Source organism: Nansenia antarctica (genome assembly GCF_963989245.1).
Source record: "Nansenia antarctica genome assembly, chromosome: 13".
Taxonomy (NCBI): domain Eukaryota; kingdom Metazoa; phylum Chordata; class Actinopteri; order Argentiniformes; family Microstomatidae; genus Nansenia; species Nansenia antarctica.
Window position 1 is genome coordinate 9,883,448 of NC_137683.1, and position 72,089 is coordinate 9,955,536.

Below are 72,089 nucleotides of genomic sequence, written 5' to 3' on the forward strand. Positions count from 1 at the left end.
ATCAAATAGTGCATGTGATGAGTTGGAGGAGCTAGCCTAAAAGATTCATGCAGACAGTCCTGATAAAAAAAAAAACCCATTCCTTTGTTAAATGGTGCTATTAGGCATTATACCAATGTTTAATATCTAGCATATACGTATTATATGATACGTGTTATGAAAGTGCAGATTGTAAGCTTTCAAATGATGTGTCATACATTGAAATCGAAAAAAAATAGTTGAAGAAGATTTATTTATAGAAGCTTATTTGAATGTTGGTACACCTCAAACTAAATACCAGAGAAAATCGCTTTGAATCAACACACAAACAGCTGCTAGTAACTAAAAATGAACATGGCTATGAACATCTAACTGCATGTTTAGCACATCACAACATGCTGATAGAATATCAACAAGCTAAAACACATATCTACACATCATTAGATGATCACACAGTCCTTGCTTTTTAATGTTTTTGTTTACAAGCCATTTATCATTTACCCAGTAGCCTACGGCAGACGATACAGTGAATCCAATTCACATATGAGAGGTATTTAGGGTCGTAAAACTGTGGGCACTTCAACACTTACACTTTCGTAATATGCCCAAAAAATGGAAAACACAATAAATACGCTTTTTGGTCATTCGCGAGACTTGAGAATTGCTGACATGTGGACCATTTCACCAGACCGTGTCACATGTTCTCACTTCCAAAGAGTGGGGCATCCATTGAACCCATAGCCTCAGTTGGATGTAAAAGTACGGGTCCTACACAATGGAAAAACATTAAAAGAGGTATCCACCATAATTGCAGGGGAAACAATTATTCACATTTTATTATGTATCATTGGGAGCTTACATGTAGGGGCATTTTGACAACATTGCCATTTACCATTTACTTCTAACATAGAGACGTTAAAAACAAAACAAACCAAAAAACATCTGAACTTCTCCTTTAAGAGGCGAATGGCATTTCCACCTATCCATGATTCATCCTACCATGAGCTTGTAGCCTTCAGAGGAGCTGACCTCTCACCTTAGCTCTTTGACTCGGCAATATTGAAACAGTGGACAGCAAACAGACAAAGAGGCCTATGTGAAACCCCCCCCCCCCCCAGCAAATTATGACCAAAACGTTGTCTATGCTCAGAACGAAGGAGTACAGTATGAAGAAAATATAAATAATATAAGTGATATACAAGTGATCTTAGAATTATAAGGTTCTATCTCCGTTTAGGGTAGTTCAGAGATATTGAGCGTCAACGTTTTTACATTCCATTATGTTTTGTGAGATGGAACCTTTGTATTTTATTAATTACTAACTAGAAAATGTCAACATTTAAAAAAATAACACCACTCACGCATTAATAAACACCTAATGGATCAGATTATGTAAACAACTACATTTTGACAAAAATTGAGATAGAACCTTATAATACTAACTATTGTTTGTGTGTTTACTATTGCAACACTGGATGGGTGTGTGTGGTGTGTGAGATGAGGTATTCTCAGATGGGGCTGCCAAAACCCTCCCCTCCCGTCCTCCATTATAATGCACAGTGTGTTCTACTCATTCCCATTCAAGACAGCCCCAATGTTATGAAGTGTAAGTTAATGGGTGAACTAATTGCAATAAACAGGAGTGGTGTTTAAATGTGAGCGGGGTCCTCTAATAGGGGAAAACAGCCCTAATTAGCAAGTGTACGCGGTAATGTGACAGTGGGTGCTGGAAAAGGAGAGAGGGGGGAGGGTGGGAGGGTGGGGGGGGGGTCATGAAAGCTTTCTGATCTTGGCTCAATGGCGAACCAAGGAGGAGCATCTCTCAAAGAGCTCTACCTTTGCGCTGTTCCATTGATCCACCAAGACGCTGGCGGGTGGACAAGACAGATGTTATGTGGCGTCGCTGTCATAAAAGTACACTGACCTCTTTGTCACCCTTCCACACACACATAAACACCTAGAATACACTCTCTCTCTTTCACACAGACACACACATACGGTATACACGTACACACAAACACAGACAGAGACACACAGACAGAGACACACAGACGGAGACACACGCACACACACACACACAGTAATGATGTCGAATCCACTCTCATTGCCTTTTGATTCCAAAAGATAGCTGCTGTGATATTGGTCTCACTATGCTGGCCCGTATTTGCATTAAGAGCAACCAGGTCTCCTCGGTAATGGCTTTGTGAATAGAACGTGGCGGTCACAGAAGTCTTTGATGTCAGACAGTCAATGGGCCTCTTCAGAACATCATGTTTTTGCAGACAAGGCTTCTTAGGCAAGACCATGAAACGCACATAAAAGTGGATTTGGGGAAAGGACACAGCCTGGCTAGGAGATTTTCCTCTCTCCGTGGTCGACTTTGATATATTTCCTGTTTCTCGTTAAAATCATAGTGTTGTTGTACTTTTAGAAGATACGAATAATGCTTGTTTTTAGAGCGGGATTACAACTCTGAGTAAACGGCCAAGAAAATCTAAAACATACATTTCAATCAAGCTCATTTCAGCCTCTAGGCTCTAGAGTCTCCTGACAAGCAAATGTCAACTCTTCTCTTTTGCGGGAGGTCGGTCCCCGTCCATTGTGGCTAAAAGGCCCAATTTGGAGAAAAGTGCTGGTGAAGTTTGATATTGGATGTGACTGGGGCGATAATTTGAAGAATGGGAGGTGATGGTTAGTCATTATCCTCGTCAATGAGAGGCAGTAAATGTCCTGTGGCAGCGCCGGCCTCCTCCCAGAGACAGCCTGTCACCATTCACACACCAAAGGGTACGCTGATTAACCACTAGAGACCGGTTCACTATGTGTTCTTATTCAACCTACAATACAACACAATAACCCCCCCACACACTCAGATACACACACACACACACACACACACACACACACACACACACCTTGTATCTTCTCAAAGTGCCACTAGAGACCTGTTCACTATGTTGTCTTATTCAACCTACAATACCACACAAAAACAAAACCCCCGCCACACACTCAGATAAATACACACACACACACACACACACACACACCTTGTATCTCCTCCGCCACAGTGTTTTGACTTTGTGGTTGGTTTAGTGCGAACCCAAAGTGACTCTAGCTTGGCATGCAGGTAGCATCTTAAGCCAAAACCAGAGCTAAGAAGAGGCCCCCGTGGACGTGTTGGGGTCAGAGCACGGGGGCCATATTAACATAACTGAGATGGCCAGCCAACGCTGGGGCTGTTCCTAGGCCCGCTAATTACAGATCCAGAGTTTAAATCAATACCTTGGAGGGGGACGCCAAATTACACTGGATTTTTTTTCTTCTTTTTTCCTTCCTCTTCCAAAGGCCTCATTAGGGAGAGAGGCAGCGTTATTATTGTGCTGCTGGTGCCTCTACACACTGTGTCTAATGCCACCCAATTCGCTGTGTTTACTGAAAAAAGGCTCCCCCCTTTCTAATGCGCTGCTTTAAATTTTAATGCTGGGAGTTCACACTAGAGGGTTGCACGGGGTTCCATCAAGGCACACGGCACAAGCCAGATGCCCATCCTGCCCCCAGAAGGATGTGGAAGTATTACATTAGACGGTAAATCAACACCGGCCTTGTTAATTATTTAGGAAAACAAAGTGCTGCAGTCATAGACACTCCGCTGGGCGGCTAGCGATGTTTAATCTACATAATGTATCTGGAGGCTAACGCCAGGAGGGAAGGAGGGAGAGAGAGAGGTGGCAGCTAGCGTCCATTAGACATTAGAAAGAGGGAAGTGGGAGAGAGGGGTGAATGAGAGGTTGGCAGGAGAAGAGGGGGAAATAGAGAGAGGGGGAAAGGGGGTGGGGAAAAAGGAGGAAAGAAATTAGAGAAAATTAAACAGGGAAGATAGAGAAGATAAGGAGGCATAGAGAAGTCAAACTAGTGATGGAGGAGGTAAAAGAGAAGGGAAAGAGAGATTAGAAGACAAGGGGAAAGAGTAAGGGTGATGGCCGTGAAGTGGGGTGGATGGGTAGCAGGGACGTGTGGTCAGAGGAGGCAAAGCGTCACCTGTCATACTCCAATGAAAATAGCTGTTATGAAAAATATTTTTTAAATATTATACTAATATTAGTTTAGTTTAGTTTAAAAACGTTTTTTTTTCATATTAAAAATGTTCCACTTATCTGTGTTATAAATGTCATTTCTGTATGATTCCAATAATTTGTTATAGTAAAAATTGCCAAATTTGTGGAGCTTCACTGCAAATACAGGGAGAGACAAGAGGTGAGGCAGCGACAACCTCAGCCTCACCTCTGATTACGCAACCCTTCAGAAACTGGTTGGAGCGCGGGCAATACGTGCATGCCTGTTACAAACATAAATGATATTTAACCTGAAAAATGGACTTGATTCAAAACAGGGAGTGATAAAAAAAAATGGAAGACCAATGCCTGAGCTTGAGGACCTTTTCTGAAGGGACAGAAAATAAGACTTGTTTCAAATGGAGCGGTACTGCAACTCATCCTGGCTGTCAACACATAGCTAGCCATAGCACTGTAGCGGGAAGATATATATGGTTTTTAGGATGTTTACTTCATTTACAAGTAAAGTTAAGACCATGCAATATACTCTATATTTTGATTTGTGTTGAATGAATATGAATAGTGGAACTACATTTGCCTATAAAACGCGAATCGAATGCATAAGTTAACTGTATGCGTGTGTTACTCGTAGGCATGAACAAAGAATGTTGATAATATGAAATATGTGACAGGGTCTGGTTAAAAAGTCCTCAAGTAAGTATGGTCATTTTTATTTAAAGTTGTTCTCCAGATTATGAAAGTGCACATTGAAATAAAACAAATAATAAATAGCTGAAGAAGATATAAGCTTATTTGAATGTTGGTCCACCTCAAACCAAATAGCAGAGAAATACCCTCTGAATAAAAACACAGGCAACACAGCTGCTAATACTGTAGCTAGAGCTAAGAAGGAACATCACTACGAACATCTAACTGCATGTTTATCACATCACAACATGCTGATAGAAAATCAACATGCTAAAAACACATAACTACACTTAATTACATAACCACACAGTCCTAAAACATATGTTTGTTTACAAGCATGAATCACTGCCTACGGCAGACGAGACAGTGAATCCAATTCACAAGTTATGAGTATTAGTGATCCTAAAACTGTTGTTTGATATATTGAGTGGGCTCTTCAACAGTTCAACTTTCGTAATATACAAACACACACACAGGAAAATGCCACATGTTGTGCAACCTGCCAATTGAATGGTGAATTTAAGATACCTCTATCGGGTTCATATGTGTGTAAATCTGGCTCTGATACTAGCCAGTGTCTCCCCAACCATTGACCTCACCACACATCACTGATGGATAGGGAGGAACGGGTTGGCTAGAGGTGCACATTAAGCCACATGCGCTAGATACTGTCTACCATGGAGCACTGAGGTTTATTACACATTTTAAAGCCCTTACTCACCATTGCTCTTCGTATGCTTGGGTAGGATGACCTGCCTTGTCCACACGTAGACTTAACCACCACACGTTGACTTGTAAACCAACCTTATTTATAAGGCTATTCTTGGTCTTCTTCCATCTTACCTATACGGATCTTCGTCGTTCAGAAAAGTATGGGAATTGTCTTCGCTCCCAGCTGACTGATTCATATTGTGCCCATTTGATCCCTGATATTGATGACTTGTGACAAATATTGATGAATATTTTGATGTGTTATGATTATTCTCATTTTCATTCTTCATTTTATGTCTGCAAACCTGTTGTGCTGCTGCCTGCCTTGGCTAGGACGTTCTTGTAAAATAAATGTTTAATCTCAATGACACTTTTCCTGGTTAAATAAAGGTTAATATAATAATTAATAACAATAATAATAATTTAAAAAAAACATTAACGCATAATTGTGAGTTGCACAAGTTTCAATCTATACAGAGAGAAGGTGTAATAGAACTTCAACAAAAGAGAGGAGAAAAGTCAAGTATTGTATGAGAAGTAAACAGGCAGCCAACATGCACAAAACACACAAGCCTTTAGTTTCCTTAATCTACCATTGTGTTGAAAAGCCCTCTATGTTACGCCTCAATGAACAGAGGCACATGATTGACAACATCTTGAACTGTAACTTTAATAACGACACAAAACTAAGGTAATTTTACATTTAAGCACATCACTTTTACCACTTCCAGTAGTTACTGTATACTCATTATGCATTCAACCAAATTGGATCAAGTTATCAGGACAGTTACTTTATGGATTTGATCTTTTTAAATCAGTTCTGAAAAGCCTAACCTCAACAATAATGTTGTATGATATCCTACATAGAGTAATGTCCCACAAACCGTAAACATGATTAGATACGGGCAGTGAGTTCTTTGTACAGATTAATGCCTTACCCTATAACGACAACGTTAATCCTAACCACTCAAAGTTAATGCCTAACCCTAAGCCTTGAAAGGTAATGTCAGATACTGGCTTAACGCTACTGTAAGTGGTTGCTAACGCATACTGGAAACTTGAAGACTTTACACAGAGGTCCTACACAAACATCTTTACGAGGAGGTCACATACACATCTTAACATTTTCTGCGTACATTATTTATATGATACACATACACATGATTGATGAGATTGTGTTCTCTATGTGGCTCTGTAGTGTGATTCATATTGAATATGTGATAAGACCACTCACCTCCACATTGAGGGAAGTATATTTTGCAGTGAAAAAAGATATACTTAAGTAGTAGGCTATATTTCTAGTATACTGTACGTGAGTTTAAATATACTTATGCACTAAAATTACCCATCTTTAAGAAAAAGGTTATTATGTAGATTATGTAGGTTTTTTAACATATTAAGTGTACATGAAATCAACCTGCTCACCCTGAGATAGGGACACATGTTAGGATTGTTCATCCCATAGAAAATGACCAATCGTGAGCTTAGAATTATAAGGTTCTATCTTATTAGATAGATATTGAGCGTCAAAGTTTTTACATTCCATTATGTTTTGTGAGATGGAACCTTTGTATTTTTTAAATTACTAACTAAAAAATGTCTACATTTTTAAAAATGACACCACACAGGCATTAATAAACACCTAATGGATCAGATTATGTAAAACACTCAATTTGGACAAAAATGGAGATAGAACCTTATCATTCTAACGTCACACAATGCTTTACGTACGCCTCCATCGGCCGAATGAGGGAGCTGCCGACGCAAGACAGGAGGGGAGGAAGTACATTGAAAACAATATTATTAAAATTAAATATTAAAATCAAAAATGAATGTGTACTTAATGAAGTATATTAATGTTTTTCTACTGAAAGTATACTTAATTTGTACTGAGGTTGATCTTCCATATATTTACAAAGAATCTACTTGAATATTATTTAGTTGTATTTTAGGCATACTTCCGACAAGTACACTTGAGATTAACATGCTATTAATTGTAATCAAATATGCTTATAGAAAGTGTACATGGGACTTTTCTACTTCGTATTTAAGTGTACTGACACAAAGTATACTCGAGATATGTCTTATTAGTTGTAATCAAATATACCTTTTGAAAGACTACTTGAATTTAATTTCCAGTCATTTGTATTTCAGTACATTTCCAAAAAGTACATATGAATTGAATATGTTATTTTCAATCCAATATACCTCTGCCTATAAAATATTTTTTTATTTAACTAATTTTATTTAAGTTTACCTGGCCAGTGTATACTTTCTCACTTGGGTACTGCATACTGCTTCAGTTGGACACCACATGGAGTACTGAATCAAGTACTTCAACTGCAGTTCTGTGTGTGTTTCAAAAACAGATATTTGTATTCATCGATAGATAAGTGGAAGGATCATTTGCCTCAGGTCCTGTGAAATAAAAAGTATGTAGCAGCCATTAGCCTTTTTAACATAATCCCCCGCCCCTCTCTCTCTCTCTCTCTCTCTCTCTCTCCCCCACCCCATCTCTCTCTCTCTTTCTCCCCCTCTTCCTTACCCTGGGAGAGTTGTGTGTGTCTAGTTACATTTAGCACTCTTCCCCTTCTGTCGCCTGCGTTTCCTAAACTCACTGTGAACCCGTCCGTCTGTCAGCCTTTAAAAACTGCCACTGGGTACAAATTTTTTTTAGGAAATAATACAACTCCTTAGGGAAAATTGGTCTGTGGGGATAATAATTGTACATGTTGCAGATATCTATTCTATTGTGTCAGGCAATGTTTTGTCATGAATTCATTTTGTCTGGATTCAATATTGGTTTTGTTGGAATGTCAATTGGTATAAGGAGCAATGTCAGTAGTGGTTCATGAGTGTTTTTTTCACCAAGGCATGCTGGGCGCTTTGAAACCTGAAGAATTAATTCTATTACCAATTCAACCATACCTGATGCAATCCATGTGTACTATAATTTGGAATTCCACAGAGTGCACTCTAGTGCATGTTCTGTCTTCTGTTATCTCTCCAGTTCAGCCCTCAATCATTGACTTTCTATTTTAATTTATCTTATTTCTGGCTGATTGATTAGTAATGCTTTTTTTGTTTGTTTCTTGAGGAGACTTAATTAGATTTCCCAGGTTAGAGGTCTATGTACTGAGAGTTCAAGATAATTATTTCTCTTTTAATTGGGGGGCTGCGTCAAATAAGTTTTTGGGAGGTTATTTATATTATTTCATTTTCAAAACTGAACCACACAGTGGTTTGGGTCCCTGGTATCAGTGTCTCAGGGGGAAGCTGAGATGCAGCACCTTCTCCAGTCCAGAGAAGTTTGTGTGTGTGTGTGTGTGTGTGTGTGTGTGTGTGTGTGTGTGTGTATGTGTATGTGTCATTCATGTCATTGCGTTTTTTTCTGTGGTTGTTGGTCCTATACTGAATGCTTTGTCACTTACATTATGCAAATTAGATTAAATTAAATACTCCCCTAAACCCTTTGTGCATTTGTATACATATTTAAAATCACATGTTCATGAAACATGCATAATCTATATGTAGACGAAGAAAACAATTGTTGAAAAGGAAAAACCAAGGAGAGCTAAAAAAGCTGAACTATGCCCCTGCCTCTAACCATCTGTCTATCCAGCTCACAAACCCACGCTGCTTGCAAAGGAAGTCTGAAAGTTTCAGTACCGTTGTTTCAGTAAGACATTTACTGAAGACACAGCAAAACAGGATGTTTATTTGCTACCTATTGTTGAAATGCTGATATCTTGTTGTGTGCAATGCACTCAAACTGACTTTTGAGAATGTTTTCAGTTTTACAAGTAGCTGTTCCTTGTTAACATTAAAATGTGGTAAATAAAGGATTAATGTCATGCAACCACACTTCACTGAGAAGACAGGCGAAAGCCATATGGCTATTCACCTGTCACTTTCCACAAGGGAAAAAGAAAACAGAAAAGGAGGCTTATCAAGACTATTGGAACACAACCGCAGTCTCCGAATCATGATGGGAGTGGAATGAGAGCACTGTGCTGTGACTGATCATTTATATGACGCATGTATGTTCATAATGGCACAGATAATCATGCCACACTTATTGGATTGGACACCTGGCAGGAATTTAGATGTCTTTCGCATTTAAAATGCATTTACAGGCCTCAATTATGTATAATGGCTCTCATCTGAATTCTGAATTTGTACTCCATGTCATAATGTGACCAAAAAGAAAAAGAGAGAAAAATGTGATAATTAGAATAAACACAAACAAAGATATGAAACAATGTGCGATACAACACTGTGTCCCGAATTGCAGGGCCCAACTGGCTTTCATGCAGCTTTAATTAGAACGCAAAGGTTTTTTTTGTCTGTGTGTTTTTTTTTTTTTTACAGTAAATTGATTTTTAATTGTTCACTTCCCGCATTCGTCCAGGTGGCCAAGTCTTCCCCATTTGGTCTCTGCCCCCCCCCCCCCGCCACCACCACCTTTCATTCAACATGCTTGGAGCTGCCATGCATTTAGCAGCAATTTCCCCAAAGCAGAGACATTCAGCATTGGGAGGGGGAAAAAAAAGAAATAAGAAAGCAGGATAAGAGTTTGGCCCATAATTGTCTGTAATGCTTTTTGCGTTATCCCTTTTAGGAAGAAGCAGGGAGAAACAGCAGCAATAAGGGTTTTTTCTAAAGTCACTTTGGTTGCCCACACTAATGGGTCTGACAGGGCGTAAATGCAATTTGAAAGAGCTGATCTTTGTAAGCCATTGTTGAGGGGGGGGTTGGTGGGGTGGAGAGTGGAGGGTAATGCTGATCTAATTATTAACTGCTACTGATGGAGCTGCTGTTTGGCCCTGAAGAGCAATGGCTACGTTCTGGGCTAGGGCCATTGGAGGGCAGTGAGTGGTGAATGCCAGGATGAGTGCCAGGATTAATCTATTTGATCATTCCATTCTGTATAGTGCCATGGACATGTGCCACACTACCTCTGCTGACATCTGTAACATCCCCCTCCTTTAATACAACGAGTGTAGAACGATGCACTACATGGCAGGCAAACTAATACAAATAATACAAATAATCAACACTTTCCCTTTCATCAAGAATCTTCCCTGAAGCCCTGAAAACAGCAGTTATTAAGCCTTTACTAAAAAAAGAACGGCCTAGACCCATTTGCACTAAACAACTACAGACCCATATCCTGTAGGCCTAGAGGAAAAATAATTGAAATGGTTGCCCACGAACAACTTAGCAATTATCTTACCCTTAATGATCTCATCGATGACTTTCAATCAGGCATTTGCCCCCTATATAGCACTGAAACGGCCTAATTATTAAGGTCCTTAATGACATTCGTGTAAACACAGACTCCGGAAAAATCTCAGTTTTGGTACTACTCGATCTTAGCGCTGCCTTTGACATTGTAGACCACGACATTCTAATAGATAGACTAAAAACCTGGGTAGGACTTTCGGGCACTGCCCTAAACTGGTTTAGATCCTACCTACAGGACAGAAGCTACTATGTCTCCATTGGCAACTTTGTATCTGACCAAAGTAAAATGACGTGGGGTTCCCCAAGGGTCAATCATTGGTCCCCTTCTATTCAATCTTCTATAAAAAAAGAACAGAATTGCCTACCACAACTATGCGGATGACATTCAAATCTACATAGCCTTCTCACCAAAAGACTATAGTCCCATTGACAATCTCTGGAATTGCATTGAGCAAATAAACACCTGGAGGGTAGTGGTGGCGCTACCTAGAGCACGTTAGTCTGGTTCATTAGAACGTGCACATCCAATCATATCGCCAAGTGCTTTAGTGGTGTCCAATCATGTCGCCCGCATTTTAGTGGTTCCTTTAGTGCAGCCAATCAATGCTTTAGAATGCTTTAGTGGTGGTGGCCAATCATATCTTTAGAATGCTTTTAGTGGTGGTGGCCAATCATGTTGCCCAAATGCTTTATTGGTGGTGCACGTCATATGCAAACAACTCATGACATTTCGAACTGTCAGTCCATCGGTTTTGTCACCTTCAGCTTCACTGCATCCGTTTATGGTAAGTCCAGATACTGAGCTTGGCTTTATAAATTGTTTTTATCAACGGAATTGTTAATATAAATTAATACGGTGTTGTCAGTTCATAGCAACACTTTGCACCTCTCGTTTTTGACGAGAGACAGACGCGGTGATGCCCGCCGATAGATAGCTAGTTCTACGTTTGTTGAAAACAGGGCATAAAGACAACGATAATGAGTTATTAAATCAGAGCTATCTTGTATTAGTTGAATGACTAATATCTCATGATGAAATATGTGGTTGTCACTGGTTTGCTGGCGAAATATTCATAACTTGGCTGTCATTGAGCTCAGCTGCGCGAGCCTTCATGTATTTATGTGCTGACGAGATCGGATATTAGAGATGTGATTGTATTAACAGTGCATTATAATGTGGAAAGATTTTGAACTGGCACATTTGTTGTGTGTGCCTGATGTGTAGTGGGTTATTGTCTATAAATAGTCTGTAAGTGTTACATTACGCATACTGTACTATGTCATACTGTATGTTGTGTGTAGAGCCTCTAACTTTGAGTCGTTTTGGTATTTGATTGATGACTTATTATTAATTATTATTATTATATTATTATTATTAATATTTTCCTACTCATCCAAACTTTATTATTTGCTCTTTAAAGCTCAGGCATAGAGGCATAGGTATAGATCAGTCCCAGTGTATAGCCTTCACGGTACTGTGTATTGTATATGGTTATAGTCAGGGGACGGGAAGGGATAGATATTAGATTAGATTAGATTAGATTCAACATTATTGTCATTGCAGAGTACAAGTACCAGACAATCAAATGCAGTTCAGCATCTAACCAGTAGTGCTGTAACAATTCTGGAGTATTGTATTTTGACTGTACATATCTGTGCTTGTGTGTATGTTTATACTAACAAGATTATTGCTTTCGTCAAAAAGGAGAGATGATTGGTGTGGACTACCTGTACAGGCAGACAGGGAGAACCCTGCAGGACATGGACCCTGAGGCAGAGGATATTGACCAGCTGCTGGAGGACCTGGCCACGAAGGAGGAACTAGAGGATGAGGACTTCCAAGACGACACCATTGACCCCACTTTCATTTTTTACTTTGCGTCCCACCACCAACCCCCCCCCCCCCCCCCCCTACCGCCCTTGTCTTTGCTGTCCCTCCTGTCGTTTTCTCAACCCTGTTTGCTCCACCTGCCCCTCATCTGGCTGTCCCAAAGGTCCACCTGCCCCTCATCTGGCATTGTCCCTCGTTTAGTCTCTGACTAAGGAGCACTAGTTGGATAAGATGAGGAAGTAGGAAGGCAAACGTCTGTCTCCTCCAAACCAACCCCACTGCATTAATAATATGTATTATAACTAACTACATACTGCCTGATTACTTGAACACTACTTCTACTGAAACATATGTACTGCTCCTTATCTGTACCATATTGCACAAGTTCAAGTAGTAGTCAGGTGGTGCATAACATGCTGTGCAGGTAGCAGTGAGACATAGACGGTGTGTATGACAGTGTATTACATCAGGTAGCAGTGAGACATAGACGGTGTGTATGACAGTGTATTACATCTCACTGCTACCTGCACAGCATTTTATGCACCACCTGACTACTACTTGAACTTGTACTGTATCATATCTGAACTATATTATTGCATACTGTATGATATTACATCCCATGTCATTGGAATCTGCACAGCTGTTTACACCACTGTTCTACAGCAGCATGACTGGTGCAGCTGTAGTACTGCTGTAGTCTCTTATCACCCTACTCATTTACTTTTATTGTTGATTTGCATTCTGCTGCTATTGATGCTACTGATACTATTGCTGCTATTATTGATTGTTTATTTTGTTGTTCTCATATCCTGCTTATTGATTGTTGATTTTGTTGTTTTTATATCATACTTTATTTTATTACTGATCTTGTATTCTGCTGCAATGCCAATGTTGAATGAACCTGAACCCAAGAATTTTACTCTGTGTACCTGTACATTGGTGCAATAAAAGCAATTCTGATTCTGATTCTGAGTAACTCTCTCTTCTTCTCTTTGTAAAAAAGTTATTCATTCAACCTCAGGGCTTTTAAGAGGCTAACTTGTTTATTTGTACTATTATTATAATATATAATATTATACTATTATTCTTTTTATTGGTGTTTAAACATCAATAAAACAACAGCTAGTGTCTATAAACTTCTGTTATGTCACAAAAAGCAACTTTTGGCTCAAGTGATTTTGAATTTACACAAAACAACACTTTTGGAGACATTTTTAATTGTTCTTGTTTATGGTGGGATTTGAACCGGTGACCTTCTGAACCATTCTCCCCCCCCATACAAAAATGGCAATGGCGACATTTTTTATTGTGCATTAATTGTTTAGAATACATTGAGACTATTAAACATGTAGATAATGGAAAAGAAGCCTCAATTTCTCTCTCTTCCTTTTCTTTTCCCTCTTTTTCTCCCCTTTTCCTCTCTTTTTCCTCACTTTTCTTCTTCCCCCTTCTTCCCCCTCTTTCACTTTCTTCCCCACCCTTAACAGACTATCGTTCCCCTCGCCTGGTCTAGTGGATAGTGAGTTGGACTTGTGATCGGAAGGTTGTGAGTTCAAATCCCGCCTGAACAGGGGTGCACATAACTTTTTGGGGCCAGTGCTCAGAGGAGCACCTAGGGATGCTGCTTGGTGCTCCCCGAGCTCACGAGTCACGACCCGTCCCACAGGATGGATAAAAAAGGGATACATGGATAACTTATATTAGCAAAACGACATTTATTCAAAAATAAGATGAACGAACAAATGATTGTGTGCAAAACAAAAGAAACAAATGAAAAATCAAATGACTGCTCTTTAAGCATGAAAGTCTGTCAGACTCCTTTAAACACAATGAAATCAACTGACATCTCTTTAAGCACTAACTGAATGTCTGTTCTTTAAATACAATGAAATCAACTGATATCTCTTTAAGCACTGCTCTGTTCTGTAAACACTGAAATCAACTTTCAACAAAAAGTTACAGCCTAAGCATTTACTTATGCTACAAGCTTAATCCTCATCATCACTGCTCTCTTGACTGTTGTTAATACTGTCCTCAATTTCAACCATGGTAGAGGATGTTGTAGGCTATCACTTTAAATAGCTCATTATTTTGATTGTGCAACAAAGTCTTTTTTTTTTTCTTCTAATATAATTCCCAACCATATTCCCTGGGTCAGGGGTCGAGGTGCGATAATGAAGCTGTAAAACAAACGTCTGAACGTTTGAAAGCTTCAGAGAAAAGAAACGTGAAGTGCCTTGGTGTTGTTTTTCCTTTTAGCGACGAGTCGTTCGGGACTGAATTTTCACGTGTCGGCGTGATAACCATGCGATGCGCGATACGCGGAATGAAAGTACAAGTTACGATACTTTCCGAATGTTTTCGTGAGGGGAGTCGCCGTGGTCGTCGTCGGTGGGTACATTGTGGTCATGAAAGGATATGGTATTGGTATTAACGGGCAGTCAGCAGTTAGCAGTAGGAGTTTTGAGGAAGTCAATTCCTCTCCCAGCGCTTCCAGCTGTTGGTGCGCAAGAGCGCGTTCATGCCGCTGATCCTCCGCGCAACATGCATTTTGGCGACGCATGCGCACTGGCGCACCAGTTATGTGCACCCCTGCGCCTGAAGCCACACCACTAGTGTGCCCTTGGGTAAGGCACTTAGCCCTCAGTTACTCCAGGGGGAATGTCCCTGTAATTCGTAATTGTAAGTCGCTTTGGATAAAAGCGTCTGCTAAAAAATGGCAAAAAAAATAAAATAAAAGGATGACACAAAACTTCCTCCAACTAAACAAGGACAAAACAGAGATAATTGTATTCGGTGCACTTGCAAAAGATCGAAAGTGAGTGCAAAACTTGATTCTCTCTCTCTTCAATCTAAAAAACACATCAGAAATCTTGCTGTAATTCTAGACTCTGATCAAAACTTCAACAGCCACATGAACTCGATAACTAAATCAGCCTACTATCACCTGAAAAACATAACACGAATGAGAGGCTTCATGTCCAAGCAACACTTAAAAACTCATCCATGCATTTGTTTCAAGTAGACTTGATTATTGTAATGGTCTACTAACTATCTAAAGGAGCTGTTTGTAAATTGCAGCTCATCTAAAATGCCACTGCTAGGGTCCTAACAAAAACAAAAAAGTTTGACATTACACCAATCCTGAGTTCTCTACACTGGCTACCAGTCTCTCAGAGAATTGCATTCAAAATCCTCCTAATTATATACAAATCACAAAATGGTCTTGGACCAAAATACATATCAGATCTCCTCCCATCCTATTCCAGCAAGGTCCCTAAGGTCAGCTGAGACTAATCAGCTAATAATTCCAAGAGTAAAAACAAAACATGGTAAGGCAGCATTCAGTCACTCTGCTGCATGCTCCTGGAACAAACTCCCTGAAGAAATCAAACAGGCCCAAACCCGACAAATATGTAAAACTAAGCTAAACAACCTTTATGTTCTGCAGCAGTTATGGTTAAACACTAACACTGCTATCCATTAACTATTATCTTTATTTATTATTTTTAAAGTATATTGTTTTATTTTTTTACTTCTTATACCTGCAGCAGTTATGAGTTTTATGATTGTTTATGGCTGTTAGAGTGTCTGTCAGAGCGTCTGTCAGAGCGTCTGTCAGAACGTCTGTTAGAGTACCTGCAATCTCACACGCCATATTGGGAAGAGCAATGCTTGAATACAGTTGCAGTAACTACACATTTATCTATATCTTTTTATTCATTGTCAAATGTTTATCTATTTATTTTCTATATGTATCTATTCTTGCCATTAAAAATATATAAATATATATATATATATATATATATATATATATATATATATATTACTATCCTTCTTTTTCTGTATTACTTATGTAAAGCACTTTTAATTGCCCCTGTTGTATGACATGTGCTATACAAATAAACTTGCCTTGCCACGAACTAACATGTCACTTGCTTTTCTGTATTGTACCCAAGCAGCCATTCTCAATTCCAACATTGCAAGTGGTAGTGAACTGTCTTAAGCTGACATCCTGGAATCCTGTTTGATCCCATGTACAGTAGAAGTAGAACCCTTTCCAAACAGAGGGTTCTAAATGGAACCAAAAAGCGTTCTTCAATGGGTTTTCCCTCAGGGTCAGAGAAAGAACCCTTTTTGGTTATACAGTGGGTAGAACCTTTTTTTGTACAAAGATAGATAGATAGATAGATAGATAGATAGATAGATAGATAGATAGATAGATAGATAGATAGATAGACAGATAGATAGATAGATAGATAGATAAATAGATTGATAGATAGATTGATAAATAGGTACTTTATTGATCCCCTTCTGGGAAATTAAGGCATTACAGCAGGTCACATCACAAACAACAACCACAAAATAAAATGACAATAGAACAAAATAAAATACATCTGAACATTATGGAACATGACATACAGTAAGAATAGTCCAGTATGATGTAACATCCCTCATCCTGACTCTGACCACCCGACCAACCCAGCCGGAGGAGGAGTTGTACAGTCTTATTGCGGCAGGCAGAGAAGATCTCCTATAGCGCTCCTTAGTGCAGCGTGATAATAGTCTGTTGCTAAAGGAGCTTCTCTGCTCTGCCACAGTGACATGTAGGGGATGGGAGGGATTTTTGCAATGATGGCCAGGAGTTTGGTTCTCATCCTGGTGTTGGCCACCTCCTCCACAGTGTGCAGGGTGACACCAGGGACATAACTAGTAGAAAAGAGTGTAATACAGACAACATTCTTTGTCATGAAAAAAGAGCACATTCTTAACATCAGCTTTAAATCAATCAAACAGACAAATGATAGAAAATGGCAGGGAGATAATATGATTGCGGTGGCTGTGACCTTTCTGTGTATCCTGCGCTCTACCCGTCTAGATTCCACACGGTAAAACCGTGACCTTTGTAGAATTATTGCAATACCTTCTAATCTAAATCGCAGCTAAAGAATAGGGCCCTTCCAGGTTTATGGAAAGGCTATGATAATGGCAGTGTTTCAATGACTTCCAGCATGTGGGAATTGGTCCAGCAGGAACCGATTCAATATTTGAGCGTCATAGTTATGTGCATTTAAAAAATATTTGGATAAAAGAAAGCATTTAAATAGGCCTTTTTTCTGGTCTGTGTGATGGTGACTTTATGTCTCTTAGGAAACAAGGAATAAGTCACAAAGTGTTGTTACCTGTTCTATTCTTGCATTACCTTGAATACATTGAAATGCACCTTTTTTGAATATCAAGGCTCAGACATTGCTTATCATGTGTGCATCAGGAATGATCAGTGACAAACTCACAATCAAAAAATTCAGTATATAGGCCTAACATTCAAGCTTTCTAGTGGTTTTATAATAACTATGTTTATTTGGTACTGATCAGGGAATGAAATTGTGTCATTTACAAACACTTTTATGGTCCAGAAAAAGTGCTTTCTAAAATGGAGTGACATACCTGACACTCGTTTTGCATATAAACATGCTGTTACTGCCAAGGGTGTTCTATGGGAGTGACTCATCATCTTTCTGTCTCTGGTGGCTGCCTCTTTGAATAATGCACGCATGCAGAAACACAGCAGCTAATGTCCAACACTGCAAGTCCATTTCGGGAAGGCGGGGGTTATACTGTACTATTATTAGGGAGAATTTTGTTGTTTGGAAATGCAAACTGAATTTCGCTGTGGTGGCTGATTTCCAACAAACTTAGGCCCTTGCTCCTTTAATTTTTTTCATTTTTTCATTCAATTTGAGAGACAATATTACGTTTGCGTCATTCGATTGGACAATTGCATAATTGATTTCAGAAACATTTCTTTTTGACCTGCAGTCTACCCCAATAATAACATTTGATGATCCACATGCTATCAACAATGAATGAATAATAGGGGGTCTAGATTCTCTATAAACCAATTAGATATTCTTGATCTGTTGTATCTGTATCTGTTATAATACCATCATTGTGATGTGTTCTCAAGAAACATGTAATGAATGTTGGGCATGTTAACCCCCTAGAGTACAGTACGTTATTCCTCTGCATTCTAAACATAGTGCTACGTGGCCTTTGAATGGAAAGAGATTACCATCCTTTGTGCAACAGTGACATCTTTTGGATACAAATATATATACCGTCTTTGGTAGGTCTATCAATCCAGCTGATGAGAAAATACATTTAAATAATACATGCAAGTATTTTTTTTTCTCAAATATGTTTTATTGTTTTCCTTGAGATTAGGACAATACAACATGCAACAACAAAGACAGACACACATTAATACCCACATCACAATCTGGGAAAAACAAAACAAAACAAACAAAAAAACACTGAAAAACCAAATAAAACAAAAACAGCAACAACAAAACAAAACAACAACAAACAAAAAAACACAGAAAAAAACTAATAAAACAAACAAAAATACATGCAAGTAATCAAGAATCATCTTCAAAATACTTTTTGGGATCTCTATTATGCTACATAACATCAGAAGTGACAAAAGATCCCCGAACCCCACAATGTCATGTTCCATAAGTCAGTTATTGATACCCCACAATTGTATATTGACGTTGTACAACATATTTGAATTCATATAGGTCATTATTGGCCATTGTGATTTACAATTGTGGTTCATAACCGAAGCAACCTACATGCCTTCCCTGGCTCTTCGCGTCTTTGCCACCCTTATAATGGACAGGAAAGGCTACAGTTGCTTAGTGATGATTTAAAGTATTTTCACACTTGGTCCCTTTAAGACATTTTTTTGTGAACTCAGAGCACCTGAGCACCAATCACCAAAATGTTCAGGGTATTTTCAGTATTTTCATTTTACTCTTTAAGTGAACCAAGAGGTGAAAATATGTTTATTTTTGTATTCACACTGCCCTGTTTGAACGAGGACACACACTCACACTTGGTACAGTTGTATTGCCATCATACTCAGACCAGCTGCTATCACTGATGAAACGGACCAGCAAAAACATAAATGTCCACATTCAAACAGAAGTGCAGTGTGAATAATAATAATAATAACTGACTCTTTTGACTTTTTTCTTCTTTTTTCTTTCTTTTTAAGGAGGACTATGTGAAAATGCCCTGAAAACCGCTCTTCTATGTTGAACCATATCTCTAACCAATGTTTACAATACCATACATTTGCCAGTCTGCAGAAATACAGAGTCCTACAGTAGGTCCACACAATAGAACAGAGTAAACCAATGCACCATCTCAAACACAATAAATAGCATTGTTAATTATCATAAATCATGTACACCTTATTAGATGTAGCCTGCAAAGTGGTTAATTGGTGACTGGAACTCACAATATTTGTCCCTTACAAGGTTTAAGGAATAACCTCAGAACCCAGAATCTAGTGAGATTAGTAAAAGTCTCATAACTGACGTGCTTTCCTGAATAGTGGCTTTAGGCCATAATACAGGCATAGTAAACTAGGCAGTTTGTAGTCTATAATGGAGGACAGCAATTTAGGATTAAGGATTTCGGCTACAGCTTCAGTTTGGTCATTATACTTTTATTTGACATGTTGTCAAACAGACGATCGTGCATTCATTTCACTGTGGCCACCACAGAGACTATGGAAGCATATAGTAGACTAAATTCAAATGCTAATGCAATATGAGATTGCAATTGCATGTTCCACTTTTGCATGCATTCTTTCAGACAATATTCAAATGCAATTCTAATGATTTTCATTTTCATGTACCTGATGTGCACATTCACTGTCAATATTCAAATTATAATGCAAAGCCATTTGACATTTAATTTTCAAAGTCATGTGCTGCTTTGTAGCTGACAAAATTCAAAAGTTCATTCTAATGTGCAAATGACTATCACACTAGTACATCAGGTACATGAAAATGAAAATGCAAATCATTAGAATTGCATTTGGATTTGAATATTGTCTGAAAGAATGCATGCAAAAGTGGAACATGCAATTGCAATCTCATATTGCATTAGCATTTGAATTCTGCCTACTATATGCTTCCATAAGAGACCAACCCACTCTCCTCTTTCCTGCCTGCTGATATTTCCGTTTCTGCGCAGTCAGGGAAGTTCTAAAGTTCCCAAGTTGTTTCATAGTTGCAGATGATCTGATCGTTGGTTTGGACTTCAAGTCTGGAGAACTATGAGTGGAGCTATGGGCGAAGTCTCCCACACCCTGACCACACCAGCCGAGATCTCGGGCCAGATGTTAGACCTAGATGAAGACGACGATTTAGAAGTGTTCAGCAAGGTAAAAAACAATCTGTGGAAATGACTAAAAGTTGACACTTGACTTGACAGCCCGTTTGTGTGCTGTGAGTTGTGTTGAACGCGATCAGCGATACTTTGCTACGTGGATCATGCATTGGACACATTCCATCGCTTTGTAAAGTAAGAGAAGAGAGGGTCGCTGAGTTGGCAAATCCATTGAAAGTTTTACATTTGAATGTTTTGTTTGTTTGTTCGGGGCATGCACGATCGTCTTGGTTTGTTTGTGTTAAATCCCTTGTTATTCAACAGGGAAAATGTTTCAAAACAATGCACCTTGAGTTGAAAATCACTAGAGCAAATAGTAGCTCTACTATTCAATGCTTTGGAATACCAAGTTCTCCTCATCAGTCAGTAATCCCTGCCGATGTCTGTTTCAAAGGTCACACAATCAGGTGCTGTCATGCAAATGCCCTTATGACTAGGTTATATTATCCTCCAGCCAGGATTGTTTTATATGGGCGAGATTCTCATTGCAACGTTTGTGAAATGAATGTTTGGGTTGATGGAAAAGAAAAGGTAAGCAGTAAGCACACTGCTTTACCAGCAATGCGAAGTTCATTATTTTAAACGTTGTTTTGGTTGGAGCACGTCGCAATACATCAGTTTTTCTCTCTGCCTCAAGTCCTAAAGTGTGAGAGTCAGTGAGCATCTCCATGGGATTCATAGGAAGTCATTTTTTGAGAAGACTCTTATCCAAGTCCTCCTCTCATGCATGTTTTGCAACATCATAAAGCTGGTTGAAATAGTGACATTATTGTTGTTACAGGTTGAGCTGTGTCCATTGTTTGACGCTTGGGGAGTTGTGCTGCATTCTGCTGACTGGCCTGTGTGTGTTATGACAGGAAGCCATGGTCACGAAAGGACGTTGATAGAAGCGTGACCTACTGAACAAGGGTGCGCCAGTTCAAGTTGGCTCGTTTGCATATGTGCATGGGCTGTTCATGGTTTTAATATCATGGCAACTTGAATTGAGGTTCAACCAAATGTTTAAAATACCATACATTTGCCAGTCTGCAGAAATACAGAGTCCTAGCTACAGTAGGTCCACACAATAGAACAGAGTAAACCAATGCACCATCTCAAATACAATAAATAGCATTGTTAATTGTCTTAAATCATGTACACCTTATTAGATGTAGCCTGCAAAGTGGTTAATTGGTGACAGGATAGCGTCCTCCTCCTCTATGCAGTTCTATGGACAAATAGTCGGACACTTTGCCGTGTATTGGAATAAAAATGAATAGAACAATGGAGAGAGTTGAACTATTGGAGTGGAGAGGTTCATTTGTGACTAGACATACAAAGGTAAAAAGTAAGTCTAGCTCAGGCACCTACATTGTATTTTATTTAGAATACACTCTGTTGCCCCGCGGTGGTGTAGCGGTCTAAGCACTAGCCACTAGTGCAAGCTGCCCACCGGGGACTGGGATCGAATCCCAGCTCGCCAGACCCGGATTTGGCCGGGGCACACAGGGAGCGGCATATTGAGCGGCCACTCCCGAGGGCGGTATAGGAGTATTTCCAGACAAGGATCCGTCGCGCAACACTGCCCCCTGGGTGCCGGAATAACGATGCTGGGCTCGAGGAGCCAGTCAGCTAGTCTGCCTGGCGGCCTCCTCTGGGGCTGCCGGCCACGGGGTCGTGCGGCGGATCCTACGCAATAGGCAGGGGATAATTGGATGCTAGGTTGGGTTCAATTGGCTACCAAATTGGGTGAAAAAGGGATAAAATCTGGAAAAAATAAATAAATAAATAATACACTCTGTTAGTTGAATAGGGCTAACAGGGTGGACACTAACAGGGTGGACACTAACAGGGTGGACATTTTGAGTTAAAGTTAGCCTTTAGCCAGCCTGTGTTAGCATAATGAATGAATGAATGAATGAATGAATGAATGAATGGTCTTTATTGTCATTGATATAGTACAGGTACCAAACAACGAAATTTGGGAGGGGTGGCTCCCCTGGTGCTAGGAAAAAAAAACTAAAAACAAGAAGGGAAAAGAGCTGGTTTACATAAATAAAGGCTATGTACACTATCCACTATACTATACTATACAAATAAAACACTGTGCTGTACTCTATGCTATGCTATACCTATTCTAACATTTCCTATCTCTGAACCTTATGTACCCGAGGGTTGTCATATTGCACATAGTGTTATTGCACATTCATTTAAAGTGTCGCAGTTTGCAGGTTTGAAATGTTCACAGTTGTGTTTCAGTATTGCACTTGATTTCAATCTAGTAGCTGCCATCAAATTGTCTAGATTGTCCAGGGCCTAGAACCTAGGTCTTTGCTGTGTTCAGGGCCTGAATGGCCCTGGGGTAGAAGCTGAGCTTCAGTCTGTTTGTCCTTGCGAACATGGTCCTGAACCGCCTGTCCGAGGGCAGCCGAGCAAAGTGTTCGTTCCCAGGGTGGGATGGGTCTCTGGAGATCTTGGAGGCCTTCCTGAGGCAGCGTGTGTTGTACAGCTCTTCCAGAGAGGGGAGGGGGGCGCCGGTGATCTTCTGGGCCGATCTCACGACTCTCTGTAGCGCATTCCTCTCTGCGGCTGTGCAGCTGGAGAACCACACGCAATGTCTAATAGAGCTGTCCCAAACGACTATTTTTCTAACGATTAATCTAGCGGTTATATTATCGATTATTCGATTAGTCTAACGACTAATTTATCGATAAGTCTAACGATAATTTTTGTACTGTAAAAAAAAAAAAAAAAAAAAAAACGTATTTGTCTCCACCTCACTGCTATGTTTAGCCAACTTGAATGACAACATGGCCATTTAGAAGTCTGTCCATCACCACAACACATAGCTAGCTAACGTTACTCTCGCTGCTATGTTATGATTAGCTAAATTGATGCTAACGTAGCATGCGAGCTACGAGCTAGATAACGTACAGTAGGTGCTCGCACCACAATGACAATAGGCTACCGTAGCTAGCCAGCTACATAGCTAACGTTACTAACACCAGAAGACAAGACATACGAACTGTGGTGAGCTACATTGCTTGTGTAACATTAGCTAGTAGCTATCAATTTTTCACTCATACACTTAATTGTCTCGCCTGGTAAAATAAAGGTAAAAAAAAAAAAAAAAAAAAAAAAAATCGCCATTTTGTTTATTTACGACTAACCGACGCATATTACGCTAACCGACGTATTGACGTAGTCGATGACGTCGACGACGTCGAATAATCGTAACAGCCCTAATGTCTAACACGCAATGTCTAGCATGACCATGAATACTTGATGAGGAATCAAATTTGCACTAAACACTTTTTTGAAATTATTACATTTGATTGATCTCCTCAATACTTAGGCCTAACAGAGTGGACACGTTATGGCCAACCACATTAAACTCACTTGATAAAAACATCAACATCAGATGGTAAAAGAGGTAGAAAATCACACAGCTTACCACATTTGAATTTCCCTCCACTGATGTGATGCCACCTCATGAGAGTGATGTGATTGAGAAATATGTTTTGTTTTTTTAAAGGGACATTAACACAGCTCAACAGGGTGGACAGTGATCGCAGGGACAAACCTACCACCTTAATTCTTTGTACAAAATGTATATTATTTTTGATAAAAACGATATTTGATTCAACAGATATTGCTCAGGAAAATTAAATAATAACAACATATTTGGAAATCATTTAATGTATATGTTTTTATTAGTTATTTTTTAGATTGAAGTTGAATGAACAACACTGGGGACATGGCAAAATCCCATTTATATCTTTAAGCTTTTAAAATGTAAAAAACAACAACTTAGAAGCCCATATCATTGTATTCATAATAAATAACAATTGACTATACATGACAAATCTAATGGAATTAGTATTTGTCCAAATTTAGACAAAATACAACATGATTTGTACTGGGGAAAGAAAAGGCACCCTATAAGAAAAACGACCCAGCTCCAAATCCTTTACTTGCTATTAATTTAGGCTACATTGTTAAATAAATTTGGCAAGCTTGATGCCTGTCAAAGGGGATCCAACGAATCATCAGTCAGTGGAAGAAGGATTTTAATACAAAGTCTTGGCAGGGTCATATTTATGTTCATACTTGGCAAAGTCTCAGACTATCTGTCCATAGAGGAGGATGCTATCGGGCTAAATAAATGGGATTTAAAAATGTCTTGACCAGCAGTATGAAACATGGGCAATTTCACAGTAACAGAATGACCCTGGGAGTCGATTTTTCACTTTCAAATGTATGCCAAACAAAAATGGAACTAGGCCTATACAACTCTATACACAATGACTACTAACAATTCCAACAGAAAATAAAACCACATTCATTTAAAAAAAACTGTGCAGCGTCAAAGTTTGGTAACGGAATGACCCTAAAACCTCCCAACTGTTCTTATTTTTATGTAACCGAAAACATGTTAAATATCTTCTCCAAATTACGATACAAATATGTCTGCAGAAAGAGTGGGGTGTTAGCTATTAAACGTTGTTTTGGTGGAACACGTTGCAATACAGAGAGAGAGAGACAGTTTGAAAATCTCTCTTTTGGTTGTTGGCTCTTTTGGTTGTTGAGCTACAGTAATTGAAGTGAATTTACATCCGGTAACAGAGTGACTAAATGGGTCTCCCACAGAAATGTGTGATTCATGGATTAGAATGTAATTCTGTAGGCTACATGATGATAAAACTAATAGGGAAACAAGGATATACATACATATTCAATAGACACTCTAATTACGGTTTCTTTGATGTGTTTCCATTTTTGACCAGAAGTCAAATCCTATTCTTATGATGGAAGATGGTTTAGAAATGTATTTCACACTTCATTTCCCCAAAATATAGCATAGGATCTTACTGTAGCTTTCATTTGACACTCAATTTGATATGCTCTGATGAATTTCACATTTTACATTTTTCACAGGTACTTTTCCACAGAACTGCCCACAAGTTACTGACTAGTAATACAACATCTATAATGTCTGAATAATAAAACCTTGAATAAAGAATATTAAAGTGGTGCTGAAGTTTCTTAATCAGACAACACAAAAACAACCTCTGTATATAGGCTACACAGTGGGGTGCATAAATGTGGGCACCCGTAGTCAAAATGATTTTTACAATTAATATCTAAGTGTAATATCTACTGTAAGCTAGCTTGCAGGCTTTGGCCGAGAGCTGCGGTGTCCATAGCAACGCAGCAGTCGACGCGCACACGTCATGTGGAGGTGGGCGTGGTTTCGTCTAAACTCTGTTGCGATTCAGGTAGTCGCGTCCCGGACAAGCCTTAATGTCGAGCCCTGAATTGTAACAGATATTTAAACCAGGGGTGCCCACATTTTTGCACCCCACTGTACCTGAATTGATTCTCTATATCCAACACCTTTTTCAACTGAAAGATGTAGCCCCTTTTTTTACATGAGTAAAGGTGTGTGTGTCTCAAATGTGTTACCAGTTACCAGTTACCAGTTCAGTTACCATGAGAAAAGATGGTGCTGTGCAAAAAGCTCATGCTTACATACTTGTTTTCTTTTAGGGTGCTTCTCTTCCAGAAGGGAGCCCCTTGATTGCCACCATACAGAGTTCGCCGGGTTCCATGAGCAACCAATATAAGTTTGATGAGGAAGAGGAGACAGATTCCAAAGACATCTTCATCACCGTAGACAACCCAGAGAGCCATGTCACTGCCATTGAGACGTTCATCACCTACAGAGTTTTGACAAAGGTGAGGAGGGAATGGGAAACAGAAGTAGGCCTATTTCCTCTATTTGACAGACTGATATGGCTTGAATTTCCAATCAATTCTTAGAGCCAACGTGACGTGCGTGCTTTGATGCATGTGTACCCTTTTGATATTGATTTGATGATTTTATTTGAGTGTGCCCTGCCCTTTTGAGACATGACATTCACAGATTGCATTCATTCATGTATATTTATCTAGAATAGATAGAGTTAATACCTGTCCTTCATGTGTTTTTATCATCCTCTGTTCCCCAGACCACACGCAGTGAGTTTGACGCCTGTGAGTATGAGGTCCGCCGACGCTACCAAGACTTCCTTTGGCTCAAAGGGAGACTGGAGGAGGCCCACCCTACTCTCATTGTTCATGTATGTACTATGTAGTCTGTGACCTGCTCATGTATGTACTATGTAGTCTGTGACCTGCTCATGTATGTACTATGTAGTCTGTGACCTGCTCATGTATGTACTATGTAGTCTCTGACCTGCTCATGTATGTACTATGTAGTCTCTGACCTGCTCATGTATGTACTATGTAGTCTCTGACCTGCTCATGTATGTACTATGTAGTCTCTGACCTGCTCATGTATGTACTATGTAGTCTCTGACCTGCTCATGTATGTACTATGTAGTCTCTGACCTGCTCATGTATGTACTATGTAGTCTCTGACCTGCTCATGTATGTACTATGTAGTCTCTAACCTGGTCACTGTGTGCGGAATGGACCTATCGCTAAGCCACGCCCCAAAATAGAAATTGTCCAATCATATCACAGCAAAAGTCACTACAGGCAGAAAACTCGGACAAACAACTCGCTAATAAGCTTCTAGACTAAATATTATTGTCATCTTTAAAAAACAACTGTTACTTGCTGTGGTAAATCAGAAATCAGAAATTTGCCAACTCCTGAATGTCATTCAGTCACGGTCGGTCAGTCAGTCACTCAGCGAAGCGTTGTTTGTTTGTCTGAGTTTTCAAAGGGGGCGTGGCTTAGCGATAGGTCCATTGTACAGTAACCTGAGATCTATCCACATCACAATGTAATTTTCGCAATAATTTTGGGTTATTCAACAATTTGGGACTACTGTATTAAGTGAGGGAACTGCCTTTGAACTCAATATTATAGATCCACTGCTTTTTAGTTTCTTAATTTCTAAAACCTTGTTTCCCCCAGCCTCTGCCGGAGAAGTTTGTGATGAAGGGGATGGTGGAGAGGTTCAACGACAACTTTATTGACACGCGCAAGAAAGCCCTCCACAGCTTCCTCAATCGCATCGCCGACCACCCCATCCTGTCCTGCAGCGACGACTTAAAGATCTTCCTCAGCGTTCAGGCGTGGGTAAGCAGCATCTACAACACACACACACCAAACTCACACACACATATGCTTCACATAACCATCACTTCCAGAATCCACATTAAAGGCAGTTAGTCTGCACTCCCAATGGATAACAACCCTCTAGGTTGACATGCAGTAGGTCAGTGTTTTCAAAAGGTACCGCAACAGGCAACTGACTTTTTCAACACGCATATCATTTGTGGTATTTCACCTCGGCCATACAACCACCAAGGGGCATCACTGTGTATTTGTAATGGATGTGATGATATTAATTGCATGTTTTGATTTAATTTGTATTATTCTAATTATTATTTTTCATTCTATATTCACAATAATGGCAGCCTGGTTGAATTGTGTGAGGAGTAGCCTTTGTGTTTCAATTTGGAAAAAGACAAATGATTGATTGTAAGTCGCTTTGGAATAAGGCGTTTAAGACGTTTAAGAGTCCTCCTCCTGTCGTGTTCGTTTCTCCCCCCTTACTTTGGTGTTCCCGGTCAAATTTGACCGGTTTGTTTTAACTGCTCTTACATTAACGCAAAAACCTAATTTTATTTAACACCCTTTTAAGCTGTAAACAATGTCTCAGACTAGCAGTTAACATGAATAACTGCAGTGAATATACAAAGAATAGACACTGGAAATGTTCTGGTTGTGGATGTGTGGGTGTGTATGGGGATGTTTTCCAACTGATGGATGAACATAATGTAGGGTCACCCATTCATTTCCTATGGTGGTCATTTTTGACCGGGAACACCACAGGTGTTACAAAGTTGACTAAACCACTAAAGATTCAGTGAAAGTGGTGATCAGCAATTTTACATGTTCAAATGCCCAGTGTGGAGGATATCATAAGGCCTTGAGGCAATCAACTATAAAACACAATATTTATGACTGATGAAAGTTGTAAATCGGTCAGATTTGACCCGAACACGACAGGAGGGTTAATAACTCACACACGGTATAGTCATGCCTCGCTTCTAAATCTGATTCCTAGTTAATGCCTAAATGTTGACTATGTATGAATGCTGTCCTTGTGTTCCAGTGTCTTGGAACATTTAATCAGTGACAGTATTTAAGAGGATTTTGTGGAGTAGCAAACCCAAAATGATACTCTGTAGTCTCAGGAGATGGCATTAGTCGTTGGCCTCACTGAGAAGGAAAACATAACGACATAACGCTAAAATGCATACAAATTCATTATGACCTCAATACCATTTTTGTCGGTTGTGTATTTAAATTAAAGTGTGACTACACTAGACTACCAACAAATGACACACGGTTCATATGGACAACTGTTTTCCCCACTGCATGTATTTCTAGATCATACAGTTATCATTTTCAGGTACGAAGTAAACGTCTTGTATCATACTATTCCACGGCACTGACGGGCTTTAACCCCTATGTCCACCTAGGAGCTGACCACACATAAGAAGCAGGGGCCAGGCTTCCTGAGCCGCATGGGGGACACGGTCCGAGCGGTGACCAACTCCATCAGGGGCGTCAAAAACAGGCCCGAGGAATTCACCGCCATCCAAGAGTACGTCGAGGCCTTCAGCCAAAAGATGACCTCCCTGGACAAAGTCACACAGAGGATTGTCAAAGAACAGAAGGGTATGGTGTCCATTTCACAAAAACATGCTAGATATTTTTAGCGTCGGCTAACGGTGGCTTGCCAGTGAAAGGGTACAGAAAATACATTGAAAGAATGATTGTGTTTTCGTACGTGACTTCTGAAAGTAAGAATTTGTCTTAGCGAGTCTTTATTGTAGGAAAATAAAGCAACGGTATACAGCGTTGTGGGTAATGTAGTGAATTCACCCCTGTGGGACAGAGTACCTGGATGAGCTGAAGGAGTACGGCCCCGCCTACACCCTGTGGTCCGGCTCGGAGGAGGAGCTTGTGGAGCCGCTGAAGGGCGTGGCCGGCTGCGTGGAGCGCTGCTGTACCGAGACGGAGGAGCAGGTCAGCCACCTCGCAGAGAACTTAGTGCCCGCTCTGCACGAGTACGTCCTGTGTGCCGAGACACTGAAGGTAAGGCAGACAAGTCTGGCAGTCTGGTGAACTTAGCGAACAACACGCTCACTCGAAGGGGTCAAAAAGTGAAAGTTATTGTGTCAACAATATGTAGTTTTCGTTTTTTTTCCATAACACCAACTTGAAGTTTTAAAGTACCCACTCGATCTAATAAACAACAGTTTAACAATCACTAAATTAAATACTTATAATTTGTGGATTGGATTCACTATTGTCGTTTGCCGGAGGCTACCGGTAAGGGAGACTTGATTTGTAAACATACTTTCGTTTTAGCTTGTGTTCAAAAGAAAGAACTGTGTGTTCATCTTATTACATAACTTAGTTAACTTATCTTATTACATAACTTAGTTATGTGTTTTTAGCATGTCGATGTTCTCTCAGCGTGTTGTGATGTTGTTATTAAAATACAGTTTAGACCTTCGTAGCGATGTGTTTTGTTAGCTGCGAGCTGTTAGTAGCGTTCATAGCTGTGGCTGCGTTTAGAGTAACTTTTCTCCCATTCAGTGTTTGAGGTGTACCAACATTCAAACATGCCTGTCGTGTTCACAATCTTACAATGTACGTGTGCTTACAATCTGTAGTTTAAGCACATGTAAAAAAACTGAAAAATTATGAGTCCAAATTCATAATCCTCATTTGTCTTTTATATTTCTGTATTTGTGATTTATTCTGGAGCCTAGACATCAGCTAACACCGACTCTCACAGCCCCCATGGTCCTCCCTAATGATTTATTGTGCACACACCATCCTCGGCTAGTGTACTGCAGCGTCGATTGTTTCCTCAACAATCAGTGATAATCACGGCCGACTTATTTTCTCTAGGCTGTTCTGAGAAGAAGGGACAACATCCAGGCTGAATTTGAGGCCAAGAGCGAGGCTCTGGCCACCAAGAAAGTCGACAGAGACGCAGTAAGTGCAATATTGACTCTTTCCATTTCCCCCCCTATAAGCCACCTGATGCATCCTAGCAATTTCCCCGAGATTAAAGAGTAATAAAAGCTGCACAAGCTGCCTCATCTCCTTTCATTTCCACACAAGCTGTCTTAAGCCCAAAGAGGAGTCGGCAATATTGGAAAAGGCTACGGAGGATTATCTAAATATCTAAAGCTAGTTGAGGAAGTCTTCTTGAGCCCCCCCCCCCCCCCCCTCCACACACTTCCTCAAGTTGTGTGTAAATATTATTTAATATAGCCTAGCTAATCAAACCGCAATGAAGTTCCGTGATCTCTCGACACCAAAATGTCATTTGGGCACAAGAGAATGAGGAAGGAAGAGAATCATATGACCAAAGCGTTTGGAGATTTGCTCCACAGATCCCTGGTGTTCCCTGTAACTGTTTTTCCTGTGATTTTTAATTAGGGTGCAACAGGAACAGAGACATACGTCTGTGGACCTGCACAACAGCCTTGAAAGGATAGGTTAATGCTTCTCTAATATAGCGGAGCTGTGTTGAGAGTGCAGCTCACTTGCCTGGGTTTACAGTGCTAGGTTAATGAGAGGAGATGTCAATACTAAATACTCTCTATGCTTTTGTATCACTGCTCAGTGTGTGTCTCCTTCTTAATGCAGGGAGTGTGTACACGGTCAGTTTTGTCAGAAAAAGGCTGCATGAAAACATTGTATAACATTCAGGCATTTGAATGTACAGTATTTTACCTGCTTTGTTGGCAGTGAGGGGTCCACATTGACTACAACTTAACTATTGTGTTCAAAGGTGGTACATGTAGTGTTGCTTTTTGCTGCAATCTATGGCCACACTAGACATTTGAAAGGTTTTATATGCTATGTTTTCAAATAGCGGCAAATATGTTCATATCCTATGCCAGAAATGGTAGGAAGATAATTGACAGCATACTTGACCCAGTTGCAGCACAATAATAATAATAATAATAGTAGCTTGGATTTATATAGCGCCTTTCTCAAACCCAAAGACGCTTAACAGATTTCATAGACAAACAGTCAGACCGGCAGAACAGAACAGAAAAACAAAGCAAAGAAACCAAGAACAACGAGAGTGAAAAAACAAGACTAGAGGCCAAAGGCCTTTAGAGAACAGGTGGGTTTTGAGGGCTGATTTGAAGGCGTCCAGGGTAGGGGGGCATTGCGGATCGCTGTGGGGAGAGAGTTCCAGAGGGCGGGAGCTGCCACACTGAAAGCTCTGAGCAATGAGTGGGCACGGCCTACAGTGTTGTGTCTCTGTGTCCTTGCTTCAGAATGTCGTGAGCTTAGAATTATCAGGTTCTCTCTCCGTTTCGGGTAGTTCAGAGATATTGAGCGTCAAAAGTTTTTACATTCCATTATGTTTTGTGTGATGGAACCTTTGTATTTTATGAATTACTAACTAAAAAATGTCAACATTTTAAAAACAACACCACACAGGCATTAATAAACACCTAATGGATCAGATTATGTAAAAAACAAAATTTTGAGCCAAAACGGAGATAGAACCTTATAATTCTAACGTCACGGTGTGTCATTTGCTGTCTGTAATGCTGACACAAGCATTCCTCTCATGTTGTGGCTCATCCCTGTGTCATGAACTCCCCTGCTTCCCGTGCGTGTCACTGGAGGAGTCCAGGGACCTCGGGTTTGTGTGGGGGAGTCTCATGGGAAAGAACCCCGAAGAAGCCAAGCAGCAGAAGCAGGAGAGACTCGATGGGGAGATCGAAGAGGTACAGCCCGCCTGACGACGCTAGTGTTCCAGCTGCACCTGCATCCGCTGGGCTTGATTGAACGTTTGAACGGCGTAGCTTCTCCTTAGCAAGATTGACAAGACTGAGATGGTAACATTTTGGAAGCGGCACGCAAAATAAAGTACACTAGAGAGTCAGCGTCTTTGAATTTGTCCATGACCCTATTCGGTTGTTAAGTCGTGACGTGTTTCCGGGTACAAAGTTGGCTGAGGCACTCTCTTCGAAATGCCTCAGTAATAATAATAATTCATTATATTTATATAGCACTTTTCCGAGGCTCAAAGACCCTGACAATATGGGGAAAACAGGAAAGTGCTGTGTCCCTTGTTGTATGAATAAATCCGAGTCTAAAAAAAGATTGAACTGCCATTCTACCGCTGTAGTACACTGGTACTAAGGTGCAGGGAATTTCTGGTTTGGACCCGGAAATTGCTAAACGTCACGTTTGACGTCAGACTTAACAACCGAATTGGCTTCAGTAATCATTTTTTGTTTTGTTAACAGCATTTGAAATGTTACCAATTCACCACTTGTTTAAGCAAGCAGTGTTTGTCAAGGCTTGTTTGAGTTCTATATGTGCTGTGTTATTTCTAGGTTACCCTGACCCTAACTTCCCTAATGCTTTGGCTGTGGCGTGTTTTAACGGATGTTATTTGTTTGACTTAACTCTAACATCGGCAGTGGGTTGAAGCGGAATAGCATGCTTACTATTTTTCTTCACATAGCTCTGTTGTAAGTAAAATAGACAGAGCTATGTTCCTACCTCACAGGAAATAACCCAGACATATTTTTTTAATTCTGTCTCTACTCCATAGTTCCCCATGGTAATCATACACACTTTTGGCAACAACCATATGTGTGTCTGATTGATTATGGTTAACACAGTCTCATAAAATGAAAAGGGCTCTTGGAATAAAAATCGTTATGGCATGAGGGAGTGTTGTAATGACCTTCTGAACCTGAAGATGGCAGTAACATGTAAACCATTAAGACATTCTCAGGGAAAAAAACCTGATGCAGTTTATACCCTGAATGAGAAAATTAAAAAGTTGAAATTATTGATGATTTAAAAAATCTATCCTACATCTCTGCTCCCAATTTAAGAGTGAACAATTTGAGAGGAGAGGAAATGTTTGGCATGCCATTGTTGAAAAGCTTGACTTGTATAACACCAGTCATTGTGTGTGTGTGTGTGTGTGTGTGTGTGTGTGTGTGTGTGTGTGTGTGTGTGTGTGTCCATGTGTGTGTCCGTATGGAGGAGGGTTAGGAGTGGGTAGTAATGACAGTGAGGACAAATCTTTATTCCTAATGATGTCCTCATTTCCACCTGGGAGAACCAGACAGACGGGACTCCCAGCAGCCCAGCCTTTAACCCAGCCCCCCCCACCTGCCTCTCGTTCCACACCACAAGCTCTCCTAATCACTGCCAACACACAGACTCCTCCGTACAAACTCTCAAATCTCTCTCTTTCTTACACACACACACACACACACACACACACACACACACACACCTAGTCAGTCATGTCTCCCATCGATCCCCCCCTAAAACAGGATCAACCCAGGAGTGCTAACTATGCACACCCCTCATCAGCTTGCCTGTCAATATCTGCCTCGTCTCAAACCCAGCCTTGCATAATCGGAGGCACTAATTTTACACCACGGCCTCCCCCAGGATCTTGTACTGTCTTTTGTTTCTCCGTCTCTCTGTTGTTAATTATTCATTGTGTTTCGGGTGTGTGCAGAGAGCAGCGCTGTTGTGGGCTGCTGAGAGAGATGCACTCCAGAGGGAGGTTGCTTAGCTGCTTAGCCATCAGACAGACGTTGATGCATGAGGCTGGTTAGCCGTCACCTTGATGAGGTGCCTGAATCAATAATGCTGCAGTAACAAAAGGGCCACTGAGATCCCCTGTGTGTGTGGGCAGTGTGCGTGCACTCTAAATGCAATTTCCCCTGTTCAGGTGAGCTCCTTAAACGACTATATGCACTGACGTATGTGAGACGTTCTAATATTTAGGTCCTCATGTCGGGATCAGATGTAATGGTCAGACTTGAATGAGAACGTGAATACATTTCCGCGTTGTTGAAAATCAATGACACGTGGCTAGCCGACTAACACAGCTTGTTTTGTGAGCCTGCTAACAATGTAAAGTAGTGTTATGGTTAGTTAGGTAGCAGTGGGGATTACTCACCGAATCCATTGCATTGCAGTATTTTGGGCTTGACTAGCGAGTTTGTGTAGTGATTCTCAATAACGTCGAAACGTACAGTGGGGTGCAAAAATGTGGGCACCCCTGGTTTAAATGTCTGTTACAATTAATCTCCAAGTGATCGAAAGCAAACCTGAACCCTAAATGCTACAAAGTTAAACATGACACCTTTATGCACATTCTAAAGCAAGGTTTCTTTTTTAAGTTTTTAAATGATAAAAAAGGAAAAGGGGCCTGTGCAAAAGTTTGGGAACCCTTTTGGATTATTCTTTGTTACCTTTTGAGAAGAGGATTACTAAGGCCCAGACCAAGGTGATTTACTCATTAGGGCTTCAACGAGTCAGGTGAATATATAATTGCAGGGTTGAACTATATATTCTGAAGTAACTCCATGCCTTCTAAAGTATCCGACTGTGGTGGCTGTTGTGTCTGGGGTTAAAAACCATGGGTTCCTCTAAACAGTTGTCCAAGGATGTCAGAATCAAGATAGTTCACTTCCACCATCAAAGAGAAGGCTGCGTTCCAAACTACCCATTTCCCCTGTCAGAAACATCATCAGAAAATCAGGAAAAATCAAGTCAAGCCAAGATCTGGAAGACCAAGAAACATTTCAGATAGAATGGCTCGAGATCTGGTGAGAAATGCTCAGAAGAACTCACACATCACTGCAAAAGAGCTGCAAAAATGAGTAGCAGACACCGGCCTAGTTGTTCACAGGACAACAATACAGCGTACCTTAAACAACAAGACCTATATTGCAGAGTTGCCAGAAAGAAGCCTTTCCTACGATCTCAACACAAGATTAAGCATCTGAAGTATGCAAAAGAAAACCTTGAGAAACCTGAAGCCTATTGGAACAATGTGCTTTGGACTGACGAAACCAAAAGTTTACTTTTTGGCCACAACCAAAGAAAGTATGTTTGGAGAAGCATTTGTAGAGAACACCTTGCCAACTGTTAAGCATGGAGGTGGATCCATTATGCTTTGGGGTTGTGTAGCCGCTGGGAGCACAGGCAATATTGTGCGGGTGGAAGGAAGAATGGATTCCACCAAATATCAAGACATTCTAGAGGCTAATGTTGGAAGGTCAGTCGAGAAATTGAAGTTGGGTATTCCAGCAAGACAAAGATCCGAAGCATACCTCAAAATGAAGTGCCTCCAGGAAAGACGGATGAAGGTTTTGGAATGGCCATCATAGTCCCCAGACTTAAAATGTGATGAAATGTGTAATGTTTAACTTTGTACCATTTAGAGGTTAGGTTTGCTTCTTTTCACTTTATTTTAATTCAATATTAATTGTAAAATACATTTTGACTAGGGGTGCCCACATTTTTGCACCCCACTGGAGTTCTGTGTTTCAAAAGAAAACTCTGAACATTTTGATTGGTTGCCGACATGCGGACCAAATGATCAGACTGTGTCACATATTCTCACTATACTGTATATGCAATAAGATGTGACAGTGACCAATCTATTAGCATCGCAGGGCTGACTTAGAACAGCTATGGGAGCTAGCCAAGGAGGAAATCATCTTAATTATCCCTGGACATTAATCAGTTCATTATATTAAATTTACAACCACTGTCTCATGTGCGTTAAGCAGATTTAGGGGGTTCCATTGGAGCACAAGTTACTCATCAGCATTTTTAAGGGACACACTATGTATGAAACTAAAAGTACAGTTTGAAACACTGCTGTGCGTCATGTCATCTTTTTGGGTGAAGGTCAGGCGGTATTTTATAACAGACTGGCATTTTTCCTTTGGAACAGCTATAGCTAAACGTGATTGAATTCAGACTCACTGTTCAACTTCTGACTTACACTAACAACTACATTAATGGCAGTTACTTTACATCATGACATCATCAATATGACCAGCTCAGTGGCCTTGCGTTTAGAGTGTCCCCCTTGAGATTGGGAGATCTTGAGTTCGATCCCAGGCCGAGTCACTTACTTACTTTACATCATTGCATTGTAATAAAAGGTGTGACATGATGCCAGGTGTTAACAAGATACATTGTTATTGCTCTGATGCAACTTGCATTGGATGGCGACGGAAGCATACAGTAACCGACCACATGTCCATGAGGAAATAAAAATAAACCTAACTTCATGAAAGTTGATGTGATTGGGTTACCCAGCAAAGCCTGTGTACTGTCAGGATGTTTATTGTGATTGGTTGAAGGTGGTTGTTTGATGTTGACGGCTGTTGTTTGTTGTTGATGGTGATGGGTTGATGTTAATCGGTTGCTGTGTTGTGTTGACAGCTGAAGGAGGAGATTGACAAGCTGGAGGACCGTCTGGAGTTTGCCAACAACGCTCTGAAGGGGGACTGGGCTCGCTGGCAGAGGAGCATGAGGGAGGACCTCAAATCTGCCTTCCTGTCCACCGCAGAGAAGAATGTAGACTACCACGAGAAGGTGAGCATGCACTGATATACCACTGATACACCACTGATATACCACTGATATACCACTGATATGCCACTGATGTACCACTGATATGCCACTGATATACCACGGATATACCACCTGATATACCACCTGATATACCACTGATATACCACTGCACAGACAGAGAGAGAGAGAGAGAGATGCCTGTACAACAAGAATATGTGAGAGAGCGGAGGATGGGGAGGGATAAAAGTGAGGAAGGAGGGAAGGTAGAATAGATCATAGTCAATTAAGAGAAAGAGATAGAGGGAGAATAAGGGAGATGTGACGCAAAGGAGACACAACAGGGAATCGGTTAGTAAAATAGAACAGCGAGGGAGAATGAACAGATAAAGCCGAAGAACAGAAATCTAAGGGTAAAATCATTGTACGCATTTACAATATATCATTTTTGTAATGGCTGTTTTGGGGGGTTAGAATATAAGAATATGCAGTTAAATGTGCCATTGTAGCCAGTAAATCTGCCAGTAGAGGGTGGTAGTACATAATCTCTATGCTGCCTCATTACGTGTCGTCACTTAGAGGTTGTTAATGCTGTATATGTCTAAGTTGAAACTGGAGATAGTATTTTCAAATCTATCATAGGAACGCAAATGGTCCTCATAGAAAACCCATGTTAATTCATGCAACTTAAAAAGGCTTAAAGTTTTAAAAAGTCTAATTAGTATCAAAACTCTGAATGGGAGTTTAAGTGGAAGTCAGTCTACACAATTAAAGTTGAATTGAGGTGTCAAGCTTAAAATATTAAAAAAGTAGATACATTTTGAAATGGCCGTTGAAATGAATAGGATTTCATGCACATTCGAGTACAGCTTAAAAACTATAAATAGAATGAACCAGAGTTTTTCAAGCAACTAAAGTTACACCAATCTGGGCATTTTATTTGTTGATTTGAATAGATTAAGCGGTTTAGGCTGTACACATGGCAGTATACGCATCAATAAGATTTCATCAAATTTGAGTAAAGTGCAAAACGTGTAAATAGTATCAAACAGCTGAATGGAAGTCTTTCAGTCTACACAGATAGACACACAGTGCCCTCCACGATTATTGGAACCCCTGGTAAAGACGGGTTATAAACATTCACCTTTTGGTGAATTAGCTGTCACACTGAACGTGTTTTGAAACATCCAACCTTTAATCTAAGTAAATTTATTCAGAAGAAAATAAATATCTAGAAATAATTATTTCTAACAAAATCACCTGTTTTGTCCATTGGTTTGAGGAGTTTGTTAATAGTGCCAGGGTTCCCACGGGTCCTTGAAATCCTTGTAAGTTTGTGAATTTGAGAAAAAGAAATCAAGGTCCTAAAATAGACATGGGTCATTTAAAGTACCGTATTGACCCGAATATAAGACAGGGTTTTTTCCCCGGAAAAAAGTCTGAAAAAGTTGCATCGTCTTATATTCGCGCCCTAGACTTTTACACGTCAATATTAATTCACAACAACGTATGGCGCCAAAAGACTGTTCCCCATGCGAGCCACTGTGTTTCTCCCTCTCACACACACCTCAGTGACGGGTGCCTGGAGAGATGGAGACACACTCACACACACACACCCGCGGACAGACACCGCAGAGACACACTCGGACCAGCTCGAAAAAAGTGGCTCAAGTGGTTGGTCAAACAACAGAGTTACGATGCCAATTTTAAGACCATGGATGAATGAATCAATGAAGCAGAGGCATCAAACAACTGTCGAGGAGCCAAGAAATATGATATTACAGAGTGTAATGTTAGAAGTTGACGAGCCCAAAAAGATCGGCTTAAGAATGGTAACAGTCAGAGAAAAGCGTATCGCCGTCCGCAAAGCGGCCTCTTCCAGGTGATTGACAGGAGGGTGTGTGAATACGTGACTGAAAAACCTAACGATTGTATGCCCATACCCCAAGATGATAAAAATAACCTACATTGTTTCATTCAATGTGAATACAAATCAAATTATTTTCTTTATTTGGTCTTCTTGATTTGGTCTTCAAAAAAAGTATTTTACCAAAAATAATTATTGAAATGATTGTCTTATAATCAGGGTCGTCTTATATTCGGGTCAATACGGTACTTGAATTCCCCTCTCTCTCTCTCTAAAAAAAAATATATATTCAAAAATGTTTTACTTAGTTTTAATTTGAGGGAATTGAGTCTTGAAAATCCATGAATCCGTGCTTGAATGTGATGTTTCAGAAGGTGTGGGAACCCTGTCGAGTTGAACAGCACCACAACCGCAGTGAATGACATCAGAGTAGTAGGAGGGGCGGGCTCTTTGGAGAGCGTTTCTGTAGAGCTGCTGGTGTTGTTGTTCTGGTGTTGTTTGTATGCCTCGGCATGTGGTTTTCTTGGAAGAGTCGCTCGAGTCGCTTGATGTTCCAAACTGTTGTTTTTGTTAAGTCCAATGTGTTGGCTATATGTTTCTGATTAGATTGTTTTTCTGGTATGTCAGCGTCATAATGGCTTCCTTTAATTGAATTGACGACTCTTTGGTCCTCATGTTGACAGACACCAATAGTGGACTCCAAAGGCAAACACAAAGCCTAGACTTAATGATTGACAGCTCTCATGCTTACACACATGATGTGACAGAACACACCTGACTAGCCAGAAACACCTGACTAGCTTATTATCCCATTACTTTCGGTGAAACTGATATGTACATAAATAGATAAGGGAGAATCTGTACTTTAACCTCATAGTAATTGTTTGATTGTATAGACAATTGGGGGCGGCTGTGGCGCAGGAGGTAGAGTCGCCGCCTAATGATCACAAGGTTGACAGATCGGCGGTTCGAGCCCCGGCTGGCCACTTGTTGAAGTGTCCTTGAGCAAGACACTGAACCCCAAAATTGCTCTCAGTGAGCGGGCCGGCGCCTTGCATGGTGTGTGAATGTGTGTGTGAAGGTGTGAATGAGAGGCCGATGTAAAGCGCTTTGGAGTAGAAGAAAAGGCGCTATATAAGTACAGTCCATTTACCATTTTACCATTTACAATTCTTCACTGTCCCATTATCTACGCAGAACACTGTAGTATTTTGCTGTATTTGACATAAACTGTAGCTTGAATGTCTTCCTTACACTGTGTGAACTGTCCCTTTAACCGACCCTTAATACTGTTGGAGTGGTTTGGTGAAAGACATCCTTGGGTTATTTCTATGTTTATTTTTGGCCTCCCGAAATAAGAATTGTGACACCAACACTATACTGGAGTGGCCCCGTAGGCTGTTCTCCACCAACACAACCCACTTCAGCTGAGAGAGGGAGATAGAGACAGAGATGCAGACTCTGGACGTCGTCTTTGGGAACTTAAAGTGTGCAGTCTTTATCTTCATAAACCCACCAGAACCGTTCTGGAGTGTGCAACGACAGAGGATTTGGGAAGTAATTGTGATGAGTAGGGATGGGAGTGGACAAAAGTCCAAATGTGTATCCATATCAACAGATATGATACACAATTTAACTAACTTGTGCATTGTTACTCAGAGAACATGCATATGTTTCTCATATCATGTTGTCTTGTAAATTGCCTGAAGGTAGCCTTGATGATTAATGCAGACGTTTAGTGTAGGAGGGAAAACTGGCAGTGTTGGATGCTTTCAGGGCCTAAAAATAGTGCAGGAGATGGAATCGCCTGGTGGTGATTGATAACGTATGTTTATCTATAAACGTACAGTATGTAAATGGTATTATGAGTTTGTTTGTGTATATTGACCCGGCTTAGATCATTAATGGAATATCCTTTGACCAGTGTTGAATATGAACTCTGTTATGACTAGCCCATGTCTGCTATGAGCTGAGTGTGCTATTGTTATTCAGGTGTTGAAGGCGCGTTTTGGCCGGGGGCTTTGTGAATGATTTATGGAACTCAGATTGACCTTAATAAGGAACTCTTGGCGGGCCCACACTGGTCATCCAGAATGCAGGATGAGTGGTGCGAAGGAGGGATGGCAGTGCTAAGCCTTGAAGGAATAGCTCTATGCCCCCCCCGCTCCCCTCCCCCCTCACAACCACAACCACTACCCTTCTTCAGTCTTTGCCACTGTCATTGCAATAACCTGCCCACACTGATAAGGTGGCAAGGGAGAGGAGAAGAGGGGGGAGGGGAGGGAGGAAGAGGGAGGGAGAGAGAGGAAATAGAGGAAATAGAGACTGAGAAGGCCCCAGACATTGGGAGTGTGAGATGGAAAAAAGGAACAGAGAAAGTGTGGAATGGAGGAGGAGATGAAAAGAGCCGAGAGAGGAAGGCTGGATGAAGGGGGAATCAGAGGGAGTTTTCCTCTGAGGACAGGGAGATGTTTGCTATTCCTGAGATATCATAATTAATACCACATACGCGTGCGTGTGTGCGTGTGAATCATACGCGCTGTGCATAATTGACCTATATTCTATACAGCGTCACTTTGCAAATACTTGGCATGCGTGGATTGAATTTACATACAGTATATTTATCTTTCCAACCAGCTCTGTTAAACATATTGTACCAAGTCATTACTATGTTATGATATCGTGACGTTAGAATTATAAGGTTCTATCTCCATTTTTGTCAAAATTGAGTTTTTTACATAATCTGATCCATTAGGTGTTTATTAACGCCTGTGTGGTGTTATTTTTAAAATGTCTCTATTGGAGACGAGCATACGTCTCTAAATAGGATATCCCTTAAAAAAAAGTATACTGTATGGTTTATTTGCTCATTCAAACATGATCTATAAATAGATACACATGCTGCTAGAATAAATATCCATATTCAAGTCAAATGGCCTTGCGTGGGTGTATCAGGAATAGGTGCTTTTCCTTGTGTGTGCATCTGGCTTGTGTTGCCTGTGGATATGGTTTACAGCAGCTGTGCATTGTAAAATATCAGCCTCAGATTGCCATGGTGACGCCATAGCAACGAGGATGTTGCTTGAGGTTGGAAAAGACAAAGATCTTCTTTTTTCTTTTTTCAATGAGACAGTTTTTATTTAGTCTCTCACTCAGTGTTGAATGAGCTGATCGTTCCAGATACAGAACGAGGACGGTTGTACCAACTACTCCAGTAGCCTCTGTAGGGATTTTTTATCAAAAGTGATGGTCTTGAAGATACAGATGACAAACGACAGACTCAGAGATCTCTTTCTTAGTTTAATGAATACGACCGGTCGGGAAGAAGTATAAAGTCCACATAAATGAGTTTATATAGTTTTCAGAGACAAATAACTGTTATTCAGCCTATAGGATTTGTACACGCTCAATTACATAAGCATCCTATATGAATATTAAGCAGTATGGTTCGAGGCCATTAGGTACACACAGAAACTGAACACTGAGACACTTTAGGTCATAACTCTCCTTAAGGTGGTCGTAACTCTCCTTAAACTCAGGGTCAGTATTAGGGCTCTTACTAGCAACAGATGATAGAGGACCCCAAGAACAGGTCCAACCACAGTTCAACGACACAAACAAAGCTTGTCAACTTGCTAGGGAGAGTGAGCATGTGAAACCACTTAGTGACTTATGTCTCAACTACTCATTATACAAAATACACTATTCAGTGTTTAATGAAATAAAACAAAACTAAAACTACATAAAATACATAGCTTAACTTTCAGCAATTACCCAGTAGATCTTTGTCTTTTCCAACCTCAAGCAACATCCTCGTTGCTATGGAGTCACCATGGCAATCTGAGGCTGATATTTTACAATGCACAGCTGCTGTAACTGAAGGTTTGAGGTGGTGCTCAATCACCATGACTAGTATTGCACCTTTCTGTATTATCTACACATAAGTGTAGGAACGTTGTGGATCAGCAAATAGGGTCGGGTAGGTTTTCGGCTAAGATGGTGGTGTCTTATCATTCTGTGGAGATACAGTAATAGTAGTGGTAGTTGGATAGTAAGAGAGAAGAGTTATAGTTGTTCCATACTACAAAGTACAAAGTAGTACGGAAGTAAAGGACTTCAGGTTCACCGTGAGCTATTGCAATCGGAAATTGAATAACGTTAAGACCACCCGTCAGACGACTCATCAGAAGCCACAATAGGGAATCTTCGGACCCCACATACGTACAGTTCGTACAGTTACGAGGTCTACTCAGGCTAGGTCAGTTGTTGCATCCATAGCTATGTTTATGGATTTGAGAATGGTTACAGTTCTCCAGCCCTATCCCTCAGCTGTTTACCCCAAACAAGTTGTGGGGTGACCCACATTGTTGTTGTTTGAATCCCAGTTTGCTCCTTTACATTATTTAGTACAAATGTTCTCTGTGTGTCTAGTGTAACGTACAGGGAGCTGGAGTGTGTCCCCTGCCATTGTCATGTTATGCTGCTGATTATGTCTATTTACCTGTTCTCCAGCCAAACCACTGGAGCGCAGAGGGGAGGACGGCAAACGGCTAATGAGGCTAGCGCCCCTGCCTCCTAATGAGCGCCGTGATTAGCGCTTTAGCCATGGCTACACAGGACCAATTACCTCCGCGGAGCTATTACAGGCAGTGTCAGAAATGCCGAAGTGATCGAGCACCGATCCACTCCCACGACAGCGGGACGTGGCTCGTCAGCTCTGTACAGAGTTGTTATTGACGTTTGGCTCTTTGGCGACGCGTCAATGTTGCCTCTTGATTGGACAGACATGGATCACCCTTGTGGATGTCTGCATCAATGCACATGTCACTCAGCAAAAAAAGCTGATCTCCATTTGTGTTTTTCTTTTTGGGTGGGGGGGGGCAGACAATCATATTATACAAGGTACTAAGAGTGACAATAAACTGTTTAGTTTAAAGTCATTCACAATGAAAGGCCTTACTTTGTATCGACAGAACTACCCAAAGCAGGGTCTTTATTCCCTTCTCTACAAATGATAGTTGATCAGATTCTGATCAGATATAGTTGATCAGATTCTGTGCTTGAGAGAGAGATGGAGAGAGAGTCTAAACACCCTCAGTGGCAGATACCCAAGTGTGAGTTTTATGTAACACGAAACGAGAGGCTTTTTGAAAGAGATATGGTCGGCATTACAAGAGGCAAACTTAATGTATCCTTGAGTGAGGACACTGATACTATCATGCTGACTCATGCTGGCAAAATGCTGTAATTCCTAAAAATGGATTTAGCTGTCCCTGGAACTCCTGAATCTGATTCATTCATAGTGTGAAAAAACGATTTGTTTGGAAAGGAAGATAACATTGATTGGTTACTTTGACCGGTTATCTTGACCACATCTCATTGTTCTTACTCCCCAAGTACACACCACTCATTAAACGTGTGAAACCCACAATGAGGGCAGTTAAAATCTGTTCAGAGGGAGCCAACTCTACACTGTAGCGCCAGTTCCATACCAAGGGTTGGCCCATGCTCAGAGCTCAGGCCACTCAGGACAACCGCACGGACATTGATCTGCACACCTCTTCCGTTCTGGATTACATCAACACATTGTGACGTTAGAATTATAAGGTTTTATCTCCATTTTTGTCAAAATTGAGTTTTTTACCTAATCTGATCCATTAGGTGTTTATTAATGCCTGTGTGGTGTTATTTTTTTAATGTTGACATTTTTTAGTTAGTAATTAATCAAATACAAAGGTTCCATCTCACAAAACATAATGGAATGTAAAAACTTTGACGCTCAATATCTCTGAACTACCCTAAACGGAGATAGAACCTTATCATTCTAAGCTCACGACATGCGCCGACAGTGTCACCACTCACAAACGGATAAGAACCTTCCCCGACCCCATTTTCAGATCGGGCGACGCAGAGGCCTTACAGCTCAGAGGCCTTACAGCTCAGCCAGGACTCATCTGAAGAGGGGCATCAGGGAGGCCAAGCTCAACCACAAACTGCGGATCGAGGAGCACTTCCAGAGCAACCCTGACCTCTGTCACCCCTGGCAAGGCATCCAGGCCATCATGGACTACAAACCCCAAAATGCACCAGCCCCCCCCACCAGCACCACATCCCTACCGGACAAGCTCAACCACTTCTATAATAATAATAATAATAATAATAATAATAATAATAATAATAATAATAATAATAATAATAACTTTAATTTATACAACCCCAAGGACGCTGTACAAGGGGATGAAACGGACAGACAAAACAGAAAACAAACAAACAAAGCAAAAACTACAACAATGACTAGGGGCCACAAGGAGTCCAGGGTGGGGGCGTTGCGGATCACTGAGGGGAGGGAGTTCCAGAGAGTAGGTGCAGCCACGCTGAAGGCTCTGTCCCCAAAGGTCCGTAGGTTGGTGCGGGGGGGGGGCTAGCAGGCCCATTCTATGCTCGCTTCGACCAGAACAACAAAGAAGCAGTCATCAAAGACGATGGTGTCTACTGAGGAAGGTGAAATGTACAAAAAGCTGCTGGCCCTGACAGCGCTCCTGTCCAGGTGCTAGATGGAATGGTAAACAGAGTGCACTTATATATAGCGCCTCATTCCAAAGCGCTTTACCACAGGCTCTCAATTCACCCATTCACACAACAATGGCGGCAAGCTACCGTGCAAGGCGCCGGCCCGCTCATTGGGAGAAATTTGGGGCTCAGTTGGGACTCACTTATAAAAAGTTATAATATTCTAATGTGTTGATGTGATTCTATATTTTAAAAACGGTGTATTAAGTACTCTAGGGTTAGGGGAGGTGAACACACATTAATGGAATTTATCGACAGAGATCTTTTTCAAAAAGGTTAGCCAAAGGTCTGTTTTTCTTCTATCATGTCTCCTTGGCATTTCCTGATCTGCTTTGTATATCACCCCATTAATATTCTAGCCTTGCTGAGTCAGAAATTGGCAAATTGTTGGGCCTCAGAAAGCCTGCTTTGCATATTGTTGTTCTGCGTATATTGACAATGTTTTGAGACTTGGACCACGTTTCTCCATTATGACCCGTGGACCTTTGAGTTTCTCTAACCACAATGGACTAAGCTAAGGTGCAATGCAGTTTGGGCCAGTGTTTCATCTTGAAGTGGAGAGGAATATTTATCGATCAATGCATAGCTGTCAGCTTTGTTCACTCAAATTCCATTCCAGGAGGTTATTTTAAAGCTGACTATATGGTAGTGTTTTTCCGTGCTGTCAGGTCGCCTTCTGTAGTCTTCTGCTCTGAGCCCGTCTCTGTCTGGTCCTGTCTGTAGCACCAGAGGCTGCTGGGTAAAAGGTCAGGGCTCGTCTGTGTCCTGTCGTGAGTTGCCATCTTTGTTACAGTTTTTCTTAGTTGCTAAAACACATTTCTTGAAACCTCCATCCATTTTCTCAACCCCAGACTTTCCTACCAAAATCAAACTATCACCTCAAAACCACTTATCCTGTGTTCAAAACCAAACACTGTGTTCAGATCATACACACAGCAAGTAAAAATATATTCACCACAGAGCATTCGTTAGACACGACATACAATCATTTAGGACACAGCAACCAGGGCATGTCTTTAACAGAACATGTTTATTGTAAATGCATTTAGCAAAAACTTATCGTAGTCAAAGTGATATCTACATTCAGCACTTTCAAAACAAAAACAGAAAAAGCTAAATGAAAAGCACATTACTGCACAATCAAAGTCACTGAGATTCATTCTCCAACATCATGTCTTTGTGCGGGGTCTGGCCAGAGGACTTCATCCACATCACATCCACGAGTCGGATGGCATTATTTTGACGGACCATGCCAACAATGAGTGCTTCTTGTTTTTGGGAGAAAAGTGCAGTCCTTCCACCCTCATTTGGTCGTCTTTCAATTCTACAAAGGGGAATATGCACTTACAAACCCCTCTCAGGTCTGTCACTGACAGCCACTCTGGAGTGGTGCCACTGAAGTTTTGTGGGTTTGGAAGAGGTTTGAGGGAAGGGTGGAAAGTGAAAGGTTTGTTTGGGTGGGTGGGTGAGGTACAGGCTGTTTGAACGGGGTGAGGAGAGGAGAGGAGAGTTGATGAGTTGTGTGGCCTGTTTGGGTCAGAACATTAATCACAAACTTGGCGAGTGACAAAGAGATGGGACAAGAGGCCAGGGAGCAGCTGGAGGTTGTGAATGAAATTGGGTGCTAAATTGAGACTGGCCGCGCGTCTGACTCACGGCAGATAGAAACAGACAGCTATTACTCTGGAACCTTAGACTGCCGAAGCTTTTTATTGATGTATGTGTAAGCGTGCAACTGACTGAAGTTCACAGACGTGTGTGTGTGTGTGTGTGTGTGCGTGTGTGCGTGTGTGCGTGTGTGCGTGTGTGCGTGTGTGCGTGCGTGCGTGCGTGCGTCCGTCCGTCCGTGTGTGTGTGGGTCCGTGTGTGGGTCCGTGTCCAACACCGCTAGTCTCCTCACACCTGTGATGACAAAGCTGTCTGACGTCCGTCCGTCCGTCCGTCCGTCCGTGTGTGGGTCCGTGTCCAACACCGCAAATCTCCTCACACCTGTGATGACAAAGCTGTCTGACGCTTCTTTTCTGTTCTGTTTTCCAGTGCCTAGCCGTATGGGAGACCTTCCTCCTGTCTCAGAGGACCGACAGAGAGGACCCCTCCTAACCCCTAGCACGCACCTCTCTGTCCCACCGACCCACTACCCCCTTCCCCATGGCACCACCAAAGACACCTTCCAAAACGAAACGGAGGACTCCTGGATTTTAACCCTCATCATTTCATTGCGTCACTTTAAAATCACTTAAGCACAGACTGTGATTCCCCCAAGAGATCTCTAGATTCTGCATCAGCCACTGCCTTAGGGCTTCCATACTGTCCTGGATCGGAGGGTACATATTATATACACTATGATGGATCTAAGCGGACTTAGCGTTGCTCATGAGATACTTTGTTTACTTGTTTTACAATGACTCACTATGATATTTTGATAACAGAACACTTATTAAGATAGTGCCAAATGTTTTATACCATACACTTATTTCTCTTATTCTTGTTGAACATGTAATGCATTAAATTGGTTTTTTTAGATGTTGACATAATAAAATGAATTCATACGTTGAACTCGCTAGATCACATGTTGTGAGCTTGACATCGTTTTATGAAAGTAGTAAGTTGATGATGTCTGATTACTCTTGAAAATGCATCATGGTATTCTCAATCGTTCCCGTCTACATAGACGTATCCCATAGTGTGTCTGAAAAATATATTACCCATCTTGCTAAGGATATACAGCAGTTTTTTTCCTAGTTCATAGGTTACATTGAACCAACATTTTCCTAAATTATCCCTTCTCAAAAACGAATGTGTCAGACCAGAACCTCTACTCCCAAAGCCCATTGAGGAAATTGTAATACAACGAATCATATTAGTGGCACAAAAATTGCATTTTCAGTTTTCTTTGTGGGGGGATTTTATTTTTCTTCACTCTGGGTGTGAGAGAACAGACAGCAGCGCTGCATGTTCCATGCTAAAGTAGGTTACCCACTCGGCCTAATCGCATTAAACATTAAAGAGCTCCTCTTTAAATAACACAGTGCCCTGATCAGCAGTTGATTTCATGCAGAATAAGTAACGAGCCAAAGGCTTGTGATTGTTAGCTAACCATGCTAATGTGCCTCGCACACCAGGACCTGGGCAACACTGACGACTGGCCATGTTATCTTCTGCTGAATCTTCCACTTACAGTTGCATATTGTGTAAGACTGCATGCGTTAATGAAGCGAGATTTTTCGTATCGACTTCTCACAGGTCATTTCTACGTTCTAGCCCACACCTTTTGGATCGTGGTTCTCTTAACTAACGCTATCTTCATGAGGTAAGAAGGAGGACACAGAATTGTCACCTTGACAACCTGATTTCTCTGCGGCTATAAGACGGCCCTGCCATGTGGAGATGAATATTCCATATCTCAGAGCAGCCCTAGAAGCATGAAGCCAAGCTCGGCAGTATGGTGAGCGCTACGAGATTCCTGGTCAACAAGGCGGGGACTAACTCCAATCACCATCTGTGGTGAGTTTACAGGCCATGGACAGAGGAGAATCTCAGTGTTCCAAAGCTTTTTGAGAAATTCACTTCTGATCAGCTTCCTGTCAAATGGAGACAGAAGAGGATGAGGAGGCATAGAGATGGTTTAGCTATTAACCCTCGAACAATGAATGTCTGAGGGATGAATGGAAAGAATGAACTGAGGAAAGAATCGATGGCCAAGTCGTGTCCCGACGCCTTCATCTGAGCTGTTTTTATGTGGGTTCCTCTCCTCTCTGATTGGTTGCCTGACTGAACCATTTCTCATTATTTTTGCTCTGAGAAGAAAGTAAAAGTGTCTTCTCAGAGCGACGGGACAGCTGCCTCACACACACTTACTGATGGCGGCTTCTGAACGAGGAGCCAACAACTCAAACAAGTCATTGTTCAGTAAGCATCACTTTAACATAGAATTTCTATGTCTTTACAGTGGCTTCTAATGGCCTGTAGAGTACCTGTAGAGGGTAACTGTACCACCCCTGTATGTATGTGGCTTATAGAGCCAACGTCAAGCAAGCCAAGCTCGAGCAAGCGTGTCTTTTTTTTTTTTTACTTGTGTCTCCTATTCATTTTCTTGTTTGTACAGCTGGCACTACAGTAAGTAAGTAAAGTAAGTAAAGCTTTATTTATATAGCGCCTTTCGTACATGAAATGCAACTCAAAGCACTTTGAGTTGTACTGTACAGTACAGTAAGTTGACATTTCCACTTGCGAGATAGACAGCTTATGACTCAACTCTCTGTCTCTTGATGTAGGGCTAATTAATTGAGATACTATAAATGTTATTATTGCTTTTGACATATACATATACAGTGGGGGAAATAAGTATTTGAGTTTGCCCACTGACAAAGAAATGAACGGTCTATAATTGTAATGCTAGGTTTATTTTAACAGTGAGAGACTGAATATCAACAAAGAAAAATCATTATATAAAAGTTATAAATTGATTTGCATTTGATCGAGGGAAATACGTATTTGATCCCTTAGCAAAACATGACTTAGAACTTAGTGGAGAAAGCCTTTTTGGCAAGTTTCACATATATCACACTGCTTGGAGCATTAACTGGTAGTAAGAAAGGAGTTGAAAAGAGAGAGGGAGAGTTACTATATTCTCCTATTTCATTGTTTGGGTTATTGAAATATAGTATCTGTCTTTCTCCTCCCTGAAACCCTCTGGCTGGCAGCTCTGCTGAACCGTGACCAACTTCCTGGTTACCGTTGTGTATTGTGGTAATTACAGTAGTGGGTGTGAAATTGATGCACGGTAGCGGTAGGCAGCGCAGTCATGTCAAATCTCTGAAACATCCCAATGTGCAGGCTGGGGAATATGACAGAGATGAGCTCTGCCAGAGGACAGACCAAGGGGAATGACAGGTACAGTAGCCCCCCTATTGCCTTATTGTTTACCTATTTTCACTGAATTCATTTCTTGGAATATGTTGAATCTATCAAGAATATGCCTATGGATGAAATCAAATTCATTCCAAGTCAATTCGTATTATTGCTGACCTTTAGGCGTGGTTATCAAGACAAATCACACATCATTGTTGCAGACATGTTCCCGAAACTTCAACAGGTCTTTGTGTACATACTGTATATGTATGTATGCTTAGCCGGAAGTGCGCTTATTTTGATATCCAGGCTAGCTATAGCTATTTAAAAAAATATATAATCTCAATCTAAAATCACGGTCAGCCCACAGAACGTCCCCCCAGGCGGAGGGCCAGACTTGATGATGACATAATAGGACATAATGAACGGGGCCCACTCATGGCGTTCTACAAGCATGTTATTTCCACTATCACTTCTGTCACTCTGATCTTTCACAAAGAGCATCCGTTAGATTAGCCAGTGAGCATGGTTAAACCCTTTCCACAATCACTTCTTGAATCACCATGGGTTCTCTCTCTTATCTCCTAAGAGAGAAGACTGTCAGAATCATCAAAGCTATCCAACAACATAGAAGTCATACTATGTAGGTCATACGGTATGTTCAATAGACTATTGATAGCTACAGTATAAAATATAAGCTGTGAGACATACAGGATCAATTTTGCTTGATATAGGCCAAACTATAGCCTACTACTATATAGTATGGCTATGTTAGCTAAACTAACATCATACAGTAGCTCTTGCTTTGCACTCTGATTGCGTTCCACAAGCCAGCATTTATCAACCCAAGTGTAAATGAGAAGACATGATGGAGATCGTTTCAGCACTGTTTACTGAGATCGATGTACAGATATTTCCACCGCGAGTCATTGGTCACGGACTCTGGAGAGCACTTTGCCTTGATGAGAATCGTGATGAGCTGGGGGAGAATGGACATCTGTCTTGGCCATAATGCTAGAGAGTAATATAGCCCTCTGTGTGCACTTAGTGTTACAGGCTGCTTGCTAACTCCCTCGACGTGAATGGTTTTAGAGCAGGCAGCTCTGATCATGTCTGTTACCAACCCAACTACACCTGACACCAGGTACACACCACTTCCATTACAATTCTATTCATCCCTATTGTTAATTCATTCACCTGCCGTGGAGCGGATACAATAGGCTAAATAATGAGGGATTTAGGGTGATTTCAAAAGGCTACATCAATAAATGTCTGTCTCAGCGTTCTCCTCTATACTTAAGGTGTAGTTTCAAGTAGGTATTATAATTTCTCTTTAAATGCTTTGTAACTAATAGCAGCGTCTTCTTGTGTAACACAACATTGTGTTCATTAAAGTGGCCTATTGTTAATCATCTTCACTTGTCACATTTAGGCGGCCATGGTGGGATTGGATATGAGAATACATATTGGTCCCGCTCTGCGTCCCTGTTCTCAGAAAAGATGATGGGAAACAATCTGTGGGGCGCTTGGGAGGGTTCGGAGGCAGATAATGGGCCCAGCGGTAAGTAATCAAACCCATTCAGTCAGAGAGCCGATTCAGAATTCAGAATGTCGGTATTCTGCCTTTCCTAGAAGCCGCATGTTGGGTATCTACTTACTAACAATCAGAGTAGATAAATACCAGGAAAGAAAACATGAAAAACATGATAAAATGTCACATTGAATGGATCATAAAAGTAGTAAAGAGATGTTGACTAACATCCCCATGGAGCTGCTATTTAGCACGACTGGGTTGGAACACAGAGAGAGTGTAGTAGTGTGTGGTGTGTGTTTGAGGCAAAGCCCAACTGAAGCGTGTAATTATATTGTAGGTTGCGTTGCCACTGGGCTAAATAATACACTGGGATCAAGAGGCATAAATTATGTGTGGCATAAAGACAGCCTTGCTAGTAGGATTCCATCTCCAGCATGACCCGACATTATGGCTGATATGGGATCACACAGAACTGTAGAATGAAATCAGTATTTGTTAACCATAAAAAACCTAGATTGAAATGTCCTATATAGGATGAATAACTGTCATTATCTCTCACTACAGTTCGTGAGCTTAGAATTATAAGGTTCTATCTCCGTTTAGGGTAGTTCAGAGATATTGAGCGTCAAAGTTTTTACATTCCATTATGTTTTGTGAGATGGAACCTTTGTATTTTATGAATTACTAACTAAAAAATGTCAACATTTTAAAAATAACACCACACAGGCATTAATAAACACCTAATGGATCAGAACTCAATTTTGTCATGAGTTTCCTGGAGTGTCCTGTGTATTGTACCCTCGTCATCCCAGCAGTAAAAACACTAACATGTTGCGGCTGGGGAGGGGTTAAACAAAGTGAGCCCTAGCCTATAAAACACACCTCATTTCCTGTGATAGGAGCCTTCAAATACTCTGTGGCAGCCCTGGCCACCGTTCCGGAAGATGGCTCTTGAGTAAATCATCGATCAGTGTTTGGGCCGGGGCGGACGCAAAGCTGACGTGTTATTGTCAGAGTCGGTAATTCATCATGACCGCAACAGGACCAGGTCGTTTCGACAATTCTAATGGCCAGTCACTCAATAACCGGGCTGGAAATATGATTATGGGAAAGACCTACTGCTCCCTACTGCACTGTAACAGAGGGAGGGGAATAGTAGGGAGTACTGAAAGAAATTCTGTAGATAAGGGTGGCAACACTTAACACTACAACAGCCGTGCCTATTTGACCTACTAGTTGGGGGTCAAATAGACCCTTTTGAGAATGTAAATCTGCTATTTACACACAGAGATCACTAGAGGTGAGCCTGCCTCCTACACAGAAAAACTGCAAAACAGCGTTATACTATCTTAGTTACTATGTGATTTTGAAAATGTAAGGATACTGGGTGGTAGAACGCACATATCTAGGACAAGTCATGAAAGGAGGGTCCTGAAATTTGATCGAGTGCAAAGATAGAATTTATTTTTTTACTCACAGGGGTCACCGCTGACCCCTCACGGCTCTTCTAGTGTTAAGGATATGTCTTTCAGTGTTGCTTTCAATCATCTCATGAAGACAAAGGGAATGTTTTATCCCAACAGAAGTGAAAACTGAGTGTGTAGTTAAGATGATACTGCTATGAATGTTGAAGCTTCGTACTATAGCTGTTAGATCATCACTTACTGTACAGCACCTGTCTTGTCATTTATTCTTTACTGATCATTTTCTACCATGTAAAAGATCCAGTTAATCTTCGACGCCTTCGGATATGCAATGCAACTGATTTCATCATGAACACTCACCCACAGCTAAGTAGCATGACAAGATTAAAGTCATTCTGTTTTGCAGTCAGTAAACATAAGCTTTCTCCCATTTTATATTCCAGAGGATAATGAATTTCACGGGAGCCAGAGGACAAGACGGGAGTCACATCAGAAATGCAGATGTTTGGATGGGAGGAATATCATAGTTTCACCCCATTTGCATTCTGAGCCGCGGTCTTACGCTGTAGAAGTGGGGGGGGATGGGCTGGAGAAACGAGTTCCAGAATCCAATCCGCCTCGAGAGACTCGTCTCACAGTGACTCTGCCAGTAAGGCTCCATAGGAACCCCTGCTGTGAGCCATCTAACACGTCCAACTCTGACGGTGCTCAAACTCATGTCCCAAAAACCCAAATGTCCTCAAATTCTCAGCTTCAGAGAAGAAGAAACATTGCTCCGAATTCATTATATCCACAAACAAACGTGGTGAGACCTCCACACCTGCTGCCACTGCTGACCCACTGGAGCCCCTCCTCTTCCTGGGTGCAGCAGCCAGCCGAGGAGCCTGTGCCGTGGCGTTGTAGGACACTGGCGGTACACAACCCTGAACCACCACCACCACTCTCCTCCAAGCCTCCAAAACCTCCAGCATAGGAGCATCTGACAGCATACTGGAGCTATGCCACTGTGTGTCCTCAACGGGTTGCTGTGTGGACAGGAGCACATCTGACAAAAGGCCTCAGACCATCAGACCGGAGGTCACAGAGGCAAACAGCAGGTGACAGCAGGAGGAGGATGCAGGTGCAGGAACCCTCACACACCATCGCCACACCTGGAAAGGTCCAGAATTCTCCGGGCACCTGTGGACTGCCATACTGGGACATGGACGCTGTGGTGGTTATGGTTGTGGTGTGTTCAGGTGCAGACAGAAGCAGCAGGTCCTGGAGTCTCTGCTTGGGGGAAAACAGTGGCAGAGGAAGCAGGCAGCAGGATGGATGTCAGGCTAGAGGCTACAGAGGGAGACAGAGAGGTTGGGGTGAAAGAGGGAGACAGATGCTCACAGCAGGCGATAGGGTCTGGGATAGAGGAGTGACAAAACCCTGAGAGAATATCTCCACAAACTCACCATGAGAGAATATCTCCACAAACTCACATTGAGAGAATATCTCCACAAACTCAACATTGAATGGGGGTGGGGTTCGGTCCGCCTAACAGTTGTCAAACTGCACACAATTGCAGACGTCTTACCAGAACAACTCTAACATGTAAAATGGCTCATGGCCACTTATTTCCAAAAGTTTCCAGAGTTTGTAATACTGCAGCTTGCCAACATATCATGCATTGCATCAATACACTATTGGTGTTCACCGCCATATCATCTGACATAATTCAGATGAGATGCACGTACAGTACAGTGAGTGATAGAGTGCATTATGCATATTCCCCTGACTCAGCCTGCCACTCCATGCAGGGCATGTATATACAGTATGTTGACAGATCTGGCATGTTACCGCAACACTGCCCTAATACCTGCCATCTTGATTTAAAAACTGCATATGCAACATGAAAAGCTTTCTACCTCTGTTTGTTGTTTAGGATCCAAATGTTATCTTATCTTGGTAATGTATATTATCATTTCAAATACCACACTTGGTACCACAATACCATATTTTCTCAGTTTTCTCAAGTGTGCTGCATATGTGTTGCTGTGCACAGAACATAATAGCATCTTCTGTTGATAATACTATAATACTAGGTATTCTTGCTGAACAATAAGTATTCCCAGGCCAGCACCATTTACAGACTACTTCCCTCTTTGTTGAAACAGGGGCTTTCAGCTTGGAACAAAGATCATAGACATTGTGGTATTTTTAGAACTGGAACCACATCATGCAATAGCCCTGTAATGGACTTCCAAAGCGTGCCGTCACAATGTGGATATTTTGAGCTTGTTGAACTTAACTTCTGGTTCAAGCTGAAAATCACCATCAATTCTCCTCATCAGGATTCTTTCAAACAGCTAAAATATGTGTGAAATATAGCCGCAAGGGGCAATTAAGGGCGCAAAGATTAAACTCAAATTTGCTGCACCTTTCTGTTATGGCACTGTCTCAAAGCACACTAACTTTGAGATTGATTAGACTGACAGTGACTGAGATAGCCCTAATTGCATGTAGCTGTGTATTTGTATACAAGTCTTTTTTTTTTATAGAAGTATGAACTTGTCCTTCGCAAACTTTGCAGGGACTGGTACAAGCATACTACATAACAATTTTCATGGCTAGAAATGCAGAATATTGAGTGGCATGTGGTAGCCATGTTTTTCATCTGATCATGGAGTTTGTACACATCTATGTGTTACTACTGTCTTGAGGCTGTAAGTCACCAAGTTTCACATTAATTTGCATACATATGGCCACAATTAATTTGCATATTTCATGAATTATGATGCTGATTATAATTTGCATGTAGCGTGGTGATTTAAACAAAAAAAAACATAATAATAGAGTTTTACGAGAAATACAGTAATTGTATATAGTAACTATATATGGTATACAGTAACTATTTCCGACAGGCAACCTAACAAATAGTCGTCAGTTTTCTGTGTTTCTAACCAGGATTTGAATGTTTAAAATCATCTCTAGAGAATAATTATCAGTAGTGGCCTCTAAGTACCTGCAAGTACTTAGAACTCTTCATATCCACAACAGGACAACCTGAGAGAACCCTCTCTTCCACACAATGAATAGTCTGCGTGTATACATTGTAATATGTAGCTTGTATTATAGAACTCAAGGAGAAAACGACAGCTCTGTTCCTGGTAGCTTCCATAACAGCTTCCTCAGAATGACAGTTATAAATCAGTGCCTGCTACTTCCCTGTGTCTTGTTTTGTAGAGGATATACCCTGGGGAAGATCAAAACGGCTGCTCATCATACTTCTGAAAATAGAGCATTTAAGTACCTCTGAAAGGAGTCAGTTACTTGAGTTTGTAATGTCGGTTGTAATGACACTGAAAGCAACGGGAGGCAGATTTTCTGATGTGATGGCACTAGATTTCCACAGATCGTGAGTTTAGAATGATAAGGTTCTATCTCCGTTTAGGGTAGTTCAGAGATATTGAGCGTCAACGTTTTTACATTCCATTATGTTTTGTGAGATGGAACCTTTGTATTTTATGAATTACTAACTCAAAAATGTCAACATTTTAAAAATAACACCACACAGGCATTAATAAACACCTAATGGATCAGATTATGTAAAAAAACTACATTTTGACATACATTGAGATAGAACCTTATAATTCTAACGTCACGAGATGCAGAAAATCATTTCGTTCCACAATTGAAAAGACAGATCATTTAGGCTAAGTGGTGTCACGGTAGAAGGACGACACCGGACGTAAGACAATAAGAACCCCCTTTGAAACAAAGGAACCTTCAGATACCTTGACCCTTAGCTGTTCCATGATACAACTCCTATTCTCTTGTGCTGAAGGAATATAGTTGACAGACTAAAATTATGTGTAATGTGTGCTAAGTTTTAAGATATTATTATTACTGTAGTCATAACATTTTATGTGATTAAACACTGTACCTCCAATAGACATTGAAACATTTGAAATAATTGCTGATTGTATGTATTAAATAAAGGTATGCGATACAATGTTACATAAAATAACCCATAATAAGAACAAATAATTTGGAATTAATGTTGAATGTGACGCCCCCAGATCTTTGACCAATTGAGGTTCATTTGGATTCATAAACCTGCTCCTAACCCCTCCCCTTATCAAAGACTTAAGAAAGAGGTCACACAAGACACTCCCCAGACACAAGCAAGGGCCTCCTCAAGATCTATCCACCAGATGTAAACAAAGGACAGCATTGATTACTACCAGATAATGTTAGACAAAAGGCTAACCCACTGCTACAAGATTGAACTACCAAACCATCACAGCTAAAGCTGTAATCATATGCACTTTATCCAATCTGGCCATTCACTCACTGAGTGTTTTCTTGAGATCACCAATGGAAAAGACGTCATCTACAGTGTTTCTTCATTAATCAAAGGAATTAACAGTCTTTCACTATCTGTTTTGTACATGGCATTGTCTGCTAGATGTAATGTTAGATTGGTAAATTGGCCAATGCCAGTCAAGGAATCATTGGGATAATGAGTCCTAATAATGTCACACTATTGTCCGTGTTGGACAGAGGGTCAGTCAATGTTCTCCATGTAAGGAATGAAAGACATCGACCAATCTAAAGGTCTCTGGCAACACTTCAAACACCACAGGCAAACAGAGTTCAAGAAAATACCAAACAGTAGTCAGAGAAAGTTAGCAAAGACATAATTGGAGAGGTCGTTACGATTTGATTTTTTAATTTTATTCAAAGACTGTAAATGTATTTTCTCTACAGTGTAAAAGGTCATGATTTGATGCGAGTTAAAAAGACAACAGAATGAAATAGAATGATGGTAAAACAACTGGGTGACCAGAATAGCAACAACATCCATACAAAATCATTCACTATGCAGATAACAATGTGACAGTCTGACTGAGAAAACAGGAAAGAGGAAGATATAAATCAGTAAAAAAAAAAAAAATTGTCCCATCAAACCTTCAACAACTTCAACAAAACAGCATGGAATTAGTCGCATATGTATTATATGAATAATATGCATATGTATCCTAACGAATATAGGAAATATTAACACTAGGCCTATTCACATCATGTAAGAGTATAAAAAATCCAAACATAACCATTTTTACTGAACAATAACATGATGTACGTATATAATATCAAAATGACAACGCAATAAGATAATCAAATGAACATATATCATATCATATGTACCTTTTGTGAACAAACACACACATACACACTCAGGGGTCTATTCTCATTTCCTTGCGCACCACCTTCTGCACGCAAATCTGTCGCGTCGTCCGCAACACTGCGCTGTGGATGTCCACTAGGTGGCGCTGTGGATGTCCACTAGGTGGCGCTGTGGATGTCCACTAGGTGGCGCTGTGGATGTCCACTAGGTGGCGCTGTGGATGTCCACTAGCCTACACCTTTTCAAAATGGGAAAGTGCCGAGCCATAAGTTTTAAAAGTCTCGAAGTGCAAGGGAATCAGAATAGACCCCACAGTGCACAATCATAAGAAAATAGACAGCAATAATGTTTGACAAAAGGATATCACGTATACATTTTCATACAGTTATTTTTTTTTCTATTTGATTATAATACTGTAACAGTTAGGTCTTGCAATGTATGTTTCAGCAGATTTTACACATCCTGAATCTTCTAGATATATATTTTTCTACGTCCTGTATGGACGACCATTTTGTCTGCAGTTTTCGAGTGTAGCTTGATTTTTAAAGTGCTGCTATTTTCATATTCCTGTGTAGTGGACCTTAATGATAAGTGCTTTAGTGATTATTACAAAAATATAAATTTCAGGGGGCAACAGAATGGAGGAACCAACATGCCCTGCTCTTCTCTGAATATGGGAAAGACAATCATACATTATTGCTCCTCAAGAGAACATTTTCTAATAGATTGGGTTCATCATTATTAACTGGTCAGAAGTGGGTGGGAAGGATACATCGACAAGAAACCACTGGTGCCTTTATGGGAAATAAACACACGGCTTGTGTCCCCTCAAATGCTGCTTCTTTTTTTCTTCGTCTCATTCTTGTGAACAAAGCTTTGATGTGTCGACGTGATTCAATATTGAGATTGCAAAGCGCAATTGAGGTGTGTCTGGTTAAACAACTGAAATTGAAAGACACTTTTTTTTTTTACATGTGTTAACATTTGGGATATTGTTTAACCTGAATTATATTAATATCGGGAAAAAACATTGCACAAAACCGAGACAATGACAGAACGACATCTGACTATGACATAACAAATCTCAATATTGGCCTGTGAGTCAGTGATACAGCATTTAAACCTAGGCCACCTAGGTCATTATGAATCACAGAGATGAAAATGCATCATTTTTCACAATAGATTTGAGGGACCATGGATGCTGTGCACCTTTCTGTGTCTAGACTCCTAATGATACCATATACCTGCTCGGCGATTGTCTAGTGCAGTTTATGCACTCTTCACAGAGTTCTGTGTGTGGCAGAAAGACACACAGTGTGAACTGGAGTCCAAATTGCTGGCTCAAGACATGCTCGCACTAGCGCGCACGCACACACACACGCACACACGCACACGCACACACACACACACACACACACACACACACACACACCATTGCTAAACCCTACTCGAGGTTAGTGATGAGGTATCAACTTTACAGTACCTACTGTATGCCACATGTACACACATTAGATTTGTCATACTATATAAGAATGTCTATCGCTCTATGGTATTCCATGTAAGTGATCATATTGAATCTGTACCTACTGTATTCACATAATCACATCTTGAATCTTGTTCCCTATCCTTCCCTACTTTTAGATGGCTTCATTCACCTAATAATGTTTATATTGATGCTTTTACACAATATATAGTCTGAAGACAAAAATAACTTTAACATGAAGTAATGATCAATTGTATTCCCAGTTGAAATGTATAAATCACGTTCATGGTGAATTCCTCTCTTCTTTAGTAGAAAGTGACTTCTGAAGCACGCGTCAGTGTGTGTGGTTACGGCTAGTCTTGTTATGAACTTAACTTGAGAGATAATTAGTAAAATACAGTGGGGGATAGAAGTATTAACACATCAACAATGTTTTAATTCAATATATTTCCGTTGCACCTATTCACATGAAATGTAGACCAGACATTGGTATTAACTCAATAAAACTACACAGCTAAAAACGTTTTACATTCCAATCCATAAAAAGGTATGTGCAATCAAGTGGAATGACATAGCTTATGTCACTAATGAGTCCTCCCTGTGCTAATCAGAATCAGCGGGGTTAGTGCATGTCGGTGGGTAAGTACTTCCACTCTTTGAAAATGGGTTTCCCACCTCTGAATGCAACGAAACAAATCATTCACTTTTTTTTGTCAACTTTTGTCCCCAAGTTTTCCTGCAAGAAACATCTCGTGATGGGTAGAGGCAAAGAGCTCCCCCAAGACCTTTGCAACAAGATAGTTTGAGCAGAATAGTAATGGCACTGGTTACCAACGGATTACTCAACTCCTGAATATTCCTATAAGAAGCATTGGGGCCATTATCTGCAAGTGGAAGGAACATCACTCGACCATCAGCCAGCCACACACAGGAGTTCCTCACAAGATTTCAGAAAGTTAGTCAGAAGAGTAGCCCAAGAGCCAAGGACCACAGCAGAGCTCCAGAAAGACCTGGAAGCAGCGGGTAGTTGTTACAACAACAACAAAAACAATAGGCAATGCACTCCACCATCACAGTCTCCATTTGAGACCACCCCAGAAGCCCCCGTTACTGAAGGAAAGGCTTGTTGAAGTTTGCTACAGAACATTTGGAGAAGCCTGTAGGGAGAATATCGCCTGGTCAGATGAGACCAAAATGTTACGGCAACAATATGAGGCGTCATGTTTGGAGATGAAAAGGCTCTGCATATGATCCTAAAATACCATACATACAGTGAAGTATCATGGTACGGGACTGTTTCTCTTCACGTGATACTGGTGGAATCCAAATTATCGAATGGAAGATGAATGGAGCCATGTACTGGGAAATTCTTGCGAATTCTTTGCCATCCACCAGGATGAAGAGAATGAGACCCGGGTGGATCTTCAAGCAGGACAACGCTCCAAAACAAACTGCACAGGAGACTGTGGATTGGTTCAAGAGGAAGAAAATAAAGGTGTTGGACAGGCCTAGTCAATCGCCAGACTGAAATCCAATAGATGTGGAAGGAACTGAAGATCAAGATTCGCCAGCGGGCCCCTGGAATCTTTACGATTTAAAGACTGTCTGTGTTAAAGAATGGACCAGAATCCCACCTGATCACTGTGAGAGATTAGATTTTTCGTACAGTGTCTCGAAGCTGTCATTGGAAACAAAGGCATCTTCAATACTTCTTTCCTGTGTCATCATTCCCCTTTATTGCACATAACATTTTGATGGACTGGAATTAGCTCTGTAGTTTTATTGAGTTAATACCAATGTCGGGTCTACATTTCATGTGAATAGCTGCAACAGAAATATGTTGAATTATAGTTTTTTGAAGTGTTGAATACTTATTTTCCAAACTGTACATCATCTGATGAACAAACCAACACAGACCCATCAAGCTACCAAGTAGTTCCCTTTTGTTTTTTAAGAGCTGCAGCAAAGGACACAAGGACCAAAAAGACGACAACGACATAGACCAGATATAGACACAGATGACTCAGCATTGCACCCCAGCTATGTTGTTTGGACGGTAAAGAGCGTGGATGTCCAATGAGTCTGCCAAACGGCCGATTCTAGGTCATGTGACTTCAGCGAAGGCGATATGATTCTACAAGAAGAAAAACAAACAAGACATGGCAGCAATGTTAGTCAAAAATGTTCAGAAGAAATAGGCTAAAGCTTTTTGGAAATGGGGAGTTTCATCATTAAGCAGCTGGAGTTAACTACTTTCGACAGGCTAGATGAAAAAGAGCATGTTTACCCTTCATGCAGATACAGTACAGGCAACAACATGTCAGTTTAGCTCCTATCTTCGTGAAATGTTAATGCACTATGATAGGAAATGATTCTGCTTTTATCAGCAGCCGGGGATGTTGAATGCCTACGAGCGGCGACTTCTCATCAGGCCGCCTTAATAAGAACAGGTTTGGTAAATAAGAATGGGGGGGGGGGGCATTTGAGTGTGTCTTAGCAGAGGCAGTCATATGCTTTTCAAATGTGGCAAAACATGCCTCTAGGAGATTACTTTTTTGGGGGGGGATTGCTAAGATGCAGTGTTCAAAACGGAAGTCACATTGTCAAAACTCTTCATGCATCTAACACATTACTAACATGCATCTAGGCCAAACACGTCATACATGTCTCAAAAGAAGCTTGTTCAACCATACACTCGAAACAATGTTCACTCAGAAAGCATACACAGTCATTCATAACACTCTGACCTACAAAACACTAACAACAGGGAGCATTACATAGTTTGAACGATTTTCACAAGAATTAATATTTCATTATAAGAATGGTTTGATTTATAGACAGAATAGTTGACTGTACAACTGTAAAGTATTAGGCAACAATAATGAATCAGAAACGCCACAATTTGCTTATATCCTTAAGTGTATTTTGTTTTTTTCAGTATCTTTGCAGAAAGTAAGTTACGCTTCGATTTACGATTTACTTCAAAGGACACTATATTTACTTGTGGAAAATGAAAAGTTCACACCAAACCCCCCCCAGAAATTCCAGGGCTACAATACAATAACAATCACCCAAAAAAATTCACACTCCTGAGGGTTCTGGTCCACCCTCTGGTCACATCTAATGTCTTCCCTGGCAATGCATCTAGTTTCATTGTATATATTCTGCTAGTATTTCCTAGACATTTCAATATGATTACTGCAAAAATTCACAGTTCAATTCACGTGTTCTTCACAGTTTTGAACACAGTGTGTTAACATGTTAACATCGGAAACGTGTTGCAAATACATAGTGTTTTGCAGGTGTTGGAGTTTGAATGAGGGAAGAGTTCATGGATTCTGGAGAATGTGAAAGCAGCAATGTAAAAATGAGTCACAGTTTGGTCCACATGGACTTCTGTTTCGCTGACTGTACGAAGAGTTTTGACAATGTGACTTCAGTATTGAACACTGCGACTTAAAAAACTGTAATGTGAATCCATCCTAACCTGGGGTAAGGTGTGTGTGTGTGTGTGTGTGTGTGGGGGGGGGGGGTAGCCATGCAGAGCAGGGGATGGGGGTGGGTCGCTTGCTGTAGCTATAAGCAACCTTGATAATCTGGCTCGACTGCCATATAAGCCCTGTCCGCTCCCCAGATCTGAAACCAAACGAGGCCTTGTCAGACGGAGATGCAGTCAGTCATTTGTGCCATTGCTGAGTAAGAGAGATGGGTGGGGGCATCATGGCAGTCCCCAGTCTAGACTAGTGTGGTATGGTAGAATAGTGCTGTTAAAGTGTCAAGGAACATTCACTGCTCCATAGACAGTGACACTTGTATCTGGGGGAATGAGTTGTTTACAAGTGCTCTGTCCTTCACCACACCAGTTGGACCCTGCTGGTGCTGAAAGTTCTCATGTACATCGAGTACACGCCCACGCATTAGTAGAACATAATGTTTGCCTTTCGACAGTTATGAATGGTGCTATGGAGAGACCCAGAGGTCAATATGACTGTGATTGGCTGCCACAATGGAGCCTGCCACAATAAGAGAGTGGCTCACGGGCGGAGGGATGGTACTTCAATGAGAAGCTCAGACTTCCACACAACTCATTGGAATGGAATCTGAAACATGACTTTTCCTATTTCCTCTCTTAAATATTTCACACTTTGCAATTTAGTTGCCTTTCATCAAAATGTACTATTCTGAACATGGAGGTTAAAACCACACAGTGATATATACATATACACTGAACAAAAATATAAACGCAACACTTTTGTTTTTGCTCCAATTTTTTAAATCAAAGATCTAATAAATGTCTCTTTTCAAGATAAAACTGCACATTTTAGAGTGGCTTTTTATTGTGACCAGCCTAAGGCACATCTGTACAATAATCATGCTGTCTTAATCAGCATCTGGATATGCCACACCTGTCAGGTGGATGGATTATCTCGGCAAAGAAGAAGTGCTCACTAACACCGATTTAAACACATTTGTGATTTTGTTTTTTGAGAAATAGGCCTTTTGTGTACATAGAAAAAGTCTTAGATCTTTGATTTCAACTCATGAAAATTTTAGGCAAAAACAAAGGTGTTGCGTTTATATTTGTGTTCAGTGTATACAGTTGAAGTCAGAAGTTTACGTCTTAGCCAAATACACAATTCTTGACATTTAATCCTAAATGGTAAAATGGTAAATGGACTGCACTTATATAGCGCCTTATTCCAAAGCGCTTTACAATGGCCTCTCATTCACCCATTCACACACACGTTCACACACCAATAGCGGCAAGCTACTATACAAGGCACCGGCCCGCATTCAAAAGATATGACTCCGGACACATTCTGGCAGGCGGACACTATTTGACATGACAGTACCCCTCCAATTGACTCAAATTATGTCAAATAGCTTCTAAAGCTATGACATCATTTGCTGGAACTTTCCAAGCTGTTTAAAGGCACAGTCATGTTAGTGTAGTATGTAAACTTCTGACTGCAAATTGTATCATGCACATGTAGATGACAGACCTGCCAAAACTATGGCATGAAATCTGTGGAGTGGTTACACAATTAGTTTGAATAACTTCAACCTAAGTGTAAACTTTCAACTTCAACTGTATCCTATCTATATCAGTATTATCACCCGTAAAACAGATGCATGTTCAGTCTCCATTCCTCCTGAGCGTGCACACACACACACACACACACACACACACACACACACACACACACACACACACACACACAGACTCTACATTAGCACTCGTCTTGGTGCTTAAGAGCTGTGTGAAGCAAAAAGACAAATCTGAAAAGGTCCAAATCTGTCAGTTCCTTGAAACACAAAGCTTGAAAAGAGAACATTAGCATTTTTATTGGAGAAAATATCACACACAGATTTTCCATGCATTTCAATAGAGCGAGCAATAAACCCAAATCAGATCGCCAAAGTGTGATTTTGGTTTCAATAGGCGAACAAGTAAACTATTCAATCTTCCATGAAGTAAATCCGCACAGAAACGGAAGATTAAATGATTTACTTGTTTTGTTTGCTTATAGTTGAGGGATAACACTTAGCGAGTAATTGGTTTTTGACTAGTACCTCCTCAGCTCAGTTCAGCTTGGCTGTAGTCACATGATGTGTGTTCAAATCAGATTGGTACCGTATGGCTCTAAGGATAGTCAGAGCAAAGATATGACAGATGATTGCCAAAAAGGTTTCTGTTTTAGAATGTGTGCAATGTGCCTTTTCAGATGTCTTCAGGGTATTTTTCGAACAGGCAATTTTCCACTGAAGGCGTTTTTGCCGATGAGATGTCCTTGGCCTTTTGTGACCTTAGAATTATAAGGTTCTATCTCCATTTTTTGTCAAAATTGAGTTTTTTTACATAACTCTGATCCAAATGTTGACATTTTTGAGTTAGTAATTCATAAAATACAAAGGTTCCATCTCACAAATCATAATGGAATGTAAAAACGTTGACGCTCAATATCTCTGAACTACCCTAAACGGAGATGGAACCGTATAATTCTAAACTCACGCTTTGTGACACACTAATGAGCTCAGTGTCAGTTGTGAATTCAATCAACACTCAATAAATAGTGTTTTCGGTTCGACTTTCACAGGTGTTAATTTTGAGAAGTGCTTGGTCTGCTCTATAAACACTTTTAAAAAAACTAAACAAGAGGGTAAATATATTATAACACACTGATCAAAGATTGTATAGAGGTAGAAGTAAAAAAAAAGGAAAGAGAGAAGAGAAGAAAAGAAGCACTTCAACCATGAGTGCCAAATACTCTGGACACTGAAATATACTCTTAATATTAGATTATCCTCATATCCATCTTGGTTGAATTGACATCTAAGTTTGACCATGTTTGTCAGTTTGGCTTGGGGGCCAGATGGCCAATCAGTTAGTGTAGGTCCAGAGACTTGGCAGACTCAGAGGCCTCACACAGGTGCATACGTTTATTGCCTTGTGTTCTCGAAGGGCCAGAGGCTCCTGATCCAGCGAAAGAACCCCAGAATGCGCTCCTTGAAGGACCACTGCGCCTCGTCGTCAGAGTCTGTCTGCTACAGGAGTTTAGGGTGTACAAATATGATGATATATTAATAATAATTAATACGACGTTTAAGATTAAGCTACACACAAAAAAAAAAAGATTCAACCACTCCACAGAGCTCAAATGTGATGACGCTAGCTCATTATAATATGTTACGACACTAAGCGCTGTGAAATCTTTCACAGCGGGACACATTGGCTAGCATCTGTTCTGATAGTAAAGCAGTCCTGCGGATTTGTCCTAACATAGAGCAGTATACAGTAGAGTAAGGCCTACCTGTGAGGCGATGTATTTTTCCAGAGGGCTCTCCACTCTGGGCATGTTCATCATGGGAGCGTTCGCCAGGTTGTCCTGGAGGGAGTCTTCACTCAGCAGAAGCTTGCCTTTGAAGTTGTGCACCACACACACCACCTACAACACAGCAGGGGGGGGGGGTGTCAGGGGGAATCAGGAGGATGTACTGTACACAGCTGAATAAATTGGCTCTCACACACAGATCCCTGCTTAGCATCCCCCATTCCACACTCTTAAATAGCATCGGATACTTTATGTGACATTCCATCATCTGGAATTCTGGCTCGTCACGGTAGAAGAAAGTAGCTGTAGCTGTGTGTCTGTTGGATGTGTTGGTGTGTGAGTGCACTCGTGTCTGATATGTGTACTGTATGTGGGTGTGAGCTTCTGGGTGTGTGTGTGTGATATATAGATGACTCCAAGGGGCAAAACTCGGCTTTGAGGTTCGAAATGAGAAGATCCATCTCCAGTTGGAGTTAACAGAGCAGTATTTGTGTGTGCGCGTGTGTGTGCGTGTGTGTGTGTGGATGTGTGTGTTTGTGGATGACATTCCCTTGCTCTGTCTTTCCGCTACACTGCATCCCACCGCCCCGCGGTAAAAAGAGAGAACATAATACATATTTGAGCTCTTTGTTGTTGTGTATTAGGAGCTTGCTAGCTAGCGTTTTCTCTTCGATTTCTGCAAGTGTTTCAAGTTTCAAGTTGTAGTGCAGTACACATAGGAAATCAAATCGATAGTTCAAGTAGTAAAGTGGTTGTGAGCTTCAGGTTTAGGTAGTCCATATTACGTCGGGTGTGCTTGGGGGATGATAGTCAATTGTCTACAGTAGGCTTATTTATGAGCCGGATTGTTGTATAGATCCTGGATGGAGGGAAGCTCACATCTACTGATGCGCCCGGCTGTCCGCACCACCCTCTGTAGCGCTTTGCGGTTGTGGGCAGTGCAGTTGGCGTGCCATGCGGTGATGCACCCACTCAGAATCCTCTCGGTTTGTGCCTTTTTCACCACCTGTTTGGTCTGCTCGTCCCAGGTGAGGTCGTCAGAGATGTGGACGCCGAGGAACTTAATAATAGCTTTCATTTATATAGCGCCTTTCAAAAACCCACGGACGCTTTACAAGGGAATGAAACGGACAGACAAAACAGAAAACAAACAAAACAAAAACTGAAACAATGACTAGGGGCCAAAGGCCTTGCAGAAGAGATGTGTTTTGAGGGCTAGTTTGAAGGAGTCCAGGGTGGGGGGTGTTGCGGATCGCTATGGGGAGAGAGTTCCAGAGGGTGGGAGCTGCCACGCTGAAGGCTCTTAAAGCGGCTGACCCTCTCTATGGCGGGGACCCATTGATGGTGATGGGGTCCTGTTCCCGACCTTTCCTCCGGAACTCCACCTCCAGCTCCTTGGTCTCGTCGGGTGTTGAGAGAGAGGTTGTTCCCCTGGCTGTACTGAGACAGGCAGTCGACTTCTCTCCTGTAGGCCGTCCCTTCGATCAGTGATCAGGCCAATCACTGTTGTGTCGACAGCGAATTTAATCAGTGAAATCATTCCCTTATGCAACACACCATTCAAAAGCAATTTAAGAGCCCTAACACTAAGCTTATTGTTCGCAATACATTATCTGGCCCTGTGCAAGAGGGTGTTATAATTTGAACAATACAAATCTGTGACTGATGATTATGCTCATCAACGTCAATTCATCAAATAATCTAGAGAAGATCGCCCGATCACGTCTCTTCACTACACTGGCTCCCCGCTGGTGGAATGAGCTCCCCACGGCTGTCAGAACTGCAGAGTCACTACCCATCTTCCGTCGGAGACTGAAGACCCATCTCTTCAGGTTGCACCTTAACTGCTCCTCCTGAGACATCCCCTACCCCCCAGCACTGCGTCTCCTGAGACACCCGCTTTCCCCTTTACTGTGTCCCATATGGCTTCTACTGCCCCCCCTGTACTGTCTCCATCTCTGTTCTCCAATGTCTATTTAAAAAAAAAAATCACTGTGACTGCCAATGTCCCCGGGCCTGAGCTAGATTACTCTTCCTGATACGACTGGTGGATTGATGATTCACTTGCTTAGTCAAATGTATCGATTGTAAGTCGCTTTGGAATAAGGCGTCTGCTAAATGCCAAAAATGTAAAATGCAAATGAAACATCTTCTTTAAATTGAAGTTTAAATGGAAATGTAATGCTAATGTAAGGATGCACTTCACTTAGGTAGGCCCATTGAGATATTAAGTAGGGCCTTTTCCCTGGATAGATCACGCGGTTAGGAAAAATAAAGGATTTTATTCAAGAAAGGTACTATTCATACAGTATGAAGTCCCTCTTTTCCAACAACCATTGGAAATGTAAGCAGTTGGAGCTAATGTGTTCAGCACTCCCCATGTTTGATCCATTGAAATATGCTGGTATTTTTTGGGCAGACTGCGGCACACTAATGGCACTCCAGCCATCACATTGAGCCAGCTATAACGGAGCTTTCTCTACAGAGTGAACAACCCAACCTTCTAACCCAGCCACCCTGGGACACAGCAGCCCACTGCCTTCTATCTACCGTCCCCAATGATGGAAAGAGAGAGAGAGGGAACGAGGGAGGGAAAGAAGGAGAGAGAGAGAGAGAGAGAGAGAGAGAGAGAGAGAGAGAGAGAGAGAGAGAGAGAGAGAGAGAGAGAGAGAGAGAGAGAGAGAGAAAGAGAGAAAGACGCCACAGCGGAGGCAGTTTGATGTTATCTCTGCGGGATCCCTTTCTTTCATCCGCCAACATGCCTTATCTGAGTGCAGGGATGATGGCTGTCACTGTCACGCACTCGCACGTGTGCCATGCAGCAGGGGCAGTGTTAGTGGAAGCACCCCTGCACAAACCAAACACGCTAACATAAAAGTAGACGTAAGAATGCCAATGTATATACAGCAAAGTTCAGGGACGACATGTAAAATGTAGGTGTAAATGGAACGTAATGTACGTAAAGGGGATGTATAAGAGAGGTAAGGAATAATGGAGACACAGATAGGCTGTTATTCCAACCTCCCTTGTCTGACTGTAATAGGCGTGTAGTAACTGGCGAGGTTCACCGGCGCATGTGAGCATAATAACAGCAAACATACATCTACTCGTAAACATACAAATCATATAAGGAGCGTACAAACTGGGGCCTGAGACTGGAACAGGATAGAGTTCATTCAGAGGGGACAGGCATGGCGTGAGCTTAGAATTCTAAGGTTCTATCTCCGTTTAGGGCAGTTCAGAGATATTGAGCGTCAACGTTTTTACATTCCATTATGTTTTGTGAGATGGAACCTTTGTGTTTTATGAATTACGAACTCAAAAATGTCAACATTTCGAAAAATAACACCACACAGGCATTAATAAACACCTAATGGATCAGATTATGTAAAAAAAACTAAATTTTGACAAAAATTGAGATAGAACCTTCTAATTCTAACGTCACGATGGGGCAGGAGCTAACATCCACATGTTGGCGTGGTCTGGGTCCCAAGTCTGATCCAGACACCTGGGAACCCCCAGAGAAAGGATTCCACCCTCCACTGGGCTACAGAAACAGATCCTCGGCCCAGTCAGAAGGAGAACACTGTATTTGTGTGTGTGTGTGTGTGTGTGTGTGTGTGTGTGTGTGTGTGTGTGTGTGTGTGTGTGTGTGTGTGTGTGTGCCTGTGCATAAATGTGTGGAGAACTGTTTTCGAAAGAACAATTGTTTATCAGCACCGACATATTTCTGAGTTAAGCTACTCCTGTTAGTGCACAGCTTTGCTTTTCTGCCGACGGTGGATCCCTGTGAGTGAGGGAGGGGGGTGGGGGGTGGGGGGGGAATGAAAGGATCCATCTCCATGCAGATCTGCACTTCACAGCATACAATTGGCTTTGTAGGGGCTCCAGTGGATCAGGCCCCAGGGGAAAGGCACTTAGGATGCACAGGATGAGGACAGGATGAGGATAGGATGAGGGCTCTTGGCCAGGGAGAAGGTGTAGGAGAGGAGGAGAGGAACTGAACGAACGGGGCCACTGCCAGTTTGGAGGTTGGTCACAGAGAATTAGTCTGGCACCTGACAGCACAGGATAAGAGGTGTGTGTGTGTCTGTGTGTGTGTGTGTGTGTGCGTGTGTACACTACATACAGTAAAGGGAGAATGGAATGTACCACCTATTATCTGAATTCCACTGGATTCACATTGAATGAAACAGCAAACATAGGAACAGTTAACTATTAACTATTACCTTCGAGAAAAAAATCGACAGGTCAAGTCTTTGTGGACATTATGTTGGGAAAGTTACTAAGTACTGTAACAAACATTCAGGCACCTAAAGGGCGAGCTGTGGTGGGTTTGTGCTTATAGCCATCATGAACGTTGGCTAAGGAAGAGAAACCTTGAGCCCCTTTCACTCATACAAGCCTTCCCAGTAGATTCCATGCAATTTCCAGGGTCGGCGTATGTCTGAACGCGACTGACCAGGGAAATCCAATTTACCCTGGTCCAGACCATGTATAATTACCCTGGTCCAGATCATGTATAATTACCCTGGTCCAGACCATGTATAATTACCCTGGTCCAGACCATGTATAATTCCATGGAATACCGTGGAATACCGCGGTAAGTGTGAACGGAAGCCTGAACATTGCCTGGTCAGTCTCCTTTCACAGCTGTCCTGCATCGCGCAAACAGCAAGGCAGAGCGCATAAGAACTGCCTCAGACTCTGAATATCGCTACTGCTAAATATTATATGTTCTCTGCCTGGAACACCCTCCAGAAAGATTTAAACCTGGAAAAACTGATCTTATACGATGCCTTTAGTGGAATCTTGAGGGACCATGAATGGGAAAGTACTACAGAGTGTCTCTGTACTTAACGCAGCCACCTACGCATTCCTGATACTGCCTTATGTTCAATGTTTTATACTGTATGTCTGAAACTTAAATGTAGCCTATCTGTTTTTTATATGCTGCTCTCTTGGCCAGGTCTCTCTTGTTAAATACATTTTAAATCTCAATGAGTATTCACCTGGTTAAATAAAGGTAGAATAAAACATTTTAAAAATTATTCCACAACTAGACACTACTTAATTTTCAATCATAGTGGAGGTATGATATATGGCAGATATATATATATATATATATATATATATATATATATATATATATATATATATACACACGGTTCTTCATGTTTTGACTTTGCT

General features: G+C 41.1%; 2 protein-coding genes across 2 annotated transcripts in view; one reads left to right on the top strand and one right to left on the bottom strand.

Annotated features, from left to right (window-relative positions):
* The first annotated feature begins 20,678 nt into the window (after window positions 1–20,678).
* Window positions 20,679–48,170, top strand: snx7 (sorting nexin 7). The gene is made up of 9 exons (XM_080543941.1): window positions 20,679–20,767; window positions 26,302–26,490; window positions 26,763–26,873; window positions 27,679–27,843; window positions 29,256–29,454; window positions 29,675–29,874; window positions 30,700–30,786; window positions 37,048–37,200; window positions 47,651–48,170. Exons 1-9 carry the CDS (start codon window positions 20,723–20,725, stop codon window positions 47,711–47,713), a joined length of 1,212 nt encoding a protein of 403 aa, XP_080400067.1. The 5' UTR covers window positions 20,679–20,722; the 3' UTR covers window positions 47,714–48,170.
* A 14,000-nt stretch (window positions 48,171–62,170) lies between these two features.
* The window catches only part of plppr5b (phospholipid phosphatase related 5b), a gene marked incomplete at both ends in the record, with an annotated part of 47,242 nt that continues 37,323 nt past the window's right edge, over window positions 62,171–72,089 (bottom strand). The window contains 2 exons of the mRNA XM_080543913.1: window positions 62,171–62,200; window positions 66,879–67,013. Coding sequence (XP_080400039.1) covers window positions 62,171–62,200; window positions 66,879–67,013 — 165 coding nt within the window. The remainder of the gene's footprint in view (window positions 62,201–66,878; window positions 67,014–72,089) is intronic.

Bases quoted from the DNA above. Each gene is read 5' to 3' on its own strand.
- snx7 (XM_080543941.1), top strand. From the start codon at position 20,723: ATGTTAGACCTAGATGAAGACGACGATTTAGAAGTGTTCAGCAAG. The intron at 26,874-27,678 runs GTATGTACTATG...TGTTTCCCCCAG, and splicing joins ACCCTACTCTCATTGTTCAT to CCTCTGCCGGAGAAGTTTGT. The intron at 29,455-29,674 runs GTATGGTGTCCA...CCTGTGGGACAG, and splicing joins GATTGTCAAAGAACAGAAGG to AGTACCTGGATGAGCTGAAG.